Source organism: Hevea brasiliensis, chromosome 14 (genome assembly GCF_030052815.1).
Source record: "Hevea brasiliensis isolate MT/VB/25A 57/8 chromosome 14, ASM3005281v1, whole genome shotgun sequence".
Classification (NCBI taxonomy): Eukaryota; Viridiplantae; Streptophyta; class Magnoliopsida; order Malpighiales; family Euphorbiaceae; genus Hevea; species Hevea brasiliensis.
The window spans coordinates 75,977,226-76,049,314 of NC_079506.1; the positions used below are offsets into that span (position 1 = coordinate 75,977,226).

The 72,089-nt window shown below is 34.9% G+C and overlaps 1 protein-coding gene and 1 non-coding gene across 5 annotated transcripts; both read left to right on the forward strand.

Annotated features, from left to right (window-relative positions):
• The first annotated feature begins 14,724 nt into the window (after positions 1-14,724).
• Positions 14,725-27,713, forward strand: LOC110645578 (uncharacterized). Of its 4 annotated transcripts, XM_058133266.1 has the most exons (9): positions 14,725-15,221; positions 15,391-15,873; positions 15,966-16,115; positions 16,557-16,652; positions 16,932-16,979; positions 17,101-17,531; positions 17,900-18,046; positions 26,840-26,898; positions 27,540-27,713. In XM_058133266.1, exons 1-9 carry the CDS (start codon positions 14,846-14,848, stop codon positions 27,541-27,543), a joined length of 1,794 nt encoding a protein of 597 aa, XP_057989249.1. In that variant the 5' UTR covers positions 14,725-14,845; the 3' UTR covers positions 27,544-27,713. The 4 variants fall into 4 exon arrangements, with proteins under 4 accessions (XP_057989249.1, XP_057989248.1, XP_057989250.1 ...); XM_058133267.1 differs by lacking the exon at positions 26,840-26,898 and having other exon boundaries at positions 14,726-15,221; XM_058133264.1 differs by lacking the exons at positions 26,840-26,898; positions 27,540-27,713 and having other exon boundaries at positions 14,728-15,221; positions 17,900-18,668.
• An 18,680-nt stretch (positions 27,714-46,393) lies between these two features.
• LOC131173506 (small nucleolar RNA R71) lies at positions 46,394-46,500 on the forward strand. Its single transcript, XR_009143822.1, has one exon. It is a non-coding gene; the product is annotated as a small nucleolar RNA R71 (small nucleolar RNA).
• Positions 46,501-72,089: the final 25,589 nt, after the last annotated feature.

Consider the following 72,089-nt stretch of genomic DNA (forward strand, 5'->3'; position numbering starts at 1 on the left):
TTATTATGTTTACAGGTCGGTGAGTCAAAAACTCCCCATTGAAAGGTCCATTTTATGGCCGGACTCTGTCCGGTTGATTTCTTGAAATTGGGCCCAAATGGGCCTTAGAGTTGGGTTAAATGAATAGTTAGGCTTACTACGGGCCTCGGGGGCTTTAGGCTGGCCCAGGTCCTAGTGCCGGTCTGGCCCATAGGTTGGGTCGTGACAAATGTGGTATCAGAGCTTAGGCTCCAGATTCTTAGGGAATGTTTGTCTAAAGTGTTGGGAAGAGTCTACTAGGAGTCACATGCGGAAAATAGGGTCCACATTCGTCTTGCATTGTCATCTTTGCTTCTAGTCTCTGCTTCATATTTTGTGTGTAAATATGAGTCTATAGAGCTGAGTAATGTGCAGTTTTGAATTTTGTGGACTAATGCTGCTGAATTTCAGGAATATGCGTAGAAGCAGGAGAGCTGCCACTGCATCAGAACCAGATGTGCCTGACAAGGTGTTAGCACAGGATGAGGCGCCTGCCCCGAGGAGGCGGGGTAGGAGGCCTAGAGCTGCTCAAGTAGAAGAGCAGCTGCCACCAGTTCAGGATCAGTCTTTTATGGCGCAGGGTCCCATGGACCCAATGGCGGCTACTCTAGCTGGGTTGCAGAGAACCATCGACATGATGGCACAGTATATGGTCCACCCTCCACAGCAGCAGCAGTCCACTGCACCAAGAGGGGAACCTTACAAACAGATAATCAATTTTAAGAAGTTGGTGCCTGGTACTTATGATGTGTCAAACGATGCATATCGGTTTTTGGATTCCTACAAACAGGCAGGAATAGAGTTGCAGTTAACTGATAGAAGACTTATAGAGTGTATGCAGCATGTCATGGGGCCTATGCCTAGACAATGGATGAATGACTACATATTACCTCGGATGGAGGGTTTGTCGTGGACTCAGTTTGTGGAACTGTTCATCAATCGGTTTGTGCCAGAAAGCTTCAGAGATCAAAAGTAGTGGGCCTTTGAGGCCTTAAGACAGAATGGTAGGTCTGTAGATGAGTATGCTACAGAATTTTTGAAACTGAGCAGGTATGCCCCTACAGTAGTAGCTACAGAAACAATGAAGGTGAAGAGATTCCTAAAGGGGCTTGACAGGAGGTATGCAAACCTGGCTATGATGTCGGATCAGTCTTTTGATGTGGTGGTTGATCGAGCCAGACAGATTGAGATTAGCTATGCTATGGATGACAGCAGAAGGGCAAAGAAAAATAGAGTAGAGGGTTCTTCAGGTGTTCCCCACATAGGTACTCCGGATAGTGGTGGCCAGAGTAATTATAGAGGAAGAAGTAGGAACAAGAAGAGTGGTTTAGACACAAACCTCGAGGGTTCAGACCAGGATACGGATCCAAAGTGGTCACGCTCGAGGTGCACAGCACTGGTGCAGTTCAGGATCCTCCTTGGCACCTTGTGCACAGTGCGGAAAAGGACATTCAAAACCTTGTATGATGTGTTCAGGAGTATGCTTCAGGTGTGGCCAACCAAGTCACTTTGCTTGGGAATGCCCCGTGTTCAGTGAGCCACAGATGGGGTCACAGGGTTCTATTGCAAATGTTCCTCGTTAGTTGTATCCGGGTGCTTCCAGCATGGCAGGTAGTTAGTTCAGTGGCCAATAGGGCCGAGGACAAGGGGGACGTGGATTTAGAGGCAGATCAGGAGGTAGAAGTCAGTATCAGGATTCTGCCACTCAAGGTAGGGGTCAAGCTCGGGTTTTCACCCTGACCCACCAGGATGCTCAGGCTTCCAATGTAGTTGTGGCAGGTATTCTTCTAGTCTGTTCCTATGAGGCTCATGTTTTGATAGATCCGGGTGCTACGCACTCATTTGTCTCCCCTGTGTTTGCCATGAGATTGGGTAGAATCCCTACAACTTTAGAATGCCCTTTGTCTGTAGCTACCCCGCTTAGTGGCAATATAGATGTAGATATGGTTTTTCCGGGTAGCACAGTAGTAGTGGATGGAAAGATCCTCCCAGCAGACTTGGTTCCTCTACCAGTAATGGATTTTGATGTAATTTTGGGGATGGATTAGTTGGCAACTCATTATGCCACTTTAGACTGTAGGAACAAAAAGGTGTATTTCCATATACCTGATGTGGAAGAGTTTAGCTTTGATGGTGACAGGAGCGTGGCTCCATATAACTTGGTCTCAGCAATTAGTGCTAGAAAAATGTTGAGGCGTGGATGTCAAGGGTATTTGGCATTGGTGAGAGATACCTCTATAGAAGGTGTCAACATGGAAAATGTTCCTGTTGTTAGAGAATTCGTGGATGTCTTCCCTGAGGAGCTTCCAGGATTGCCACCAGGAAGGGAAATAGAGTTTTGCATTGATGTTGTGCTGGGTACGAACCCCATATCAATGCCGCCTTACAGGATGGCACCAGCAGAATTGAAAGAGTTAAAGGAGCAACTACAGGAGCTTTTGGACAAGGGTTTCATACGTCCGAGCACTTCACCCTGGGGCGCTCCTGTTCTATTTGTGAGAAAAAAGGATGGGTCATTAAGGTTGTGTATTGACTATAGACAGCTGAACAAGGTGACTGTGAAGAACAAGTATCCACTTCCTTGGATCGATGATCTGTTCGATCAGCTCTAAGGGGCTAGATTCTTTTCCAAGATAGACCTGCGATCAGGCTACCATCAGTTGAGAATCAAGAATGAGGACGTGTCCAAAATGGCATTCAGGACAAGATATGGTCATTATGAGTTCTTGGTGATGTCTTTTGGACTCACTAATGCACCAGCAGCCTTCATGGACTTGATGAACCGGGTGTTCAGGCCATTCTTGGACCGTTTTGTCATCGTATTCATAGATGACATTTTGGTATACTCTCGGACCAAGGAAGAACACGTGTGGCACTTGAGGATGGTGTTACAGACTTTGAGGGAGCACCAGCTATATGCCAAATTTTCAAAATGTAAATTTTGGCTAGAGAGCATCTCATTCTTGGGACACGTAGTTTCTAGTGAAGGTATTCAAGTGGATCCCAAGAAAATTGAAGCTATAACTGATTGGCTTAGGCCTACAACAGTTACTGAGGTGCGAAGTTTTCTGGGTCTAGCTGGCTACTATAGGCGTTTTGTGCAGGATTTTTCCAGGATAGCAGCTCCCCTAACTAAGTTAACTCAGAAGAATGTTCCATTCATTTGGACAGATGACTGTGAGAAAAGTTTCCAGACACTTAAGGAATGTCTAACCACTGCCCCTGTGTTGACACTACCTATGAGTGGTGAAGGATACACCGTGTACTGTGATGCCTCCAGAGTTGGCTTAGGGTGTGTTTTGATGTAGAATGGAAAAGTAGTGGCTTATGCTTCAAGGCAGCTGAAGAGGCATGAGTAGAACTACCCTACCCATTATTTGGAAATGGCGGCTGTAGTCTTTGCACTAAAAGTCTAGAGACACTACCTGTATGGTGAAGTGTGCGAGATATACACCGACCATAAGAGTTTGAAGTACATCTTCCAACAGAGGGATTTAAACTTGAGACAGAGGAGATGGATGGAGCTTCTAAAGGACTATGATTGCACCATCCAGTACCACCCTGGGAAGGCCAATGTAGTAGCAGATGCTTTGAGCAGAAAATCTTCTGGCAGCTTGGCACACATTTCAGTAGAGAAGAGACCGTTGATTCAGGAAGTACATGAGTTGATGGTCAAGGTTTAATCCTAGATCTTTCAGATGAGGGGGTATTGTTAGCTCATTTTTCAGTGAGGCCAGACTTGCGAGACAGAGTTAGAGTTTCCCAGCACAGAGACCAACAATTGATGAAGATCATAGAAAGAGTACAGCAAGGTGGAGGTGGAGAGTTTGGATTTGCCAATGATGGCGCCCTTATGCAAGGTTCTAGGATATGTGTGCCCGATGTGGACAATCTCAGAAATGAAATCATGCGAGAGGCACACTATACACTGTACAGTGTCCACCCAGGTTCCACCAAGATGTACCATGATGTGAAAGATAGCTATTGGTGGAATGGCATGAAGAGAGACATAGCAGATTTTGTGTCCAAGTGCTTGACTTGTCAGAAGGTGAAGTTTGAACGCCAGAGACCGTCAGGGAAGCTACAAGAGCTCCCTATCCCAGAATGGAAGTGGGAGATGATTACTATGGATTTTGTGACTGGGTTGCCTCGTACCACGCGAGGATATGATTCGATATGGGTAATTGTAGACCGCCTAACCAAATCAGCTCACTTCTTGCCTGTGAAGACTACATATTCTGTTGCACAGTACGCCCGACTCTATATTCGAGAAATAATCAGATTGCATGGAGTTCCAGCTTCCATAATATCTGACAGAGGGCCCCAGTTCACTTCTCGATTTTGGAGAAAGTTGTAGGAGGCACTTAGCACACAATTGAACTTTAGTACTGCTTTCCACCCTCAGACAGACGGACAGTCCAAAAGGACAATCCAAACACTGGAGGATATGCTTCGCATGAGTGTTTTGGATTTTGGAGGTCAATGGGATGATTAGCTAGCTTTGGTGGAGTTTGCCTACAACAACAGTTATCACTCCAGCATAGGGATGGCACCCTATGAGGCACTATATGGAAGAAAGTGTAGGTCTCCTCTGTGTTGGACAGAAATGGGAGAAGCGAAGGTGTATGATGTAGACCTAGTGCAGTACACTTCAGAGATAGTTCCTTTAATCAGGGAATGATTGAAAACAGCTTTCAGTAGGCAGAAGAGTTATGCAGACCCCATACAGAGGGATGTAGAGTTTGTAGTAGGCGACTATGTATTCCTGAAGGTTTTTCCAATGAAGGGAGTCATGAGATTTGGAAAGAAGAGCAAGTTGGCACCTCGGTATATTAGACCTTTTGAGGTTACTGATAGAGTTGGAGCAGTTGCCTACCGGTTGGAGCTACCACCCAACCTTTCTCATATTCATCCTATGTTTCACATCTCCATGCTCAGGAAATACATTCCTGATCCTTCTCATGTACTACAGCCGGATGTAATAGAGCTAAAAGAGAACTTGACATTTGAGGAGCAACCTGTAGCCATAGTGGACTACCAAGTGAGACAGCTAAGATCAAAACAGATCCCTATGATGAAGGTTTTGTGGAGGAGCCAGTCAATGGAAGAGTGCACCTGGGAGTCAGAACGGGACATGTGTAGCAAGTACCCTTATCTGTTCAATGTGTAATCATGTACTTTATTCTGCCTTGTGAAAAATTCGAGGATGAATTTTCTGTAATGGGGGAAGAATGTAACACCCCTAATTTTTAAATTTATTATTTTTGGGTAAATATTGATATTTTAATTTTATTTAAATTAAAAGGAAATTATTTGAAATTTTTCGGATTTTTGAAATCGGGTTTGATTTCCCAAAAATATAAACTTTGATGATTTCTAAAAATTAATTTAAAGACGACGTGGTAAAACTAAAAATATATTTGGAGTCTATGAAATTTTTCTGAGTTTTCTGGAATTTTTTCGGAATTTTTGGACCTCGTTTTTAGTCCCAAAGCAGAGTAAAAATTCAAAATTTTGTATTTCGAATCGAACAGGCTGAATCGAACCAGACCGGATCGGACCGGTCGAATCGGACCGGCTTCTTCTTCTTCTTCTCTTTTTCTCCCGCGCGCGTTTCCTCCTTCCTCTCTTTCTCTCCCATTTTCTCTCTCCTCTCTCCACCCCTTGCCGTGCCGCCGCCTCCCCTGCCATCCCAGCCCAGCCGGCGCAAGTCCCCAGCCGCCTCAGCTCGCCGGCACTAGCATGGAACACCGAAAAAAGGCACCCGAAGCGATGCGACGCGCAAGCATGTCGCTTCTTCTTCCTGGCCGAAATCTGGCCGATCCGGCTACCAATCGGACTGGGTCTTGTGTCCAAATCTATCTACTCGTCGAGAGCTTTCCATAGACACCAAGAACATTGAAATCCGTCGAGCGGTTTGTCCAATTTTTACCCCGAAAGTTTTTAGCCCATTTCGACTTTTGGGGTAGATTTCTCGCAAACCCTGAACCCCACGAGAAAACTGAGAGTATCAGAGCTCTCCACTCGTCGAGAGCTTCGCGGCAATATAAATTTTGAAATTTTCCGACACCGTTTTTCAGTGGGTCCCATGAAACTTCACAATATTTTTCCGAGCATTAAATGAGCTTAGAAAATTCTGTAAAATTTATGTACTAACCCCCGTGTTGTGGGCTTCGTGTAGGTATCTTCAATTCGCATAAATTCGACAGTTGTCCGGGTCTGTAAATTTCTGGCCAAACAGACCGGTTACCGAAAAAGTCTCCGGATTGGATCGAGATTTTGGCTACCCCACCATTGTCAGATGTCCCGAGCGCGTCCCCAAAGTCAGAATCGGCTTAGGTAAGCCTGAACTTTACTTTTTCGTAATTTTCTAGTGCTTAAATGAGATTAAAAATCCATAAAATATTCGTGGTAGCTCAGAAAATTATGATTCTTTTTGCAATAGCCTAGTAATATTGTTAAGGACCGCGGGGCAAAGTTTTAGAATTTTTAGAGCTTATTTGGGCAGTTTTTGCAAGAATGATCAATTATAAGGACTAAATTGAAATTTTACATATTGTGATGGATGACTGATTTGATGGGCCTAGGAAGGGTTGTGTGATGTGATTGAGTTGTGGATATATGGGTTGTGAATATAGAAGTGTGTTTTGAGCCCTTTTGCAGGTTGGGTAGGTTCTAGGTATAGGGGAGACTCTGCCGGATTTTCGGCACGACTTAGGACGTATTTGGTCTTTTCTTGATTTGTATTGAGTCAATTGTATTAAATAATTGTAATGTAATTGTCAGGTGAGCCGGGACAGCCTTCTTCCTCCGCCCAGCCGCCACAGTGATCGCTGTCAAGTCTGTGAGTAAAATATTAATTTTAATTATAATTTCACTATTATTATATGTTCAAGCATGCCCATGCATCACTTTTATGTATATATCTATGTAGTTAAACTTTAGGCACGTTTTATGTTGCATTCACAACTGTTAAAGTGCCATGGATGTCGTTGTGGTAATTTGGAGCAGTGTGCGTGCGTTGGCATGCGTGTGATGTGGTGTTGCCTATGGATAGGACGGGTAGTCACGGCTTGAGATCTTTGCTGGGACCCGGTCCTTCGGGGTAGTCACGGCTTGAGTTCTTCCCTGGGACCCCGATTTGGTTTATTAAGCGAAAGTCCGGCTTGAGTTCTTCACTGGCACAGGTTGGATCTAAGAGAGCTGTATAGGGGATCAGCTCCCATATATTATGATTGATATTACTGTGTGTGTGAGTGCTCCAAATTACCTTTTTGATGTTATGACGTGAAATTATTGCTGTTGTTGCATTTCACTCTACAGGATGCATTAGTTTTAGATAGTTATAGAGATTATGGTTAAATTTTATATTTTACTCTCTGAGTCGAACGCTCACTCCTGTTCAATATTTTTTCAGCCACAAGAGGATATTTTTGAGGTTAACCTGCTTTTCTCTCTCGCAGGTCGTCTATTCATGTTTGTATAATTCTATAAACTTCTAAAATTTCCGCATGCGTTAGAAATATTTAATGAATTGCATCTGTAATATAAATTTTTATTTTTACCTGTAAACATATTATTTTATGCATGTTTGATGGACTGGATGAGGGAGCTAAGGTCTTATTTATTTTTATGATGATATGAGTATGTGGAGGGTGAGCTGAGCTTCCCAATTGATTATTTATTGTGTTTACAGGTTGGGTGAGTCAAAAACTCCCCGTTGAAAGGTCCATTTTATGGTCGGACTCTGTCCGGTCGATTTCTTGAAATTGGGCTCAAATGGGCCTTAGAGTTGGGTTAAATGAATAGTTAGGCTTACTACGGGCCTCGGGGGCTTTAGGCTGGCCCAGGTCCTAGTGCCGGTCCGGCCCATAGGTTGGGTCGTGACATAGAGAGAGAGAGAGAGAGAGAGAGAGAGAGAGAGAGAGAGAGAGAGAGGAATCAAATAAAAAAAATAAAAAAATGTGACATGACATACTACATGGCAATTTATGTGTAAAAAGTTAAAATCCCCATATTAATTTTTAAATTTTAGATAAAATTTTTTAATTTTAAAAATTATGATTAAATTGTCCAAAATTAAAAATTTTGGATATAATTAGTAACAAAGGTAAAAGTTTGGATTCATTTGGCCAAAAGGCCTAATAATAGTAATAATAATATTAGAATTTCCAATGTCTCCTTTCCTCATTCTTCAGATTTTGTGGGCTGTCCTCTAATTATTTTTTTCTCTTGTCATCCCTATCAGTGTAAAAGCAACTGCCTCTTTCTTGAGCACATTACTCTCACTATTGTCATTCATAAACACATTTGTGGTTGTAGCGGTTAACCATCCTCAAAATTTCTTGGTGATTCAATATATGAATTTATGAATTTAAAATTTGATATAAAATTCATGTATAGAATAGAATAGAAATTTCTTTTTCTCTTTCTTCTTAAGCTCTTTAGCCAGCTCACAATTATTTCTTTATAAACATATAAATTATAATGACAATAGACAATTGAAAAAACGTAAACAGACAAATAAATATCATTTTTTAATTTTATCTTTCTAACGTGGAATTGAAACATATTCTATCCATATATCCATGATAGCTGTTTTCACGATTTGCTTACTTGGAAGCTAAAATATCAATTTTGAAGAATATGATTGATTATTTTAATAAAATATAAATTAATAAATGTTTTTATTAATAAATTAATAAAATAATTAATTATGATTTGAAAATAATTAATTTAATAAAATTTAAATTAATAATAAATAAAAATATATATAAATTAATAAATATTTTCTTAGTAAATTTAATTTAAAAATATGCTATAATAAGTCAAAGTGTTTTTTTTGAAATAAAATTAAAATTGAAGAATTTTATTTTAATAAATTAAAATTAAATGATGAAAATAAAATAACACCTAAATTAAATTAAGAGATAATTGATGTAATTTAGATAAGTTAGAGAGTTCCTCAAATTCTACGAAAATTAAATAGGCAAAAAAATCTAGTTCCAACGTGATACATGATTATCAATTATTTATTTATTTATCTTTACCAGAAAGCAAGCATCCCATCTAATTAAAAGCATAGCATGCCAATTTACTTTTCCTTTCCTTATAGTGGGATCAGTGTGCTTGGAGTGGACATGAGTTGTCTGTCATTGTCGGGATTGAGGGTAAGTTCACAAGTATTAGGGCCAGTGATATTTTTTGGTGGTGCAACAGAAAGATCCATCAGCAAATCCATGAAGTTTTTGGCAATTGACCACAGGAGTGAATTGAGTTTTCCAAGCAAGCTAATTTTTGTTATTTAGTTTAATGAAGTTGTGACGGATTCAGGTTGGAAATATTTGAGATAAAGGGTGGATTAAGTAGCAGAAGAAGTACTGTTTGATGAACTCACGATTATAGCTTTAAGTGTATTTTCTATTGATGTATTTGAGTACAATGATTTGCTCATATATGGACGGTACATGCTGTATAATAGGAAGATGGTTGACTAAGTACACGTTACAAAGAAATTGAATTTATAAATCAATAAAGAGATGAAGATATTATATCCTAATATTTAATTCTATAATTTAAATAATATAATTATTCTTTCTCTTTTGACTAATATGAGCAATAGAAAAATTGCTTTAAAATAACAGGAGAGACTAAATAGGTTAGAAACTAAAAAATAAGAGAAATAAATAGTGTATTTTTCAATATAAAAGTATGAAGTAGTTGGTTTTATTAAAATAGAAAGTTTAATTGATAATTTTTCTTTTTTTTTTTCTAATAACTCCTAGATCTTTGTTAATCTGAAATGCATTCTAGGTATATACATCTCCTTAGATCTATCATTGTTGATAGTGTTTCACTGAATAAATTCTCACAAATATCCTTATTAGTAAATTCTGAGAATGTGTTAACTTTTTTAGTGGCTTTTTGTTGTGTTTCTCCCTTTCAATGTAGTTATTCCTCATTGTTGAGAAGTTTTTATATGCGTTTGTTGGCTAATTATTTTGTTTTTTTAAGAGTACACTACAATGTGCAGACCATTTCTCTAGTAAGAGATTTAAATTTAAAAATTATTTGATGAAGTTCGTAAAAGGACTATAAAGTTGAAGAGTAGAGCACGTAGACCGCCTACTAACCAACGTATATACTCTGTCAATACTATCAATTTTTCTAATCCTTTACATTATTTTTTATAAATAGCTAATATATATATGTGTGTGTGTGTGCGCGTATTAAATTATACTTCACTCTTTTATTTTAAATTAATAAAATAATTTTTCTTTTCATTAATAAAAAAAGAAAGAGGAAGTTGTGCATTACCTATTTGTTACTCGGAATTGAGACATTCAGTCCAGAATTAATCCAGGGCAGATGCATATAAAGTATTTAGGGAGCCAAAATTTAAATAGTTATATAATTACTATAACTAATGAAAAATTATCAATTATATTTTTATTGAATAATAATTAATATTTATTATTTTTAATAAATTATGTATTTTATTGATTTTAAATAATCAAGAAAAAACTTACTAAAAAAAAGTCAATAAATCATAATTAATATTTGTTACCATAATTTTTAATCACCAGTTAGAATTTGAGAGTTAAAGTATCGTAAAAAAAATTTAAATTTAAGTTTTAAGAGTTTAAATACATATAGATATATTTTTACATTAATTAATATTTTAAAATAATTTATAATTGTTATAATAAAAAGTAATTAAAAATTTTGACTCTTTGGGAACAAAATAAATAAAGATAAATTTTTTATACCACAAAAGATTCGATTTTTTTAGGCTTCAATGTTTCATCTATTTTCATAAAATTTTAAATATTAAATTCATTAAAATTATTATTTCTAAGTTTGGAAGAATATTTTTAGAGACAAAATAAAATTAGCTACTAAAATTAAAATTTTAATGAGTAGAGGGTATTGTTAAAAAAAAAGAGGGGGGAAGGGGCGGTGTGGGGTACCGTTTTTTGAAAAAGAAAAAGTAAAACATATATATCTGCATAGTGCTTTGATTGGAGTTTTATTTTACTATGACTATTTTTTTTAATATTATAAAAATTTAGAGTTATTTTTTAATTATTTTTAAAAGTTCTATAAAATCAATCACAATCAATTTTTTTTATTATTATTAAAATGTCTCTTTTAGATACTTAAAAATGAAGCTTTGCTTTTTTGGAGTTATCAATAAAAACCTAGATTTGAGGAGATTAAAAAATTAAAAAGGAAAGAATAAAGAAAGGAATTTGTTCATTATCTTGGTACAGTTCCAACATGATACATGATTTTTTCAATTATTTATTTTCATCTTACAATTGCCAGAATGCAAGAATCCCAAAAGTGAAAGCATATAACGTGGCAATTTACTTTTCCTTTATTGTGTGACTAATATCTATAAGGAAGTTGTTGGTCACTTGAGGTACTGATGGCTACGTTCTACAATCTGGTTTAGTTATTGTTTGCTTTGGATTTTGCATTAATCTGGGAAAAAAAAATTAACTAAGGAGAGGTGTTGTTGAATTGTCATGGTCTATTTTATATTTAATTTACATTTTTATATTAAAACGTTACTAATTTTGATATTTGGACACTACTAATAATAACGTTTTGGTGATTTGATTTGGGATGCTATTTTGCCATATGCATGCCAATATAAATAACGTTTTGCTTGGACATAAAAATCAATTTTGCTTGGATGCCATTTTGAGTAGCATCCCAAGCTTAGCACCTGAATTTTTTTTTAATTGTTTAGTATTATTATATTATTTTAATCTTATATTATTTTAATTTTATAATATATTATATTATTATATAGATTATTTTATTATATATATATAGATAATTCCATTATATTTTATTTTATTCTATTTTATTATTTTAACATTTTTTATTATATATTATTTATTATTATATCTCATATATTTATATTTTATTATTATTCTACCTTTTGATTTTTTTATGGGTACTAGTAAGAATAACGTCCATGTAGTAATAAAACCCCTGAACTTATGCCGAATTTTCAAGTGAATCAATTGATGCAATTGTTGATGAGTTTAACATACTTGATCTTGTGAAGAAAATGAGATCTTATAGAAAATTTGCGGCAGCTAACAAGACAATGGTGGGAATGCAAAACGGGCATTGCAAAAAATTTTAATTGTCTTATGTTGTATTTATGTTATTGTAATTATTGAATTGTTTTTATAAATGATAGTGTATTATTATGAAACTCAACATTAAATTGATTTATTTTGTTATATTAGAAAAATTATGTATGCATGATGTTATAAATTGTAGACAAATTATAGATAGATTAAAAATTATGAATTAATTACTTCATTCAGTTGAAAAGAAAAATGCTTTTAATTTTCTAATTTGTTTTATTAATATGCAAATTGAATTTTTTTATTTTTATTTATAAAATAAAATATTTTCAATATAAATTAATCATAAAATTAAAAATAACCTAAATCAAAATCTCAAAAGTGATTATAATTTATTAAGTATTTAATTGATAATTAATATTTTAATTTAAAATATTAGTCTATTAAAAAATCAATTACACTATATTAATTGTCAATATAATTTATTTTTACAAAATTTAGTATATTAAAATAAATAAAAATAAGAAAATAATAATAAATATATAAATTAATTAAGTAAAAGAGATGTAGACCAAGAATATCATACATTTTTTTTTTACAAATTAAAATAATAGATTAGACATCATATAGACTTAATATAATAAAATAAATCAATATAATATAAAGTTTCATAATAATACACCATCATTTATAAAAATAATTCAGTTATTGCAATAACTGAAATACAATGCAAAACAATTAAAATTTTTTGCAGTGCCCGTTTTACATTTCCTCCATTATCTTTTTGGCTATGGCAAATTTTCTATAAGGCCTCATTTTCTTCACAAGTTTAGATATGTTAAATTCATTACCAATTGTAACAGTTGATTCATTTGAAAATTCATTTTTTTAAGTTTTTATTGTTACGTAGACATTATTCTTACTAGCACTCATGCAAGAAAGCCAAAAAGGTATAATAATAATAAAACATAAATATACAAGATATAATAATAAATAATATATAATATATAATAAAAAAATTAAAATTTTATAGTAAAATATAATAAAATATAATAGAAATATATATATATATATATATATATATTTGAAAAAATAACATCTAAAATTAAAATTAAAATAATATAATAATAATAAACAATAAAAAAAATTAAATTTTGGTGCTAACCTTGAATGGCACCAAAGCAAAATTAAATTTTATGTCTAGGCAAAACACTATTCATATGGGCGTCCAGCTGGCAAAACATCAAAACGTAGTTATTATTGGCGTTCCAAACCAACTTATCAAAACAAGAAAGCGTCCCAGTATAAAAATATAAATTAAATACATAACGCTATTAAAATAGCATCCTAGGTCTATTAAGTAGCATTTTTTATTCTATGCATGACAATTCAGTAATATTTTACCTCCTTTTGTAAATTCTCTCAAATCCACCCCTCTTTGGCTAATTCTTTTTTTCAATACACATGTACAGTAAAAAGCCCTCTTTCCTTAATATGCTAAAAATTGCCAAACAAAAAGAGCAAAAATGAAAAGACCAATTTGGGATTTCATGCTGAAATTATTTTTCTTATTTTCTTTTCCTTTTCTTTCAATTTTGCATAAAGGATTAATCGTTCTATTGGGGAGCACATAGTAGGATCATAGTAAAATAGGTTAATTAAGTTGTTTAGTAGAAATAGCAAAGCGTAGTTATATAATCAATTTTCTATCTTATTGGCAAGTTCTTTTTTTTTTCATTTACCTCAAAAGAGGATTCTCCATTTGTCTTTTGCTTTATAAATTTTATCCGTTATTTAGTATCCATTGCACAATTAATAAACTTTGGTGGTTCAAACATGAGAAGTCTTTCAACTTTAGATCATTACCTTACTTTTAAGTATAACTAATTATATTATGTAATTGCCATTTCATTAAATTAAAATTTTCTTGTGTTATCAAATAATGTACTCAAATATATATATAATTACGATTATATTACGATTTTGATTTTACCGTATTAAACATGACCTTAGATCATTAGATACAAAATATTATTAAGCCTCTTGTAATCATTTCAAATAATTGTCATATCAATGTGGGGGGAATGCGCTCTTAAAAATCATCTAGAAAGGAGGCTTAATCTCAATAGATGAATGCTGACCCGAAAATACCCTGATGGTTGTAGCAGTTAAGCATAACCCAACACCTTCATTCTCAAATTAAATTTCTTGGTGATTCCTTGTTACCAGTAGCCACACTATTTGTTGCTTTTGTAGTTGCTATTAAAACCAGATTTGAGGGCATAAAAGAGAAAAGAAAAAGAATAAAGAAAAAGCAAGGTGTGCAGCATCTTGGTCCAATCCAACCTGATACATTTTGTCAGTTGTTGATATATTTATCCTCCAATTGGCGGAACGCAATCACTGCATCCTAAAAGTAAAAGCATAACATGGCAATTTACTTATCCTTTATCGTGGGACCAATAAATATATATATATATATATATATATATATATATATATATATATATATATAAATTCTTGGAGTTTTTAATTCGTACCAGTGCCATACAAAAAAGCAAAAGTGAAAAGACGAATTTGGGATCCCATGCTAAAACCATTTTGCTTATTTTATTTTCCTTCTCTTTCTATTTTGTATAAATGGTTAATCACTCAATTGGAGTTGCACATAGCAAGATCACTTGTCATCATTTCAAATAATTGATAGATTGATCACGATGGCAGCAAATACAGTTCCTGAATTACTAGACGGATTGAACTATGCAAATTGGAGTGTTTGTATGAAGAATTATTTATTGGCTAATGACCTCTGGGACATCGTTGAAGCAACTACTGAAGCTCCTAGTCCAGAAGAGGCTGAAGCTGAATATAAGGCTTGGATAAAGAAGAATGCTGCAGCTTTACATGCTATTCAAATATCATGCATGTCGCATATACTTTCCCAGATTAAGGAAATCGGTTCAGCAAGGATTTGTTGGGATTCTTTGGCTAAAATGCATGAGGTACAGTCACCAGGAGATCAAATACAGCCACAAGAAGTAGAACTGCCACCAGTGAAAGAGGAATTGCAGCAGCAAGCAGCCGTCAATCAAGGTAATCCAATTCTTATCTTTAAAAGGATTTATCAAACAAATACTCAACCTAATTGATTAATTATGTGTATAGGTACTCCAGTACGCCACCATTTGTTTTCTCTTGAATGTTTTACGAACAAATCACTCAACTCCGGTTGTTTTCTCTTGAATGTTTTACTAATTGGCAGGGACAGAGGGTCATGTTTATGTTCAATTTCGTCCTTTACACAAAGCTATAGAGAGCGGTGATTTAAATGCTGTGAGAGACTTTCTTCACTTCCATCCAAATGCAGTAAACAAAAAGCTTACAGATTCTGGTAGGACAGCACTTCATCTTGCCACTTTAACTGGAAAGTTGAAGATGGTGGAGGAGTTGGTGGAGTTGTTGTCAGAAGAAGACTTACAAGTACTTGATAACAATCATGAGACAGCTCTTATGCTTGCTGCTGGTGTTGGAGCCACAAGAATTGCAGAATGCATGATAAAAAAGAACAGTAAGTTGGTTGCCGTCCCAGGAAAAGATGATCTCCCAGTCATAGTGGCATGTAACAACGGCCATAAGGATACAGCCAGATATCTATACTCCATCACTCCATTTGAACTGCTGCTTCCAGAAAATGGAAAATATGGATCTTTGCTTCTTCATGTGTCTATTTTTAATGAAATGTTTGGTAAGATTATTGACAGCCCTTACTGTTTATTTATTTATTTATTTATTTTGACAGATTTTTTTGTTTTCTTTTGACAATACTACAAATACAAGACATTTCCCTAGATCTTCTCCGGAGATGCCCACACTTATCTACTACACGAAACCATCTGGGAACCACACCTCTGATTGAACTCTCTGGTCTCTGCGACTTATTCCCCAGTGGTCTCCGATTTGTCTTTTGGAAACGATGGATCTATTCTGGTTAGTACCTCTTCCTCTCTCCTTTCCTTTTTCTAATTACTTTTGTTTTATCTTAAAAAATGGGTATTCAATCTTTCTGGAGAATATTAACAATATAAAGAATTATTAACTTCATTTTTTTTACATGGGCTTCTTTTAATTGAATTATCACCCAATTATACTTATTTCTATTTCTTTTAAAATGATTTTTTTAATTAAAAAATAATTAAAATTTTTCATTCCAAACATGAAAATTAGCAAAAGAAAAAATCAATTGAATTGAATTCTTATAAAATTTTAATTTCCAAATAAGGGGATAATGTACCTTGTACATAGTTCTTTTGTTTCTTCCGTCTGAAATTATTCTATAAACATTATTCACCCAAACAAAAATGAAAATTAACATTGGATTGAAGAGAAACTGTTGTGTGCTATTTAATACAAGTTCATTATTCATCAAAGGTATTAAGGTGCAACTACCTGCTGCTCAACATAGTGATGTTCGAATAACCATTCCACAAAATGACCACAAGCATCATGGAAGCATTGTAATACGAGGTATGCTTCTCATTTCACACATACTCTGCAAAGAGAGACCTATATCATGATCTTAGGCATTCAATGGACACATATCATACATAATCCCAAGCCAAGTTCAACTAAATACTTTGTTGTACTTCTTTTTCTTTTTGTATGTGTTAAAAAATGAAAATAATGGGAGCTAATTCAAGGTTCTAAGCTGGATTTTGGTCATCCAGAGACCTTCACTTGGATGATCTTTATAATTTATAGTTTCGTAATATTTAATTAAATTAGCTGATTGATTTAATTTTGCAGCGCTAGGTCCATTACGAAGACTAGGTTCAAATTTACTTCAATTTTTTGGTACTCTACATCCAATTTCAGACCTTATTCCTTTTTTTTTTAAATTTTATTTTCCTGCAATTTTTAAGTGGTTTTTCTAGGCTTCTCACTTGTAACTTCATCTTACTTCTTTTTAATGAAGGGCTAAAGCAGATTTATGATACAAAGTTGACCCACGCCTATGCTCTCGAAATTTTACATTGGATGTCTGAAGATATATCAACTATAGATGACACCAAACTTGGGCAAAGTGGAGTATTTGATGCATTCTTTAGAGCTATCCAATATGGGATCATTGAAGTTGTTATTGAGATGCTTAAAGCCAATCCCAATCTTTTAACTGTTCTAAACACTAATCGCAGAGGCATCCTTCAGTCTGCTGTTCAACATCGGCAAGAAAAAATTTTCAGCCTTATATATGTGCTTGACACAAGGAAGTACATGCTGATTTCTGGAATTGATGAGTGGAAAAATAACATCTTACACATTGCAGCAACATTAGCACCTCCTGATCGACTTGCACACATTTCAGGTGCAGTTCTGCAGATGCAAAGAGAGCTACAGTGGTACAAGGTAATCTCTACTTGCATTAAACTTTTTAGGTTAAAAAAAAAGCCTTTGAGTTTTTATGATTTGCCCTTCTCATCTATCTATCATCATCTTCTTCTTCTTTTCCTTTTCTATTTCCAATTTGAGTTACACAAATGTCAAAAGGAATTTATCCGACTAAACTAGGTAGCATTTTCTTCTTTTCCATAATACTACAAATTCTTTCATGAACATATTATTTACATCCTTCTCGTTCTTCTCTTCGTTTTTTTTTTTTTTCTTATGGTTAGTTTATATTAATTCCTTCCTTCCCTTCATCACCTGATGGAATTGAATCCTAGGTTGATTACAAAATCCCTCCTTCCCTTCATACTTCTATGATTTGCATGCAGGAAGTGGAAAGTATTGTGAATCCGTTATCTAAGGAATATACCAACATCTTCAATGAAAGGCCTAGCCAAATATTTTCTAATACTCACAAGCAGTTGGTGAGTGATGGAGAGAAATGGATGAAGGAGACTGCAACATCTTGTACAGTTGTAGGTGCTCTTATAATTACCATTATGTTTACTGCAGCATTTACTGTTCCTGGCGGTAATGTTCAAGATACAGGCTTTCCAATATTTTTACAAAGAAAGTCATTTATGCTTTTTATAATATCCGATGCAATTTCACTCTTTGCTTCCTCTACATCAGTATTGATGTTCTTAGGAGTCCTTACATCACGCTATGCGGAGGATGACTTCATCAAGTCCTTGCCCACAAAGTTAATCATTGGTCTTTCCACTCTTTTCATTTCAATTGCAGCCATGATGGTAGCATTTTGTGCTACTCTTATAATAATGTTGAAGGGAGAGATGAAACTTGTAATTCCAATTACTCTATTGGCTAGTATTCCAGTCACCCTTTTCATACTGTTGCAATTTCCCCTGCTTGTTGAGATATTTGTATCCACATATGGACCAGGCATCTTTGATAGGAAAATGAAGTATTGGTACTAATCATATTTCACAAGGAAGTGATATACTCTTCAACTTTTGGTGTGTTAAAAAAGTATAGTTGTTCAAATACAAATATATTTTGTTATATTACTTTGCTCCTATCTGATAGCTATTCATCATTTGTTTCCATCGGAACAAGTATAATACATCTCTTGTATTCTATTGTTTGCCATCCACTAAAACATAGTAGACTGTTTTTTTTAGGCAGCACAATAGACTTTTATATTAACAAAAAGAGGAAAATACAGTAAATTTTTATATACATATGCATCAAGCATTCTCCTACTTGTACAATCATCCATCAAGTTCTATGCGAACATTTTATTCATTTAAGCTCAAAACTACTGTAGACACCATATTTTAGTCGACCCTTAAATGTATAATTTGTGTAATTAATATATAATTTTCTTTTAAAGTCATAATTTAGTTTTAATACTTTCTTGGCCGGATCTCCCATCTTAATGTCATCCGATCTCAACTGATTACTCGACCACAGATCATTTTCTCTGAACTGGTAATAGTCCAAGATATTTCCTAGACAAATAACAAATCCCAAGTTTACTCTCAAGTTAGGGTGTTTTTCCGATCTTTTTTGTCTTTTTTCGGCCTGTTCATGTCGATGTCCGATCTTCTGACCATCCGATCTTACATTTTGTGTTTTCCAATCTCATTGTGTTTAAATACTTCAAAATTCTAAACTACAGTTAGTTTTGTGATCAGGTATCTCGCTTGAATTGTTCAAACATTTCTTAATCAAGTTAATATATAATCTGATCTCTAAATAATTGTCCTGATCCTAATAAATTATTTCAACTAGGACCCGATCTCAAGTCATTTTTCAAATCTTTACAATTTTACAAATCACTCTTAAAGTTTCTAAGGGACTTTAGAAATAAGTTTTCTAAAGGATCTTATTACCAGAGCTCCTAATACGGCGATCCATATCTTCAGTAGATTCGCATACTAGCTCGATGGTCCAATCCTAGTCTGTCATCAAGGTCTTGTTCATGTCGCCTTCAGTATCTCAAAAGACACTTTTGGTCACCTTAGCTTTAGTGGTCCCAGCCTTGTGAGACATCGGTACTGGCTCTCTCATCACTTCAGCTCTCCACAGGTAAATGTTTTAACTGATCATTCTCTGATGGAATATGATTAATCCTTATTCATGATGTAAGAACTTTTAGGATACCATATCATACCGAGCTTTCAGGATAGATTAGTATCTGACTAATTTATCTCACAAATATTACCTTTGGCATGCTATTGTAACGCATACGTAATCTTTAAAGATTTTTGCTTTTATTAGTGTAAGAATAAGAGCTCGGATAATATAAATACTATCAAAATTTTGAAAAAATAGTAAAGAGTTAGGAAGAAAGTTAGGTAAAAATGAATCATGACATGGAGAGTTCGGATTTGATTAATGAGGGGAAATAATAGGGGTGAATTGCTGTAGTTTAGGTAGATGTAGAAGGTTTGGATAATTAACAAGAGGTCAAAAGTCAAGAATAGAAGAGAAGAGCTTGGACAATAAGATTCGAAATCAAAAGTCAAGGAAAGAGCTCGGACAATAAGTTACGAGATTGGAAACAAAGAAAAGCTTAGACAGTAATAAAGAGATCAAGAAATAATGCATGTAATTCTTCACATTCTTTATATTACCCCGGTCTTCTAGAGGGAGATTGGGAAATAGTTTATCCCCTAGCTCCACAATTTTTATACCTTTATTAAAACTCGTCTTTTAAAATATGGGGATCGAGAGAGAGTCCTTTCCTTGAATTTCTGTAGTTTTACATTTTATAAATTCGGTATAAAATAGGGGGGATCGGGAGTGTAACACCCTCATATTTAGTAGTCTGTATATTCTACTGTTCTGATGATTAATGTCAGTCCAGACAGCTAGAATGTCTGAGATTATACTTAATTCATATAGAGAAGTCACAAATAAAAGTGATAAAGAGCAAATGAAGTTGGATTAAAACAAGAGTAATGAAGTATAATTAGGTTAAATGAGCCGAGAGTTCTGATGATGGGTGACCTACCCGGGAAGCGACTACGAGCTCAGTTGCTATCCTAAATTCGTGTGGGACCCCATGACATCCTTAGTTGAGGGATAATTGCGAAACCATTGAGAACTAGAAAATCATGAAAATAAAAAGAGAACAAGTATTAATAAGTGAATCAGAACCTTAAGACTCATCGAGCATTATTAAGAGAAGGACTATAAACCGATGAGAGGCATTTTGGTCAATTCACTCCTAGAGGTGACTTTTGACCTAAATGTCCATTAAAATGTATAAAATTAAAATATTAAAAAGGAATTAAAAATGAATAAGTGTAGGAAAAGAAGAGAAAAAGAAATGAAAATTTCTAATTATAATTCCATTATGACATCACCATGACCTAGGCATGACACAATTAAAAATTAAAACTAAATTAAATTTTTGTTATGGATAATTATATATATAAGAAGACAAATTTCCCTAAAAATTAAAATTAAATTTCCTCTTTCTTCTTCAATTAGGCCGGCCACTCTCTCTCTCCTATTCCCTCACCACCTTCCACCATTTTCACTCAACCAAGCTCACTAGACCTTTAAATTCTCCCCAAATTTTCGTGATCAAACCCTAGAAAAACCCTAATTAGGCCTTGATTAGAAGATTAATAGCAAGAAAAGTTGAAGAAACTTGAAGATTAGAAGTGTAATACCCCCATTTGCATAGCCTGGTATATTTCACTATTCTGGTGATCGGTGTCGGTCCGGACAATTAAGGGGATTAGAACCATACTTAAGACAACTAAATAAGCCATAAACACAAATAATTAGTAATTGCCAATTAGTTAAGTATAAATAAGAAAAACAGAACATAAGAAGTTAAACGAGCCGAGAGTCACAACGATGGGTGACCGTCTCGGGAATGACTGCGAAGTCATTTTAAACTCAAATTTCGAATCATAAAAAGTGACGCTGCAGTCCTTAGGACCCTCATGAACACAGTGGAAAAGAGAAAATCACGAAAAAGAACTGTTAAGCCAGTCAAATAATTAGGTCAGGGAGCCGAAAGAAATATTGGATTATTTGCAAACCGGGATGAACCGGCGAGGGCCAATTTGGTCAATTGACCCCGAGAGTTGACTCCTGACCTAACTGTCAAATAAAATCGGGGAAAAGAAAATTTCAGAATCGAGAATTAAATTGAAGAACTAATAGAAAAATATGAAAAAAAAAAGAAGAGAAAAATGAGAAAAGTAAATGGGTGATGACATCATGCATGACCTCATGCATGATGTCATAAAAGAATTAATTAAATTATTTATTAAATTACATTTTGTGGTCTTTCATAAGCCAAGTTTATAAAATAAAAGAAAAGAAAAAAATAATTAAAAGTCATCTTTTTCATAAAAAAAAACGTGACTCTCTCTTTCCCTCTCCCAAAGCTCACTCTCAAACCTCCATTAGAGCTCTTAGCTCAAGCTTTATACACCTTAAATTAACCATAAGTTCCCCTAAAATTCTCTACTAAACCTCATCCTTGCATCTTGAAGAGTATAGAGGAGCAAGAAAAAGAAAGAAAATTGGTGAAAAGGGGAGTTAGAAATTGCTACACAAAGGTTGGTATTCTAACTCTTAATTTTCTGTTTTAAGTGCATGTTTAGTGACTTAAATGAACTTAGAAACTAAGGAAATGAAGAGAAATCAATTGTTGAAGGACTAAACTGAATTTCGGCCTGTTGAAGGGGAGTATGATTTTGTATGGTTTGATGGAGTTAAATGAGTTTAGAAGCTTTATTTAGTTGATTGATTAGGATTAAAACCATTAAATGTAGTTAAATACAATAATTTAGTAAGTTAGGGTTTTGGGACTTAGGGTTTGTGAACCAAAAATGTAAGAAATGAGTAAATTGCATGTTTGACCTATTGTGAAGTGAAAAATGGTCAATTGTGACCAAATGAGTTGTGTTTGAATTATTAGAAGTGAAGTTAAATTCGTAGGGTAAATGGTCATGCTGCTGGTAGCATGACCAAGCCAACTTTGAAGGACCAAAACGGAAATTTTACAAGTCCAATTGATATGCCACCAATTGGGGATGAAAATAGACATAAAATGATACAATTTTCATTAAGGAACCATGCCCCAAAAACTGACCAAAACCTAGTGAACAAATTGACCAAAGTTGAGTAAGAGCAGTCTGCCACTGCACAAACTGACCAAATGAACTCGAGCTAGACAGGTTAAAATGACCTGAAATTTTACCAATAATTAGATAAGATATAGATCTAAAACTTTCATGAAGAACACCAACCCAAATTATGCCACTAACCTAATCAAATTATTGAGCAAAGTTGAGTTACTGAACCTGCAAAACTGCAGATTTCCATTTGAACAGTAAAGTTTCAATGGCTATAACTCTCTCTAGAAAACTCCGATTTAGGCGATTCTTAAACCGATGGAAACCTAAGACACAGTAGAACATTTCGTATGAAGGAAATTAGACCAAATTATGGACTTAACTTTATCAAATTACTGAACGAAATTGGATCAAAATCTGCCATAACCAAAATAGCAGTATGAATAGTGCATGTGAACAGTAACTGTATTTTGGCCATAACTTGAGCTACAAAACTCCAATTGGGGTGATCCAAAAATGAGAATACACTTAAGACAATAAGGAACATTTTCTATGAAGGAAGGTTTGCCAAATTCTAACAGTAAAAGGACCAATGAAACAGTGCAACTTAGGACTCCAAAATCGAAAATTGGCAATTTTGCCTAAAAGACCTAAGCTTTGAGAAAATGACCAAAACCAACAAAGTTAATGACCAAAATATGGTATGTGGGTAAAGTTGGAGTTCCCATACCTATTAAGCCTTAAAAAGTCAACAATTTGACTTGAATAGTGTAATGAATAGTAACCCGAAACACAAAATTTCAAGAACATCGAATTTAGCACGTTGGAGCTAGGTAAAAGTGAAGTTAAATTTATTATTGGATTTATGCTAAGTTATAGTACTGAAACACTGCGAAATTGTGTGTTTCAGTGGAAAAGAATACCGGGACAAAACCCGAGGAGTCGAGTCAAGGCCAACAGGCGACTCGTTTGAGGTTTGTGCACAACTAACACTTTTGTTACTTTTCAATTCCAAATTGATTTCAAATAAATTTATTGTATGATTTATGATTTTGTTGTGTTGAGAATTTTAACTTATTGAATGAAATTGTATAATTTGAATATAAATTTTCTTATGCATTTAAGGATTTATTGCATTATTTTGAGGATTGTAAATTTTAAGTTTGATGTGTTGCCAACCTTGAGCATGAATTTATGATGATTAAATATGTTGATTTGTAAATACTTTGTAAATAGAAATTGTTTTGAATATGATTTGAAACCACAATTGACATGACAAAATATGTTGTGAATTCTCATTAGCTTGTCTAGTGAGATAACTCCTCCACTTGATGGGGCGAGTTTCTTCCTCTCTGGCTTGCCAGTTGGGGAATGATGTGAATGAGTACTCATATATACTAGCTAGTCTTTGTTTCTCCCTTTTAGCCTCGGTTATTGGGAGTATGTGAAATGTCGTGGTGTACAACACGGCATCTATTCGAATTTTGGGTCATGGGTTCGACTGTGTGTATTGTTGGCAACACCCTTTAAATTATGCATAATTTGATAAATTGTGATTGAAATAAATAATTTGTTAATGATTCAAAAATTTTTGCATTGTCTCGGAATTTAAAAGAAATGTAAATAAATAGTTACTATTTGATCAAAATGTTATTCGAATGAATAATTTGCATGAATGAAAATGTTGATTTCTGAAGGTCATGGATTTTGAAGAATTTAGAAATTTTAAAATTCTATTTGTTATGAATTGTTAAGCATAAATTGTATTAAGTTTTAAATTATTAGTTTGTACACCACTGAGTTCACCACTCAGCGATAGCTTGTTATGCTGTCGCAGATATAGAGACTAGAGAAACAGCAGATTGAGCTGCTGAGGACAGGGGAGCTACCTGCTAGAAGTTATCGGGTATAATTTATACCCTGACTGTAAATATTCATTTTGATGTATGTATTGCACGTAATTGTATGGACATGTAAAATCGGTCTTGAGCAGCTTGTATAAAGTTTGTATAAAGTTGTAATAAATTTTAGTTTGGATTTTCTTAATGTAAATTTCTTGTAATGATGTATCTAAATTGTTTTGTTTCTAATGAAATATGAATGATATTGATTGACAGTATTTTGAGAATTATTGAACTTGTGAATTTGAGAAATTGGTTGAGATTGAGTATGAATTTGAAGCAGTGGTTAGAAAATTATTGGAAGTGCTTTTATTACAGGTATTTGAAGAACTGTTTTCTCAAAATACAGAGGGAACTCTGTCAAAATTTTTATAAAATTTGCAGAAAAAGAAAATGGGTTAAAATTTCTAACTAGATTTAATTTAACTAAATGTTTTAAGTACTTATTAGAAAATGCTCACCACTTGTCAAAAATAAGAAAATTGTTTTAAAATCCCTTGTAGGGTACTTAATGAGTTATTGGTAGGTGAAGTTCGGTAGTTCATTAGGTATTCTGCGGGATCATGTTATACCTTACAGAGGGGTAAGGTGTGACAAGAAGAGTCGGAAGAACTCCATTACAAGTAAGCTTTCTTCTAAGCTAACTTGGCTATGTATACATGGAAATAAGCTTGGATATGAGGATTTAACTTTATAAATCATAAAAATTATGCATGAATCTTGATGTAAGAATTTTGGCCAGCATAGGAACCTTAGGGTTTGATGGTGTTTATTTGAATTGAACATGATTTTGAGTTTATATGGAGTAGTATACGTGATTGATGTGTAGAAGTTGCATGAAATTGGGAAGATGAAAAATTAGGATTTATGGAGAATTAGGGTTTAGTGATAGGTTACCCAACTAATGTTAGAAATGGTAAATTATGGTCATTTGGCATATTTTAGTTGAGAAATTATGTTGAATTGATGAAAGGAATTGATGAATTTGTAGTGTGTCATTGTGCTGAATTTTAAACCCTTGAGTCTAGCGGTTTTGAATGAGTATAATTTGAGCTACATAGCTCCAATTGGTGTGAGGCCAATTGAAGATAAAATATAAGACATAATGCTAGAAATGTCATGGAGACACCTTGCTCAAAAAATGACCACAAATGACCCTAAATGAACCTTGAATCCGGATTGCAATTCTGGACCTGACAAAAAAGACCAAATGAACAGTACTTAAATTAAGCATAACTCACCCTAGAAAACTTCAAATGATCTGATTTTTGAACCAATGAAAACCTGAGACAGAGAGGAACAATTCTTATGAGGACTATAGAAATAAATTATGACCCTAAGTTAATTAAATTGCTCGGCAAAGTTAGTCCAACAAATCTACCTAGACCAAACCTGACCTAGAAATCCTGAGTTTTCGGATACCCAACCAGTTGTGGCAAAATTGTTATAACTCATACTACAAAATTGCAAAAGTAGTTATTCAAAATCCAAAATCTTCATTAGACCTAAAACTACAACTTTGATGCTAAGGCTAGAACCTAGATCCTAAAGGAACTTAGGGAAATTGTTAGGACAATTCAGAAACTCTAATCCTGGAATTCCAGCATTTGGAATGATTGGCCATTTGACACCTAGATAGTAAATGAATCATAACTCCTAGTAGAAAACTCCAATTAGGATGAACCAAACTGATATGAAAACTTAAGAAATAGAGTTACAATTTTGGTTCAGAAACCCTACTCAAATTATGAGTGTAAGGACCTCAAATGTGAATTGCAAAGACTGACCTGAACCTGAATCCCTGAATATATAGGGTTTATGAGTCCAGGTCGGTTAATTAACCATAACTTACCCTACACAATTTCAAATTTAGTGATTCCTAAATCTGTGTAACCTTGAGACATAAGGGAATAACTCATATAAAGAACACTAAGCCAAATTATGACTATAACTTGTCCAATTAGCTTGAAAAAGTTAAGTTCTAGAATCTACCCTGATTTAGAATAGCATTTGTCACTGGACTAGTACTTGGTAAATTAACCATAACTAGAGCTAGAAAACTCCAAATTGAGTTAGTCAAAAGGGAAAATAAAACTAAAACATAGAGAAATAAGTTTTATGAAGAACACTTCACCAAATTATGACTAGAACTAGGTTGAAATTGGGTTCTAAAGTCAAGGTTCAAAACTGTCCAGAACACAAAATCCTTGAAATTGCATAAGTAACTTGGGCATTCATTTGATTGGTTATTGGAGATAATTGGGATAAGTATTGAGACATTTCCATTGTATATTTTCAGTGGAAAAGGAGCCTCCTAAAGAGGAGAAAAGTTGAACTAAGTAAAAGGAGTATAAAGAGGTTTGTGCACAACTAATCCTATTTCTTTGTTTTTCAATTGGAAATTGATTTGAATAAGTTTATATAAATGATTTATGATTTTTATTGCATTGAAAATTTTAATTGAGAAATTGTGCGTTGCCAACCCTATAAGGGGAAATTATAAATGAAATGTGATTGTTGATTTGCAATGAAATTATTTGAATGAAATTGTTTGGATTTGTTTTGAAACCACACTTAGCATGATAATTCTTATTGTGTTCCTCCTTCTTTTATAGGGTTGAGTTTGATTATGTTTCCTCCCTCTCTGGCTTGCCAGTTGAGGTTGAGTTCGGATGAGTACTCATATAGCTAGCTAGTCACCTCCCTCATTAATTTCCGTTAGTGAGGTTGTAGATTGTTTTGTTGTGGTGTACAACGCGGCATTGATTAGAAATTTTGTGTCATTACCTAAGTTGTGTGATATGTGGCAACACTATTGTTTGAAATTATTTTGATAAAATGTTATTGAAAATGTGGATATTAGTTTCAGGATTTATGGAAATGGGAATGTTGTAAACTTTTGTTTACCCTTTTGATAAACTGAGTTTATATTAAGTTTTAAATTATAGTTGTACACCACTGAGTGTTTGCTCAGCAGTAGCTGTTTCATACTGTCGCAGGTAAGGAGAAAGAAAGAGCTGTAGAGTGAGCAGCGTAGAGCAGGATAGGATATAGCTTCGGGTATACATCTTAGGTATACCTTTGTATATTCATTTTAATGTGCATGTAGCTGTATGTATTTATGTATAGACTTTGAGTAGTTGTATAAAAAGCTTGTAATGTTATTTTGGTCATTTCAGTTAATGTAAATTTTTGTAATATAAACTTTGTTATCCTAATGAATGCAAATATTTAAATTTCTTTTTGAATTCTACAAATGATGAATTATTTTTTTTATGATGGAAATTTGTTGAGAATGAAATGTGATGATTTGAGTTGATTGAGTTGAATTGTGGATTATATATTTTTATAAATTGATTTTCACAGGTTTAGAAAAACTGTTTTATTGTATTTTTAGTCATCACCACGTGAATTTTTCACAAAAATTTAAAAATGCTAAATTATTTCTAAATGATTTTTATGATATATAACCAACTCAAGGACACTTAAATAAATATTTAATCATCACTTAAAATTCTAAAATGAATTTGGTTTGTTTAAAATCTCTTGTAGTATATTTAATAGATTACCGGTAGATGAAGTTTGGTAATTTATTAGGTATACTATGGGATCATGTTATACCTTATAGAGAGGTAAGGTGTGACAAGAAGAGAGTCATTTCCTTGAATTCCCATAGTTTTATATTTTATAAAGTTGCTCGGTATTAAATTGGGGAGATCGAGAGAGAGTCCTTTCCTTGAATTCTCATAGTCTAGAGTTTTATAAAGCTATTGGGTATAAAATTAGGGAGATCGGGAGAGAACCCTTTCCTTGAAACCCCAACACTTATTTTTACAGAATCTTACAAACAAATTTAGCACACATTCCAGTGATCGGTAGACGAGAGAGTCCTTTCAAGAACCCCGAACTTTATATTTTTTGGACCCAATGGAAAGTCCTTGGGAACCACACGCTTATATCACTAAGGAAGCTTTTCTTTCAATTCGGCTTAGTTAAATAAAATACCATTGTTGTAAAACACTAAATAGCTTAAAATGAAACGATATGGGTAAAGATTTTATGGATAATTATGCCGATGATGAGACCTTCCTTCTTTAACTGAGAGTCCTCATTAATGAAAGAAACTCTCTAGGTTTTAATCAACACATCCCTTTTGAATTGGAGTCCTAATTGAAAGGAATGAAAATTCATATCCATATCGGTTTTTGTATATCCATTACACACATCGCACCCTTGGTTATTTGGATGCCAATGATGAGGTATGTAATGTGTGAGCTGAGAGTCCTCCTCACTCGTTATGAATCTTTAGGGATCAAATAACACCTCGTTGGAATTAGAGTCCTAATTCGAGGAGGGAGGAATTTAACAAAAACATAACAAATTAAATAAACACAATATCTATTCACTGTAGGGTCATCCCATATAGTCTTGTTTTTGGGTAACCTAAAAATAGTGAAATATCAAACATTCCTTTTATCAATAACAGGGAGCAACATCATAATTCCTCCCCCAAATTACCGATCTTAAATTATAAAGAGCACATTATTAAACCTGATTGCCCTTATTGAGGGACGAGGTGGGGTGCCTAACACATTTCCTACCCGTACATGGACCCCGAGCCTAGAATCTCTGTTTTTAGAAGTGGTTTTATAAATTTTTATCTTTACAAATGGTTTCCTTTAATTTCTCTTAAAATTAAAGTGGTGACTCCTCACTTATCTACTTCAGTGAGAATCGTCCGGTGACCGCAAAACCCTTGTGACAGCTTGGCGACTCCACTGGGGATACTTAAATAACCCTGGTTTAGAGGTCCAAAAGTAGATTTGGTCTTGTGCTCTTATAAATTAAAACCAATAATTGTGGGGTTCAAATTATGAAATATCGAGATCCCTAAATTTGCATAAGTTTATATTGTTGTTCTTTTGTCATTACCACTAATCTTTTAGCTTGTTTAAATATTTTTGTGTATTACAGCAAACATTGTTTTTAATCCCCTAAATAAGGAAGAGGTAAATATGTCCCTTCACACACTCAACACTTACACAATGTCCTCACAAACTTTAGCCCTAAACCTAGGCTTTTTTACCCTTAGGAAGTAGGAGGGAGTCATGTAGTGGTACCCGTTAGTTCTACCCTGTTAGTATCCGTGAAGGCTTTTACTCATATTGGAACTTGTTTCATACACGTGGATATCTCCCGTTAGTATCATAATAATGGAATGAGGCTCTACTATTTACAGTAAGGACAATTTGGGGAGCTTTAAACTTTAGCAAGTTAGACTGTGAGCTAAATCATCACATTAGTCAAAAGCCATAGTAAGCCATCCCTAAGGGTAGAACCATCCAATTAGGTAGCACTTACCCTGTGTTAAGGCTTCCCTATTTTAGGATAAAAGGGACGTGCTTCCTTTTATCTTACTCTGTCTATGCTTAAATATCTTTTGATTTTCTCATAATATGAGGGTAATTTTGAATCATACCATCAGGATAGTCAAAACACCTTCCTACTTTGACAGGTGTAGAGACATTATTGCCTCTAGCAGTATAATTCAAAATAACCTAAATTATGCATCTATTTTTATGATCTGTTTTTCTTCCAGGTGCCATAAAATAGGTGTTTGTAGAGGGTAAACAAGGAAAACTTTAAATGGCATCTTCGAGTTAGTCGGCTAAAGAAATTTCAAAACAAGGACAGAACACTCAATGGTGGTCTAGATTGATTCACAACTCAGAATCTTTATAGACAAGAGAAGTAGATATAAAAGCAGAGGTCCACCCATTGCTCCCATTCGATCCTAACAAGATTGAAGTCAAAATAGCCAGTCCCGACGGTCTGCTGAATAGTTGGAAATTGCTGCCACCTATGCCTAAGCGAAGTTTGAGAAAAAGTATGAAAAAATTGCCACCTTAACACGGGTTAAAGTACAAGTTCCTACATTGAAAGCCATATTGTCTACTTGTAACCTCGGTTATAGGGTCTGTTCCTTTAACAATATTGATACAACACCAACAATAGAGGAGTATTAGGTGCTACTAGAGATCCTTTATGTGGCTCAAAACCACATTTATCTTTATCTTGACTACAGGCAGACATGGAAGTGGTTTGCTCACATAATAGGAGTCTCGGAAAAGGAGGCAAAAGCAAAAGAAGCTATCAAAGGAAATTCTCATGGGTGGCCTTAGTCGTATATCTAGAAAAATCTAAACTAGCATATTCAAAATGAAAAATGGGAGATGGCTTTGCCAACATTAGTTCTGAGTATTTATGGGTTGATCCTGTTTCCTGGACCTTTGAAAGTTGTAACCCAAAGTGTGGTAGAATTGTTTTGGGCAGTAAAAAAGCAGAATATCAATCTAATACCTGCCGTCCTTATCGAAACTTTCTTGACTTTAACATATTGTCGGCAATAGGGTAAAGGAATCATTAAGTGTTGCATTCAATTATTGTATCTTTGGATCTTGAGTCACGTTTGCCCATTGGAGACCAAAGGTTTAGCCTAGTATTCAGATCAACCAATCATTGAGAAGATGTTGAGGTTAGCAATAAGTGAGAGAGATGAATGACAATGGTAAGAGCAAATTCCTATTTTAAATAGCCACAACTATTGCTGGAGAAAGCTATGGACTACTGGCCAATCCATCTTGTTCAGTACAGGGGATTATCATTTTGTACCTCTGTTTGGGCTTAATGGATGTATGAGCTATCTCCTAGTTATGGTAATGAGGCAATTTGGTTCGACTCAGTTTGTTCCCAATATCAGAGAATTTCACCAAGCTCATTTCTATTATGAACTTGGTAAAGAGGACGAACTGATGATCCTACGCAAGTCTTAAGAAAAGGTAATCTTGATGGAGCGATTGCCTAAAGGGCCGAGCAAGACAGAGGGGTATCCTATGTGGAGAGATAGGAGAGACAAGGGGTACAAAGTCCCCAAACTGACGGGATTGAAGGATAGATTGTCTCACAAAGGCTCTAAAGAGGTCTGCTTAGAAAAAGCTTGTGCTAGGTTAGATATTCCTTTCCAAGGTTTGGTCTAAGATAATCAACAGTTGAAGGAACGTATAAAGCAGTTGGAAGATCAGTTAGCCCAAAGTGAGTAGCAAATTTTGAAAAGGGAAGGAAAGAGGTTCAGAGAAGGTATGATGGCAATTGAGACAAAGTGTAAAGAACAAAAAGCCCAATGGGAAGGAGAGAAAGGTCTGCTCCTAAGCACAATAAAAGAGGCTGGGATACAAAATAGCAAACTACAATAATAGCTGAGATACTACAAGGTAATAGTGGCTGAATACAAACAGGAAAACAAAAAAAAGAGGGTTGAACTTAAGAAGCAAGCATATTTGATCAATGACATTCTAAAGAAATGTGCCATGGAAAGGAAGGAAAAGGAGTGAAAAGCCACTCTTCATCAAGAACTACAAGAAAATATCGACTGACTAGAAAGGGTGGTAATGCAAGAAAAATAGGAGCTGTTACTAGAATCCGAATATGCCCTGCAAACATTTGATCCTGCGAGATAAGAAGAGAGACTTTATAAATACCTGAAGAAATGTCACTGTATCTTAAAAAGTCTCCCTGAGCCCAGACAATGGCTAAATACTGTATATGCTTGACGAGTAAATGAACAATTAATGGATTCATCAAATTATGTTTTGTGTCTTTGGAAATTATGAATTAATAGCATAACTCCCATGGGATTTATCCTTTTTAGTGCTATGTGAAAAGACATATGTGCCACATGAACAAGTATGATGGATACGCACACGCCTCTGTCATTCACGGTTGGGCTATCGAACGATGCCATCATAGAGTTGATGTGATTTACCCTCGGCAGACACCATTGTGGCAATTATTTGCTGTTGTATCCTTAAATTGGTTAGGATATTAATTATAATAAAACTATCTTAAGAAAATTAAACTAATTTCACATTTCTCCACAGAAAATCAACATTGCTCTTGACAAAGCAAACTCGAGTGAGCAAGTCATTGCACTAAAAAGGGTTTACTTAACGAGGTCCCGAGCAAAAAAGATAATGGAAGAGCAAGAGCAAGTCCGAAGCTTACAAGGAAAAGTAGCTTATTTGAAGGAGCAAGTCTCCAAGTTGATGCAACTGATGAGAGAATTAGCTTAAGGAAAAGAAACCATAGTTTTGCCAACCCTACCAATAACTACACCACTAATAATGATGGGAGATTCAAACCCTCAACAATACCAAGCCTCATCGTCTTTTGTCTTCCAACACCTAAATCGTGAGCCTACAACAGCCACTAATCCTCATGCTACTACCTACCAGGGGAATGAGCCTCCCTACCCAGCTCAACAGCCTTACAACCAAACCTTTGCCTATGCTGAACATTACCCGTCAGTCCCTAATGTGTATGGGGTAGTGAGAGAAAAAGAGAAGATAGAAAGAAAAAAACTAATAGCCCTAGAAGAGCGTTTAAGGGCAATTAAAGGATTAAATATGTATGGGTCTCTCGATGTGTCCACTCTGAGGTTGGTCCCAGATGTGGTGGGACCCTCAAAGTTTAAGGTACCTGAACTTGAAAAGTATAGTGGCACCTCTAACCCACACATACACCTGGCCACTTATATTGCGAAGATGTCAGCGTTATTAGAAGATGATAAGTTATTGATCCACTTTTTCCATGAGAGTCTCTTTAGTCCGGCTCTATGTTGGTACATTTAGTTAGATAGGAGTAAACTGCACTCCTAGACAGATTTAGCGGATGCATTCTTAAAGCAATACAAGTTCAACTGTGATGTAGCCCCCACTAAATGGGATCTCCAGAGCTTGATACAAAAAGAAGGGGAGAGCTTTAAGGAGTACGCTCAGAGGTGGAGGGAGAAAGCTACGGAGGTATATCCCCTGGTAACAGATAATGAGCTCTGGTCCTTATTTATCAAGACTCTAAGAGCCCCTTATTTCATTCTGATGATCAGAAATACATCAAATAGTTTTGCTAACATTATTCAAACAAGGAAAAGGATTGAGGCTAATTTGAGAATGGGAAGACTTCAGGATATGGTGGGAGAAAATTCAGTAAAAAAAAATACTAAATTAGGCCAGCAAAAAAAAAGGGGATATACACACTATTTCTAAGCAAGCTCACTCATCCTATCCTCCCCAAATCAATCTCCGCCCACGTTTTCCTACCCAAAGTCCAGTAGTGGCAAATGTCCTACTACCATTTCCAAATTATCCTCATCCCCGCTCATATTATCCACGCCAAACTATCTATCATTTGAGACCACCTACCCAACCAGCTCCATTTGTTTGACCACCCACTCTCCAATCTAGCCCAAGACCACCAAGAAATCCTAACCTATCCCTTCCTTTCCCACTTAGTGAGATTTATCGCTATTTGTTGAGCATCAATCAGATTGTACCTATCCAGCTGGATCCCCTACAGCCTCCTTACCGTAGGTGGTATAATCTAGATGCAAGATGCGAATACCATGGTGGCATTGTTGGACACTCAACTGATAATTGTGGGACACTCCGGGAAAGGGTATACTCCCTGATAAGAATTAGGTGGTTAAAAATTGAAGGAAGTAATTCTGCCCCTAACATGACAACAAACCCATTACCCAGCCATAATGCAGGAAGGGGAAATAATGTAAATATGGTGGAATTTTCAAATGGAGATTTGGTTGTAGAAATGAATCAGTTAATCCCATACTTCGATGAAATTTTAATAATAGCGGTACGAGAAGGGTATATAAACCCATGGGAATCAAACTTTGAAGATGGTCAGTCTGGCTCAGGATGTCCCTATCATAAAGGGATGAGCAACCATGAACTGAAAAAATGCAGTGAATTTAAAGAAAAAGTTTTGAAATTGTTATCGCTCAGGATTTTGAGATGTCAACGAAAGTCAAAAGAAGAAAAGGAAGTGAATATAGCCGAATATGGGAAAGACATCTCAATCTCTACTCCAAGAATGATTTTCTCTGTTCCTATCCCATCGACACTACCAGTGCCCCCAAGGACGGTTATCAGAACACTACCTCAGCATTCGATCACCAACACCCATGTCATTTGAAATATTTTCTGCAGTAAGTGGTAAATCCAGGTCGAACCCTAGAGACTGAATTATTAAATTTCATGCACTTGTGTAACGGAAAAAGAAACAAAGGTTGGGGGGGGGGGGGGGGCGTGTTAATTAGCAATCCAAAAAAGAAATCAAAAATCCAAAATTAAGATCTAAAATTAAATAAGAAACTCTCCAATTAAACAAACTTCAGTCAAAGATAATTCTCATTCCAATGCATTAATTCGATCATAGACAAAAGAAATACAATTATCTCTTATTAAATACCTAACGTAGATTTACCAAGCAGCGAGGTAAACCCCTGACTTCCCTATACTCATCAATTTGAGCCCAGCACTCTTGTTGACACTAATTATTAATTGAATTAGTATTAAGCAATCCTCATCAAATTAATAACCGCTTTAAGAATATGATGTAGTTAAGCTGAACAACAATTTATGAAGCATAAATTATTTAATTCACCCTATTATTTCCTTAGGTTATTATCGAAAACTGGGATCATAATCAATAAAGCCTAATTGCTACTCATGTTCAATCTTACACAACAATTACGGATTATGAAGATGAACTAGCAATTGATCACATCAAACAATTAACTAATAGGCCTTTTTAGCAAATCATTCAATAGATCAAAGACAATGAAATCAGAAAACAATAGATATTCAAAAAGACATAAATTAAATTAAGAACCTAGTCTCACAAATAAAGCAAAAGGACTTGAATCTCTTGAACTAAATTAAAAACTTAGCCACTCATGTTCACGGCTTTTAGAAAAATAAAGAAAAATAAAGAAGAAATCTAAAAAGAGAATGGAGAACGAAGGTCTTCTATGGAGAATGAAGGTCTGAATTAGATATGTTTTAGCTACTGCCCAAAGACATATTTATAATAAAAAACCTAATCCCATAGATAGGAACCAAACTAGGAAAAGTTTTGAAATTCAAAAGACAGATTTTCAGCTTGCATTCATGTCTCTGAAATTAAGGCAGATTTTCAGTGACTTCCTTTCCGAATCTGGCTCTGCCCTCTTTAGGAAAGTTGTAGCACTATTTCTTATCTTTCCAACGGGTACTCATTTGCCCAAATCTAAGGTCTACAGCCTAAGTTATGGCCCTAAAATCGGGACTGGTTTAGACAGATAGTCTAGCCCATAGTGATGACTTCATTGCCATTTTTCACAATTAAAATGGTCTCATCTTGTGTCCAGCCCTTCATAGAAGTTATAGAGGTAGCTCTTAAGGTTCAATTGGGCTTGGGTTTGCTTCATTTGGACATCTGGAACTCCAGACACAAAATAAATATTGAAACTGGTCGTGACACATCAAGTCTGGGCTTTTGCAATAGAACCATAGCTCATTTTGTCAACCTTGGAGACTGATTTGGGCTTTGGTCCCTCTTTATCATTTGAAGTGCTCTATCTTATCTTTTCAATGGATTAAACAACACTCAATTTGGAGACCCACAACTTTAGAAATACCTGAAAGATACAGCAAAGGTCAAATGCTGAAAATTTCTCTATTTAACACAATTATTCCAACAACTATCTAAACATATGCCTAAATGATAAATATACTTTAGTCAACTAAATTAAACATAAAAACATACTAGAAACACTAAATGTGATGGGAGTAAAATTAATAAATTATGCACTTATCAAATTCTCCCACACTTATTCCATGCTTGTCCTCAAGCATGACTTAAACTCTCAATCAACTCCACTTAGAAGTTCCTTAACTTCAACCTATCACAACATTCTCTAACAAAAGATTAAAAGTTTGAAAGAAGAGGCAAGTAAGGTAATAACCATCACAACAAATTCCATCAACACCATACCAATATATCAACAATTTTTCAATAAAAAATAAAAGGCTTGAAATCAATTAAGCTCACACAATTAAAGTTCCATAAAATTTTAAGTCAATACACACTAAAATACAAGGCTAATTTATCAAGGCACAATAATTATAGCTCTTTTCAAATCTTAGGGGAGATAGAAATGCCCTTATATATATATATATATATATATTTAAAATTGGTACTTCTCTCTTGTCATAGTTTTTTTTTTTTTTTTTTATTTCAACCGTCACCTTCAGAAAAGTACCTTGCTCATATCCTAGCTAGCTTTTGGCCTGAGAATCGACATAGGTTTCATGAAGACCTCTGGTTAGTTTGCTTAACTAAAATAGCGAAGCAATTTTCAAGTTCAATCTTTTATTTTCCCCAATTTATGCATTTACATATTATAAAGTGCCCTGATAGATTAAACAAAGTTTTGAAATATGCATGACACTAGTTTAAAGCATATATAACTAATCATTTCACCATTAAATCAAGCCTAAATGATTTATGCATAATAAAAAATTGCTCTATGGTATGGAGAAGAGGGAAATTTTATCATTAAAGTTACTATTACCTTGTCTAAAATTTCAAAAATTCAATCTAAAATAGAAAAGTCATTTCAAGGACAAAGCACTTCTCTTCGAGAGTTAATATAGAATCATGAATCAAGCTTATAAGAACACTTTTTTTTTTAACAATTAAAAAGATTGCAGCAACAAATTTCTCCTCCCCCACACTTAAAACTTACATTGTCCCCAATGTAAAACCCAAATGCAAAAGAAAAGAAAAAAATGCTAGAAAATAAAATAAAATAAGGAAAAGAAAACAAATCTGATTGTGGCTAACAAGCCACCCATGGGTTACCTCTCAAGAAGTGCTCTCGTCGTTAGCTCGACATGGCAAAGCTTCTTAATTCTCATTAATTGGGTTACTCAATTTGAGCTCCTCCACTGTATGCTCCTGAAACCCTTCATAAAATGGCTTGAGTCTATGACCGTTGACCTTGAACACCTTATTAGTTCCTAAACTTTGAATTTCAACTGCACCATAAGGAAACACATTAGTAACAATAAAAGGTCCAATCCAATGAGAACGAAACTTACCAAGCATCAGCTTCATTATGGAATTATACAATAAAACTTTTTGCCCAACCACAAACTGCTTCCTTAGAATTAGTTTGTCATGGAATGCCTTGGTATTTTCTTTATAGATCTTAGAGTTCTCATAAGCCTCAAGTCTAATTTCCTTTAATTTCTGCAATTGTAATTTTCTTTCCACACCAGTAATATCTAGATCCAAATTACAATGTCTAACAGCCCAATAAGCCTTATGTTCTAGCTCAACAGGAAGGTGACACAACTAACCAAATACCAATATGTAAGGGAACATACCTATGGGTGTCTTATAAGCAGTCCTGTAAGCCCACAAAGCGTCATCAAGTCTAAGGCACCAATCTTTTCTATTTGGCTTCACTGTTTTTTCTAAAATAGACTTGATCTCTCTGTTAGACATGTCACACCTTACCCCTCTATAAGGTGTAACATGATCCCATAGTATACTTAATGAATTACCGACTCCGTCTACCGATAACCCATTAAATACACTATAAGGGATTTTAAAACAATTTTCTTACTTTTTGAAAGTGGTGAGCATTTCTAGCAGGTATTAAAAACATTTAATTGAAGTTTAAAAATTAGTTAAAATTTTCATCCATTTTTATTTTTACACAAATTTTGAAAAAATTTCGGCAGAGTGCCGTCTATATTTGGGAAAAACAATTCTTCAAACACCTGTAAAAACACATTCAATAATTCATTTCATCAAAATCAACCACTACCACAACACAAATCAACATCATTTCTCCCAAATTCATAATTCAAAACAATTCTCAATTCACTTGTCTTCAAAAATAATACTAAATAACTTCATTCCTATTCCATTAAAGAAAAATCAATTTATATTCATCATCCCAAAATTTACATTAAAAAATCAAAATAATATTATTACAAAATCTATACAACTGCTCAAGATTAGTTTATACATATACATACAGTTACATATACCAAAATAAACATTACAATCAGGGTATAAAATTATACCCGACAAAATCTCAAGGATGTAACTCCGAGATCCTCAGCACACTCTTCTGCTCCACTAGTCTCTCTATCTGCGACAATAATAAATAGCCATCGCTGAGTACTATTACTCAGTGGTACACAACATACTAAAATAATATTTTATGCATAATTCAAATCACATTTATTCAAATATAGTACTGAAAATGAAAAGTGGATACAAATGACAATTTATAATTTTAGTCAAAACAGTCTCATTTTGGAATTCTCAAAACGGATTTCATAAAAATACACAGTTATATCATGCCATCAGAACAATGTTCATCTCAATAGCCGGAGGCTTATGAGGAATCACAAGGCTAGCTAGCTCAATCTACGGGTACCCATTCAATTTCTTTCTCTACTGGCACACACCTCAAAATTTCAGCCAGGGAGGGAATCAAAATTCAAAACTAATTCCTCCCACTAGTCATGCTAGTGAGGCATTCAAATATATGGTCATGACACTGTGGTTTCAAAACTATCTCAATAATTTTCCAAACATTTACTGACAATTAACACACATGCAATTAAATTTTCAATAATTTAGATCAATAGCATAATATACATTTCAATCACCATTTTGCAATATGAATAAATCACAATTCATTTCATGCACTTTGCAAAGGAAATTTTAAGAATATTTTATGTTGTGCACAAACCTTATGCGAGTCTTCTCTTGGCCTTGACTCGATGCCTCGGGTTCTTTCCTGGTATTCTTTTCAACTAAAATACATAATTTTACAGTGTTTCAGTATCATAATTTATCATAAGTCCAAAAACAATTTCAATTCTATTTATTTCTAGCTTTAATATGCTTAACTTGACATTTTTTAAAATTTGTATTTCGGGGTTACTATTCACGATACTATTCAAGTCAAATTATTGACTTTCTTATGCTTAATAGGTATGGGAATTTTAATTTCACCCACATACCACATTTTGGTTACCTAATTTATTGGTTTTGGTTGATTCCTCAAATTTTAAGTCTCTTAGGTGAAATTTCAAAATTTCAGATTTGGTGTTCTGTTTTACATTATTCTATTGGTCAGGTTGCTGTTGAAATTTGGCTAAGTTTTCTTCATAGAAGTTGTTTCTTATTATCTTAAATTCATTTCCCTTTTTGAATCACTCCATTTGGAGTTTTGTAGCCCAAGATATGACTATTTGAATGGGGCTGGCCAGATTTGGTGTTACCCAGAATTCTGGGCATTTTCTAGATACTGGCAGTTTTTGGTGTGCTTATTACAGGTGACTTTTCAGATAGGTTATGGTCAAATTTTGGGTTTGTTTTCTTCATGAAAGTTGTAGGGCTATGTCTCAGCTTTCTATCAGTATAAGATTCAGGTCATTTAGACCTTCCTAGACCAAGTTATGGTCATTTAAGTAACTACTGTTCATTTGGTCATTTTTGTACAGGGCAGTGTGCCCAAATCCGGATTCGGCCTAATTGTTCACTAAGTTATGGTCATTTCTAGGCATAATTCCAAAATGAAAAATGTGTCATTTTGTGTCTATTTTCATTCTCAATTGACCTCACACCAATTGGGTTGGTAAATTTCCAGTTTTGGTCCCTAATAGGGACTTAGGTCAAGATGTCAGCATACTGACCCTAACCAATCCGAATTGAAACTTGGTTCTAGCAATTCACACACACCACAAATGGTCATAATTGACCATTTCTCAACTCAAGTAAGGTCAACTACATTAATTGACCAATTCTCAAATTTTTTTCTAATTTTTCACATGCTCAAGAACCCTAATTACATAAAGTTCAAATCTAATGCATTCAAAGTGCTCATTCAATGTCTACATACTTCATTCAACCTAAACAACCAATCAATTGCATCAAAATTATTCATTTCAAACCCTAACATAAGCTGGCTAAAAATCTTCTTTGGTCCCCCATTAATTGTTTTCTTTTGATTTTAAGTTAATTTCTAAGTTACTTACACCAAGAGCACAAGTAATAAACTAAAAATTTTCAATTCAAACCACTAATCTTTCTTTGATGTTCAATTCTTCAGTTTCTTCCTTTTCTTCTTTTCTTTCCTTCTTTTAATGCTTTTTCAAGTTGATCTAACTAGTTTTTATGGAACACTTTAGAGGATTTAGGTCTAATTTGGTGGAAAATCAAGCTTGTACTCAAGCTTCAATGGAGTAAATATAGTGGCTAAGAGAGAGAGGAGGGGCGGTTGAACTAGGGAAGAAGAAGAGTGATTTAATTTTTTCAATTTTATGTTTATTTTTTGTCTTTTAGTCTTATTTGACTTGGTCAATTATGGTGGGGAAAATAAAATTGCATTTTCACATCATTCATGATGTTATCCAATGATGTAATAAACTTTTTCAATTTTCTTTTTTTTTTTTGCATTTATTTTTTCATTAGTTCTTTAATTAAATTTTCGATTTCGAAATTTTCTTTTCTTCGATTTTATTGGACAGTTAGGTCAGGAGTCAGCTCTAGGGGTGAATTGACCAAATTGCCCCTCGCTGGTTCAATCTGATTTGCAAGTTATTCGATATTTCTTGACCTAATTATTTGACCTGCTTAACAACTCTTTTTTGTGATTTTCTCTTTTCCACTGTGTTCGCAATAGTCCTAAGGACCACGGCGTCAAATTTTCCGGTTTGAAATTTGAGTTAAGACTGACCTCGCAGTCATTTCCCGGGAAGGTCACTCATCGCTGTGACTCTCTGCTCATTTAACTTTTTATGCTCTGTTTTTCTTATTTATAGTTAATTATCTGGTAATTACTAATTATTTGCATTCAGGAATTATCTAGGTGTCTTAGACATGGTTCTAATCCCCTTAATTGTCCAGACCGATCGATCACCGGAACAGTAAAATATACCAGGCTATGCAAATAGGAGTGTTATAAGACACCTCTGCTTGCCCACTTGTTTGAGGATGATAAGCTGTAGATATTCTGTAACACCCTAGGCAAATCTCACATCGGAAAAACACGGGAGAGATGCTGGGTTTATAAGTTAGTGGTTCGTAACCCCTAGTGACGCGTTTTAAAACCGTGAGGGCTTTGGCCCAGAGCGGACAATATCACTAGTGGGCCGGGCCATTACATTTGTGGTATCAGAGCCGCTCCGCGTGCAACCTTGGGCGATGGTGGGGCAAACCTCAGCGAGGACGCTGAGTTCCATAAGGGGGGTGGATTGTAACACCCTAGGCAAATCTCACATCTGCAAAACACGGGAGAGATGCTGGGTTTATAAGTTAGTAGTTCGTAACCCCTAGTGACGCGTTTTAAAACCGTGAGGGCTTCGGCCCAGAGCGGACAATATCACTAGTGGGCCGGGCCATTATATTTGAAATTGTAACAGCCCGATCCTTCTCCAGTTAGTATTGTCTGCTTTGGCCCATGGGCCTCACGAATTTGTCCCTTGGGAGGTTTCATTCCCAAAAGCGCGCTGACCAGGTGAGGAAGGCTCCCACATATATGGCCCAAATCTTTCCTTCCCGTTTCCGATGTGGGACACGAAGTTTCCACCCCAGTGCATAGCTGGTTGAACAAGCACGTCCCAACCCCATCCCTGGGTTGTGACAAGCCCACCAGCTTCCGCCTGGTGCGTCCTCGCACCACACACCGTACTAAAGGGAGTCCAGCTCTGATACCAAATTGTAACAGCCCGATCCTTCTCCAGTTAGTATTGTCCGCTTTGGCCCATGGGCCTCACGGATTTGTCCCTTGGGAGGTTTCATTCCCAAAAGCGCGCTGACCAGGTGAGGAAGGCTCCCACATATATGGCCCAAATCTTTCCTTCCCGTTTCCGATGTGGGACACGAAGTTTCCACCCCAATGCGTAGCTGGTTGAACAAGCCCGTCCTAACCCCATCCCTGGGTCGTGACATATTCTATGGAAAACACCATATCTCCTCAACAATGCCTCAACAGTTCTATTACAAAAATGTGTGCCCCGATCACTGATTAAAGCTCTAGGAACTCCAAACCTACTATAAATGTTTGACTTGATAAAACCTACAACAGCTTTAGAATCATCAGTCCTGGTGGCTTTGGCTTCCACCCATTTTGAAACACAATCAATAGCAAGTAATATATAAACAAAGCCAAAAGAAGAAGGAAATGGACCCATAAAATCAATACCCCACACATAAAAAATCTCACAAACAAGTATTGGATTCTGAATCATCTCATTCCTACGGGTTAAACTTCCTGTTCTTTGATATTGTTCACAATATGAATCACGAAATATAGTGGGTCAGTAAAAATCACAATCTAATATTTTTCTACCTATTCTCTTGGGTCCAAAATGACCTCCACATGCATAGGCATGACAAAATGCAAGAATAGATTGAATCTCATTATCAGGAACAAATCTCCTAATAATTTGATCTGAACAAAATTTTCACAAATACGGGTCATGCCACTCATAATAATTAGCCTCACATTTCAATTTCTCTTTCTTACCTCTACTCAAATCAAAAGGCACAACCTTAGTAACCAAATAATTCACCAAATCAGCATGCCAAGGGATCATACCTTGCAATTTAAATAACTGATCATCAGGAAAAAGTTCCTGCAAAGGAAGTGGATCTTCTTGTGTCACTAACCTGTTCAAATGATCTGCTACCAGGTTCTCAGCTCCTTTTTTATCCTTGATTTGAAGATTAAATTCTTGCAGCAGAAGGATCCATCTAATCAACGTTGCATGATCAGAGAAGATAATTATTTTAGAACCAAGCAAATATGACCGAAATTTATCTAAAGCAAAAACTATATCAAAAAACTCTTTTTCGATCGTAGAATAACTGCGCTGAGCTGAATTGAGTAGTCTGGATGCATAATAAATCACATGAATGAGCTTCCCAACATGCTACCCTAAAACTGCTCCCACTACATAATTACTCGCATCACACATAATTTCAAACGGTATTGTCCAATCAGGAGCCTAGATAATAGGGGGTAATGTTAATGTAGATTTCAATTTGTCAAAAGCCTCCTTGCACTCCTCACTGAACTCAAAAGGAACATCTTTTTGCAAGAGTCTAGACAAAGGCAATGCTATCTTAGAGAAATCCTTAATGAACCTGCGATAGAAACCTGCATGACCAAGAAAAAAGCGTACTTCCCTTACAGTTGTGGGGTAGGGTAAGTTCACAATTAGATCAATTTTAGATTTATCCACCTAAATACCCCTATTAGAGACAACATGACCCAAAATAATCCCCTGTTCCACCATAAAATGACACTTCTCATAATACAAAATAAGATTTTTCTCAATGCATCTCTCAAGAACAGAAGTTAAATGATATAAACATGCATCAAATGAATCACCATACACAGTAAAATCATCCATGAACACCTCAATGCAAGTATCAATGTAATATGAAAATATGCTCATCATGCATCTCTGAAAGGTGGCAGGTGCATTACAAAGCCCGAAGGGCATCCTTGTAAAACCAAAAGTTCCAAAAGGGCAAGTGAAGGTAGTCTTCTCTTGATCCTCCGGTGCAATCACAATTTGATTATATCCAAAAAAGCCATCAAGAAAGCAGAAATAAGACTTACCTACTAACCGCTCAAGCATCTGATCAATGAATGGCAGTGAGAAGTGGTCCTTCCTTGTTGTTAAATTCAGCTTGCGGTAGTCTATGCACATTGGCCATCCACTCTGAATTCTTGTTGGAACAAGTTCATTATCTTAATTTGCTACCACAGTGACTCCTGATTTTTTTGGCAGTACTTGGACTGGACTTACCCATTTGCTCTCTGAAATTGGGTAAATAACTCCTTCTTCATAACCTCCATCATCTGTGGGTTCAATCTCCTTTGCACTTCTCTACTTGGTTTAGCCTCATCCTCTAGTAAAATCCTGTGCATGCACACTGATGGACTTATACCTTTAATATCAGCTATTGTCCATCCAATTGCTTCCTTGTGTACTCTCAGAAGCCTAATCAATCTGTCTTTTTAAATCTTTGTTAAATTACTTGAGATGATAACTGGAAGTGTCGCATTGTCTCCCACGTAAACATACTTCAAATGCTCAAGTAAAGGCTTGAGTTCAAGAACTAGTGCCTGCACCACAGAAGGTAATAATTTTATGTGAGATACAGGTAAGTCGATTTTTGATACTCCATACCTTTTTAGAACAGGAGGTAATGACTGCAATGCCATTACTGCCTCTTAAACCTCTGCACTTAATGGTGGATTGGTACTAATTTCTTGAATTCCTTGACTAATCACCACTTCTAACTCATCCTCCATGCTTAACTTAAAAACATCCTGCACAATTGCATCAACAACATCAATAGAAAAGATAGAATGATCATCAGCAGGATACTTTATGGCATCAAAGATATTAAATTTGACAGTCTCTCATCAAACTCCATAGTTAAGGTACCATCATCCACATTAATTTTTGTTTTGGCAGTTTTTAGGAAAGGTCTTCCAAACAAAATCAAAGCTGACTTTGATCTGGGAACACTATCCTCCATATCCAGAATGCAAAAATCTGCAGGAAAAATCAATCCTCCAACCTGCACCAACACATCCTCAACTACTTCTAATGGGTAAGCATTAGAACGATCAGCTAACTAAATAATGACACTGGTTTCTTTCAAAGGACCCAAATTCAAAGTTTGGAAAACTGAATATGACATGACATTAATAGATGCTCCTAAATTTGCCATTGCGCGTTCAAATTTAGAATCACTTACTCTGCAGGGAATAGAAAATAAACCTGGATCCTTACACTTAGGGGGTAATTTTTGCTGAATTAATGCTGACACATTTTCCCCCACACTGATCTTCTCATTATTCCTCAACTTGTGCTTTGTAGTGCATAATTCCTTAAGGAATTTAGCATACCTAGGAACTTGTTTGATCGCATCAAGTAAAGGTATATTGACCTCTACCTTCCTAAAGGTCTCCAAATTTCTTTCTCTTGTTCTTCTTTCTTCGTCTTGGCCAACCTGTAGGGGAATGGAGGAAGAACATAATTATTAACCTTATTCAAGTTAGGTTTAGTATTTACCTCAACTTCAGGAACTTCAGACTCTTTTTCTCCTTGCTTCTTCTTTTTCATTGACTCATGTGGAGTCTAGTTATCAACTTCTTTCCCACTTCGCAACAGTATCACACTTGCATTTTCTCTAGGACTCATGACTATTTGTGATGGAAGCTTTCCAGAACCTTGAGCTTCCAGCTTACTCACAGATGAGGCTAACTGACCAATCTGCCTCTCTATGTTTTGAATGCTATTTTTGGTCTCCTGTTGAAACTGTTGTGTATTATTAGTCAAAGCCTTAACAATTTCATCAAGTGACATACCTTGATTTGAGGGAGGCGGAGGTGGTTGATTCACTTGTGGTCTCTGCTGATGGTATCGGTTTTGCACTGGTTGATTCCCATAACTCAGATTGGGATGATCTCGCTATCCTGGATTATAAGTATTAGAAAAGAGATCATACCTGCGTTGTGGCTGTCCATAATGTCCTACTGCATTAGCATGTTACATTGATTCATCCTTTTGTAATGCAAGATACATGTCAGTAGCATAACCCAAACCCAAACAAATCCCACATACCTTAACAGTTTGCATATTCCTTATAGCTAACTGCCTCATCAAAGAAGTTAAATCAGAAATCTGTTTCTCAAGGTTAGATGTACTTACCTCATTAACCTTCATGGGCGTGTGATCCATTCTCATTCCAAACTGCTGAGAGTTTGCTGCCATGTTAGCAATCAGCCTTTTTGCTTCATCTAGTGTCTTATCAACCAAAGATCCTCCACTGGCAGCATCTATCATATTGCGGTCCATTGGTAGAAAATTCCTCATAGAAATACTGAATCAACAGCTGCTCACTTATTTAATGATGGGGACAGCTTGCATACAGCTTCTTAAATCGCTCCCAATACTCATACAAACTCTCTCCATTGTATTGCCGGATTCCATAAATTTCTTTTCTTATATTGGCAGCATGGGAAGCAGGAAAATACTTCTCCAAAAATATCTACTTCATCCCATTCTATGAGTTGATAGATCTGGAAGGAAGGTAATACAACCAATCCTTAGTTGCGCCTTCTAGTGAGAAAGGGAAAGCTCGAAGCTTGATTTGAACCTCTGAAACTCCTTGAGGTTTCATGCTGGAACACACAACATGAAATTCTTTTAAATGCTTATGTGGATCCTCACCTGCAAGACCATGAAACTTAGGCAACAAATGGATTAGTCCAGATTTCAACTCAAAAGCAATATTTAAAGCAGGGTATTGAATACACAAAGGCTATTGGTTTAGATCAGGAGCAACCAACTCTTTCAAAGTTCTAGCAGCCATGGTTTTGTTTTCGAAATTTGAATCCAAATCCGAATCTAAACTTAACTCCTGTGGAGATTGAACTCCTTCAAATTTACTCGGAATCTGCCTAGCTTGCTTAGCCAATTTGCTCAACCGTTTAGCTATTTTTTCTACTTCTGGATCAAAGATACACTCACCAGATTGAGAAGTTCTTATCATAAACAAAAAGAAATCAAAGTAAAAATAGAAAAATGCCTCAAAACCCTAGAACACAATCGAATTTGACCTCAAGAGGCTAGGGCCAATGAATCCTAGTTTTGATCAGAGCATCGTTTCCTTCAAATAGGTATGGGCAGCCCTCCAAATTCAACCAAAAATCTGTTGATGAATAGTAACACCATAATTTTTTTGAAAAACCTGAAAATAGCAACACTTCACAAACAAAATTAATAACAGAATACACTAACAAAAAAAAAAAACACAAAATCCAATAAATTTCAGTCCCCGGCAACGGCGCTAGAATTCTTGATGGGTATCGAATCCACCAAAAATTAAATTAACTGAAATCACCAATTATGAAATATTTTCTGCAGTAAGTGGTAAATCCAGGTTGAATCCTGGAGACTGAATTATTAAATTTCATGCACTTGTGTAATGGAAAAAGAAACAAAGGTTGGGGGGGGGGGGGTTAATTCGCAATCCAAAGAAGAAATCAAAAATCCAAAATTAAGATCTAAAATTAAATAAGAAACTCTCCAATAAAACAAACTTCAGTCCAAGATAATTCTCATTCCAATGCATTGATTCGATCATAGATAAAAGAAATACAATTATCTATTATTGAATACTTAATGTAGATTTACCAAACAGCGAGGTAAACCCCTGACTTCCCTATACTCATCAATTCGAGCCCAGCACTCTTATTAACTCTAATTATTAGCTGAATTGGTATTAAGCAATCCTCAACAAATTAATAACTGCTTTAAGAATAGGAAGTAGTTAAGTTGAACAATAATTTATGAAGCATAAATCATTTAATTCACCCTATTGTTTCCTTAGGTTATTATTGAAAACTGGGATCATAATCAATAAAACCTAATTGCTACTCATGTTCAATCTTGTGCAACAATCATGGATTATGAAAATGAACTAGCAATTGATCACATCAAACAATTAACTAATAGGCCTTTTTAGCAAATCATTCAATAGATCAAAGACAATGAAATCAGAAAACAATAGATATTCAAAAAGATATAAATTAAATTAAGAACCTGGTCTCACAAATCAAGCAAAAGAACTTGAATCCCTTAAACTGAATTAAAAATCTAGCCACTCATGTTCATGGCTTATAGAAAAATAAAGAAAAATAAAGAAGAAATCTAAAAAGATAATGGAGAACGAAGGTCTTCTATGTAGAATGAAGGTCTGAATTGGATGTGTTTTAGCTACTGGCCAAAGACATATTTATAATAAAAAACCTAATCCCAAAGATAGGAACCAAACTAGGAAAAGTTTTGAAATTCAAAAGATAGATTTTCAGCTTGCATTCATGTCTCTGAAATTAAGGCAATTTTTAGTGACTTCCTTTCTGAATCTGGCTCTGCCCTCTTCAGGAAAGTTGTAGCCCTATTTCTTAGCTTTCCAACGGGTACTCATTTGCCCAAATTCGAGGTCTACAATCCATGTTATGGCCCAAAATCGGGACTGATTCAAACAGACGATCCAGCCCATAGTGACGACTTCCTTGCCATTTTTCACAATTAAAATGGTCTCATCTCATGTCCAGCCCTTCATAGAAGTTGTAGAGGTAGCTCTTAAGATTCAATTGGGCTTAGGCTTGCTTCATTTGGACTTCTGGAACTCCAGATACAAAATAAATACTGAAACTGGTTGTGAAACATTAAGTCTAGGCTTTTGTAATAGATCCATAGCTCATTTTGTCAACCTTAGAAACTGATTTGGGCTTTGGTCCCTCTTTATCATTTGAAGTGCTCTATCTTAGCTTTTCAATGGATTAAACAGCACTCAATTTGGAGGCCCACAACTTTAGAAACACCTAAAAAATACAGCAAAGGTCAAATGCTGAAAATTTCTCCATTTAACACAATTATTTCAACAACTATCTAAACATATGCCTAAATGATAAATATACTTTAGTCAATTGAATTAAACATAAAAACATACTAGAAACACTAAATGTGATGGGAGTAAAATTAATAAATTATGAACTTATCACCGTTCCTTGGAATTATAACTTTCAAGTCTTTACGCAAAGCGCATTCAGCAACCTCCATTCCCACTCTCAACCATGCCTACACTTAACCCATCACTGCCCCCAAACCATGTTTCATCCCCCATGCCCATTTTAAAATGACTTTTATGGGACCCCCTCACACCACCAATGACATTGCTCCCCAGCTAGCACTAAAACCAGACTCAATTGATAACCCAACTCTGTTTGACCAAGAGATAGAATATATCACTAAGAGTGGGAGGTGCTATGGTGCTAATGAAGTAGAAAAAAAAAAAAGGGAAAAGCAAAATTGGGATAGTTATCAAAAAATGTAGGGGAAGATGCCACTATAGTTAAAAAAGGAGAATCCGGTGAAAAAAAGGAAGAGGATTAACTGTTATTGCAAATTGTGAAGCAGAGTGAATATGACGTGATAGAACAGTTAAGAAAGACACCTACTAGAATCTCCTTGCTGTCACTAATACTGAGCTCGGAGGTGCATCGTCATGCCTTACAGAGGGTTCTAAACCAGGCCTTTATGACTCTCAACATTATACTGGGACAATTTAAGAAAATAGTGGGATAGATCTAGGCATCTAATTTCGTCACTTTCTCAGAAAATGAAATAGACCTGGCAGGCTTGAAGCATACCAAGGCTCTTCATGTGACAGTCAAGTGTAAAGGATGTATTATTGCTAAAGTTTTGATTGACAATGGCTTGGCACTCAATGTTTTGCCTATGCCACTTTGGCAAGACTCCTAATCGATTCATCTACTGTACGCCAAAGTACTATGATAGTAAGGGCATTTGAAGGTACAAAGAGGGATGTATTAGGAGACATCAAGCTGCCACTTCAGATCAGGGCATGTACTTTTAATGTTACATTCCAGTTAATGGATATTGAACCAACATACACTATGTTGTTAGAAAACCCTAGATCCATTTAGCTAATGCAGTGCCCTCAACTCTACACCAAAGAATCAAGTATTTCATGGATGGTAAAATCATCACAGTAAGAGGAGAGGAAGCTATGCTGTTCACCAAGCCCCAACCAGTTCCTTATGTAGAGGCAACTAAGTCCTTGGAGAGTTCATTTCAAGCATTGGAGTTGCAAGAAACCGCTTTGAATGATGGGGGAGCCGCAGCTATGGTCACGAAAGTGATGCAGAAAAATGGTTACAAAGAAGGCAAGGGATTAGGTGCCATGCTACAAGAGATTGTTGAAGTTGTAGTGGCTACTTAGAGGAATGGCCGTTTTGGCTTAGGATATGAGGAGGATGCTTTGTTCTTACTTCTTTCATCAATCATTTAGTTTCGAGATCATGTTAAGTAGACTTTAATTGGATGAGCGTCTTGCATCGAGTTTGCTTTATATTTTGGGCATCAAGGTAGATTTATGAAACTTGTTCATAACAGCCGGTTGTTTATTTAAGATTTATGTTGATTTTAAGTTTTAATTATCAACCTCTGGATTCAAGATCTAAGTTTATTTTTACTTTTCAGCAATTTAAATTTTCAGTCATCAACCTCTGGATTCAAGATCTAAGTTGATTTTTAAATTTTTTGCTATTTAAATTTTAGTTATCAACCTCTGGATTCAAGATCCATGTTGATTTTAAATTTCAATCATCAACCTTTGGATTCAAGATCCATGTTGATTTTAATTTCCTGTCATCAACCTCTGGATTTAAGATGTAAGTTGATTTTTAAATTTTTCATAATTTAAATTTCAATCATCAACCTCTGGATTCAAGATCCATGTTGATTTTAATTTCCTGTTATCGACCTCTGAATTCAAGATCCAAATTGATTTTTAAATTTTTCACAATTTAAATTTTAGTTATCAACCTCTGGATTCAAGATCCATGTTGATTTTAAAATTCAGTCATCAACTTCTGGATTAAAGATCCATGTTGATTTTAATTTCTTATCATCAATCTCTGGATTCAAAAATCCAAGTTTATTTTAAATTCTCAACAATTTAAATTTTTTTGTATCGACCTCTGGATTCATGATCTATGTTGATTTTAAATTTCAGTTATCAACCTTTGGATTCAAGATCCAAACTGATTTTAAAATTTTCGCAATTTTAATTTCCTGTCATCAACCTCTGGATTCAAAATCCATGTTGATTTTAATTTTCAACATTTTATTTCCTATTATCAATCTCTAGATTCAAGATCTAAGTTGATTTGAATTTCAACACTCCATCCGCTCAAAATATGGTTCTAAATCTTTACATGATTCGTATACGAGAGAATTTCATACTCTTTAATAGCAAACATGTAAAGAGGGGCAGCTATAGACACCATATTTTGATCGACCCTCAAATGCATAACTTGTAATTAATATACAATTTTCTTTTAAAGTCATAATTTAGTTTTAATACTTTCTTGACCGGATCTCCCATCTTAATGTCATTCGATCTCAACTGATTACCTGACCACAGATCATTTTTTTTGAACTGGTAATAGTATAAGATATTTCCCAAACAAATAACAAATTCCAAGTTTACACTCAAGTTAGGGTGTTTTCCTGATCTTTTCGTCTTTATTCGACCTGTTCATATCAATGTTTGATCTTCGAACCATCCGATCTTACATTTTGTACTTTTCGATCTCGTTATGTTCAAATATTTCAAAATTCCAAACTGCGGTTAGTTTTGTGATTAGGTATCTCGCTCCAATTGTTCAAACATTTCTTAACCAAGTTAATGTATTATCCGATCTCTAAATAATTGTCCCGATCCTAATAAGTTATTTCAACTAGGATCCGATCTCAAGTCATTTTTCAAATCTTTATAATTTTATAAATCACTCTTCAAATGTTTCAAAGCTTTAATTGATATTCGATCACAAGGTCTTTTGATCTCATGTTCGTGTGTAATTTATTTCCGATCTCTTTGTGTAGTCTTATGTTTTATGATTGATAATCGATCTCAGGTTCTATGTTCAACTTTATTCAATCGATTAGGGGTTAATTCTATTCAGTACTCACACAAACTTGGTTTGATATTTTCTGATCTCATTAAGAATTGATCATAAAAGAACTTAATTCATTTCAAAAGATGAAAAAATACAAAGTCATGCAGCAGGAGGGTCTTCCCTAGCCTGCTCTTCATGTACATTTTCAACATTCTCTCCCTCCTCTCTCTCTCTTTCCTCTTCACTCTCAGCCTCAACACCCAGGGCCAGCTTCTCGAACCAGGTAAAGTCTTCTTCAGGGTAGTGCTTCACCAGCTTGGCTAGGAGATCGCTGTGGGCGTTCACATAAGCACTGACTTCCTTCACCAGAGCTTCGTCCTCCTTAGCCCTTATCTCTCTATAGAATTGGGTTAGATCAGCAGCTCGAAAGACCCGAGCATCTTCAAGTTCCCTCTCCAATTAAGCCATTCTCTCCTCATAAGATCTCAGCTAGCCCTCTAAGTCAACAATCTTATCATTAGCAATCGAAAGTTGGGTCTTGGCAACCACTGCATCCTGAATCACCTTGAGGATCTCCCTCCTTAAGAGATGAGCCTTTTCCTTGATCATCTGTTGGTTCACGACTGCCTTCAAGCCCAAGATCATCATTTGGGTTAGAAGATCTTTGATGCTCTCCTGGGCCATCCGAGTCCGATCTTCAAGAAAATAGATCGAAGTGCCTAAGACCTTCTCCAGATCGGGATTTCCCCAAACTGAGTGATTCCTCTCTAATGATTAAAGCAAAACATGAGCACCTTGGGAAAGCGGTCGAGGGGCTGGGATGGCTAATCTAGAAGAACCACCCTCTGCACTCAAAGAGATCAGAGGTGGAGGAGGAGGTTCAACTGGTCGAATGGGAGGCTCTGAGGTGATGACCTCTACTTCCAAGGCTGGTTGTTCCTGAGGTCAGAATGGGGAGCTTGGCACTTCCAACAAAGCCCATCTCTGTGCTTAGGTAGCGACAGCAGCTTCTTCATCTTTAACACTTTTCGGGCGAGCTCCCTCTTCCGCTCATGACTTTCCTTTGCAATTTCATCCCCCACCATACCTGCATATAAAATAAGTTAGTGAGTTTGCTAAGACTAGAAGACTTAAGGTTCAGGTCTTATCGGTCTCAGGGCCGAGGTCAGAGAGTTACAGTTCAAAGCTTTCGTAGGCAATCACTCTCATCATCCACCACTTCAGTTCAGGCATAATCACATTCAAACTATAATATCTTTGAGTGATCGCCTAATTTTTCAATTCCTTCACCATAGCATCCTCGACCGCGTTCAGAGTGATCTTCTTTTCTGGTTTGGTGACTAAATAATTCCAACCACGTGGAACGCCTATGAAACCATTAGGATCTTTACACCTAAGCATAAAAAACTGATCTTTCCAATTCTTTAGCGAGGAAGGGAGATTGGTGAAGAGCCCACAGTTCAACTTTTCTTGAAAAAACCAATATTCATCATCTTTTCGTCGAGCAAGCCTGTGTAGCTAGGCAAAAACCTTCACTATGGGCTTAAGTCCTTTAGGTTGGAAAAGACCTCCGAAGGCCACCAGAGTCTGCCAAGAGTTTGGATGCACTTGAGCTATGCTGACTCGGTGATATTTCAGAACGTCTCTATAAAATTGATCCAAGGGTAACCATAGCTTGGCCTTCAGTTGTTCTTCATACACTATGATCATATCGGTTTCGTCAAAGAAGTGATTGGCTCAAAGATCCCCATGGCATCTAATAAGCTTGAAAGAGTTGGTCGGGAAATTGTATTCTTGGCTAATGGATTGGAGATTGACTACCCCAAGGACTGATGGCAGTTCATCCACAAGTACATTCTCTTTCCTTGTGGCCGGAGCCTATACTTACTTTGGTCTGGCTGGCTGATTAATGATCGAAATGATAGCTATAGTAGGTTTAGATCGCCCACTTATCCTGGTCTCATCTCGTTTTTTGAAGGTCCATGAAAAGTGAATGGAGGGAGGGCTTGTAACTCTCTGATCTTCGATACCACTCATTTTCAAAAAATTAAATGAAATTTGACCCAAAAAAGGTTAAACCCTTACTAGAGTGTAAATCGACACTGAAAAATTTAGAAATTGAGAGAGAGCGTCGAGTTGCTTAAAGAAATTGAGAAAGAAAAGTGTGCGAATGATTACCACCCCCCCTTCCTATTTATACTCGTCCGAGCATTAAATGCTCACAAGGCCCTAGGTGATGCATCAGTAAGTGAAAAATCCAGTTATTCCAATTCTACGTCAAGAGAAAATTCAAAAGTGTGGGGAGGAGATCGGACAAGCGAGGTTGGTTATGGGGATTGGCCATAGAGCGGATAGCAATGGGGTTCAGACGAAAGAGATCAGTTGAATAAGGGTTCGATTAGGGATCAGATCGGATAAGGTTATTAATTAAAAGAGATCGAAAAAAAGATCAATGTAATGTGAACAATAAAAATAAAATAAAATAAGAAACATAATAAGTAAAATAAAATCAATCTTAAATAAAAGTCTATTTTATTTTCAAAAGATCAGATTACATCATTTGGGCGATCTCTCTAGATTAGTAATTACAAATATTCCTACCTACTTTACCCTACGTTCTACCCATCTTTCTTCCATAGTTCAGATGCCCTTCGATCTCAAGATGCCGTTCAAGAAACAAATAGAGAGCGGGAGGGTGGCTCTCTTCAACTATGGTAAAGATTACAGAAAACTCGGTGCCATCGTTAATGTCATCGATTAGAATCGAGAGACAATCGGGACTCCTAAGACGGTTAGGAGCCAAATGAACTTCAAGAAGTGGTCACCGATATCAAGATTGAAATTAGCAGTCCCCTTGCCCAACATTGGTCTGTGGCTCAGACTGGTAAGCCGATTAGAGATCAGCACGGTAGTCATTTTCGACCCTAGTCGACTGCTTAGTCTAGTTCCCTCACCATCATCAGATGATGTTCTCATAATTCTCTGATCATCAGTATCGTCTATTTTCAGGTGATAGGCAAGGAAGGCTATCGAAAAAATATCAAGATGGTTGTCATAATGAGAATCTGCACCGAGAAAATAAGGCTTAGAAAGAAAACACATCGGAAATATATTAGAGAAGGATAGGTGGAAATGTGAGAATGAAAGGGTTCCCTCTCACAAATATATAAGCCTTGGCATTTAATGTGTGCAGAACTCGAAGCGACTCATTGGTAAGTGAAGAATTTAATGCTTCATCGTTGTTCAAGGTTCATCGATATAGGCCAGATGTGGAGAAGAGATAGGAAAGAGATCAGGAAGCGAGAAGACATCGGACACGGAAAGAGTTGGGTTAATAGATCAGAAGAAGAGGTCTCAGAGCTGCCAACCAGAATGAGAGATCGTGTAGACTAAGAAATGACCAATAGAGATCGAAAGGTCTAGGGAATCGAGTCACTTTCAATCATAACCCTTAATTTATAAGATTAACTCCCCCACCATCAGATCTGAGTTGGTTAAAGCATTTAGGGTGCGATCCAATCTTCACTATCCATCCCATTTGAAAGGATGAACCCAAACTATTGGATCTCAAGTAATTAAAGCATTCCAGTATGCCTCAATTTACACTATTGATCTCACTTGTAAGGATGGGTTTGGGACCTTTAGATTAAAAGTAAATAACTAATTCGACACTTTTCATTCCTAGCCTTCAGATCTGTTCTGTAAGGTAAAATTCCTACCCATTGGATTAAATAAGAAAGGACAAAAATTTTGAACGAAATCTCAACCCTCAATTTTGATTCTCTTTAATTCCAAGATGTCGGATTATGTCCTTTTAAATCCAGACTCTTCATTTATTTTTTTTACTCAAATCTTGACCCTCCATTTTAAGACCCTGATTCTTATAAATACCTGGATGCTACACTATAGAAGGGGTCGAAGAGAAAATCGCTAGTCTCTGGGGGAAGTCACTGAATTTGAATATTGTTGTAGCTTCATTGCCCTCATTCTGAGGTTATTAAAGTTTCTAAAGGACTTTAGAAACAAGTTTTCTAAAGGATCTTATTACCAGAGCTCCTAATACGGTGATCCATATCTTCAGTAGATTCGCACACCAGCTCGGTGGTCCAATTCTGGTCCATCATCAAGGTCTTGTTCCTGTTGCCTTTGGTATCTCAAAAGTCACTTTTGGTCACCTTAGCTTTAGTGGTCCTAGCCTTGTGAGACATAGGTACCGATTCCCTCATCACTTCAGCTCTCCACAGGTAAATGTTTTCATTGACCATTCTCTGATGGAATATGATTAATCAGTATTCATGATGTAAGAATTTTTAAGATACCGTATCATACCGAGCTTTCAAGATAGATTAGTATCTGACTGACTTATCTCACAAATATTACTTTTGGCATTCTATCGTAACGAGTACGTCATCTTAAAAGATTTTTACTTTTATTAGTGTAAGAATAAGAGCTCAGATGATATAAATACTACCAAAATTTTAGAAAAATAGTAAAGAGTTCGGAAAAAAGTTAGGTAAAAACAAATCACGATATGGAGAGTTCAGATTTTATTAATGAGGGGAAATAATAGGGGTGAATTACTGTAGTTCGGGTAGATGTAAAAGGTTTGGATAATTAACAAGAGGTCGAAAGTCAAGAATAGAAGAGAAGAGCTTGGACAATAAGATTCGAAATCAGAAGTCAAGGAAAGAGCTCGAATAATAAGTTACGAGATTGGAAACCAAGAAAAGCTCAGACAGTAATAAAGAGATCAAGAAATAACGCGCGTAATTCATCACATTCTTTATATTATCCCAGTCTTCTAGAGGGTGATTGGGAAAGAGTTTGTCCCTTAGCTCTGTAATTTTTATACCTTTATTAAAACTCTTCTTTTAAAATAGGGGGGATCGGGAAAGAGTCCTTTCCTTGAATTCTCATAGTTTTATATTTTATAAAGTTATTCAATGTAAAATAGGGGGGATCAAGAGAGAGTCCTTTCCTTGAATTCCCGTAGTTTTATATTTTATAAAGTTGTTTAGTGTTAAATTGGGGAGATCGGGAGACAGTCCTTTCCTTGAATTCTCATAGTCTGGAGTTTTATAAAGTTATTCAGTATAAAATTGGGGAGATCGAGAGAGAGTCCTTTCCTTAAAAACCCCGACACTTATTTTTACAGAATTCTACAAATAAATTTAGCACACATTCCAGTGACCGGTTCATGGGAGATTCCTTTTAAGAACCTCGAACTTTATATTTTTTGTATCCAATGGAGAGTCCTTCTTGGGAGCCACATGCTTATATCACTAAGGAAGCTTTTCCTTTAGTTTGGCTTAGTTAAATAAAATACCATTCTTGTAAAACACTAAATAGCTTAACATGAAATGATATGGGTAAAGATTTTATGGAAAATTATGTCGATGATGAGACCTTCCTTCTTTAACTGAGAGTCCTCATTAATGAAAGAAACTCTCTAGGTTTTAATCAACATATCCCTTTTGAATTAGAGTTGGTTCTTGTATATCTATTACACACATCACACCCTCAGTTATTTGGATGCCAATGATGAGGTATGTACTGTGTGAGCTAAGAGTCCTCCTCACTAGTTATGAATCTTTAGGGACTGAATAACACGTCTTCGAAATTAGAGTCCTAATTCGAGGAGGGAGGAATTTAACAAATACATAACAAATTAAATAAACACAACATTTATTCACTGTAGGGTCATCCTATATACTTGTATTTTGGGTAAGCTAAAAATAGTGAATTATCAAACGTTACTTTTATCAATAACAAGGACCAATATCATAATTCCTACCCCAAATTACCGATCTTAAATTATAAAGAGTACATCGCTAAATCTGCTTACTCTCATTGAGGGACGAGGTGGGGTGCCTAACACTTTGCCTACCCGTACACGGACTCCGAGCCTAGAATCTCAAATTTTAGAAGTGGTTTTATAAATTTTTATCTTTACAAATGGTTTCCTTTAATTTTCCTTAAAATTAAAGTGGCAACTTCTCACTTTTCCGCTTTGGTGAAAATCATCTGATGACCACAAAACCCTTGCAACAACTATAAAATTGCATATAATAGGTCCTAATACATTAGCGTACTAAGATCAAATACAATAAATCATAATTTTAACCTATAAACTAACATATTTAACCCATAAGGAATACACTTGGTCGATATTACCCTAACCTTCAATGATAAGAAAACTCATTTTATTATCCATCAAGAGAGTATTTAATATATATCAAAAAGAGTTTATGTCAATATATTATATATGGTTTAAATACTTAAAACACATCATAATAAGTTAAAATTGCTAAATTACAATTGACATAAATATATTGTAATCAATATATAACGTTATACTTCCATGATCATGTTATTAAGCCCTAATTTTATTAATCATTGTTTTAAAAAAATTTCAAATAAATATTATTTTAAAATTAATTTATACTAATGTTGCCATTTAAATTTTAAACCCATCTTTAAAAAAAAAATTGAAGGATATATAAATATTACCTCTACATATTTTAAATAATTTTTATTGTGCCAATCAGGGGTAGCATGATTGGTCCTCCTTGACCTTTAAGGCATAAAGAGTAGGGATATCTCAAGTTCAAGTCTTCCCATCTACCTATTCTAAGATTGTTACCTTTATGGTGGGCCAAAAGGATAATTTGCCTCTTGAATTTGCACCTAAAAATCAATTCGCCCCCTCAATATATAATTGAACCAATTTGCCCCCTCAATTTAAAAAATTGAACCGATTGAACACAATTTTATTAAGTCAGTAGATGCATGTGAAACATGTGCTCAAATGTGTGTTATTTACTCAAATTATGCAGATGCAGATTTTTTGGCCAAAAGCATATTTTTCCCTTGAACTTTTACAGAAAAGTCAATTTGCCCCCTCAATTTAAAAAATTGAATGAATTGAGCACATTTTTATTCAGTTAGCCATCCGATATATTTCACACATCGATGCACGCATTAATGAAAGGAAGGGTACAAGTGTGCAAAAAAAAATAAAAATAAAAAAACAAAAGAAAAAAGCAACAGTAAAAAATGTCAGCAATAATTTTCCTCCAAGGGATTTAATAATCGATTTTGAAGCTCTTGGCTCCCATTTTACTGTTCTTCAACCTTCTGTGCTTCATTTGTGTTGCTTCTATTCTTGATTTGTTGTTCTTTTAGTTTTTATTCCCATCGATTCAAGTAAAGTAACACAAGTTTGTTTCATCTCATCGTATAATCAAAGCAACCTGAAACACTAAATGCTTTTCATATAATCTCATTATCAAAAGGATTTGATTTATCACCTCTATTTGAAGAGAAGAAGAAGAAAAAGAGCTAGGAGAAGGAGAAGCTAATATTCATGATGATGAAACCAATAGGCATCATGATTTCAAAATAAGAAAATGTGGCCAAGGTTAGGATATTCAACGTGAAGAGGAGCAAGACAAAATTGAGGGTGTAAGGTCAAAGAGATATTCACAGTTACACAGTCATTTTTGATATTAAAGGTCAAAAAGGATAACGGTGACACTCGAGTATAAATAATTTTGCAACAAAGAGCTGAGGCCTACTTTCAAAGACATTGTGTGGACGTCTCCCACTAATAATTCAACGATTACTTGAGAGATTATGAGATGTGGAAGTGAGGAGGAAAATTTTCAATATTTATGTGAATTAGATTTGGATGTTTGTGTAATTGTTATTATTTTTATGAAATTGTTGTTTGAAATTAAGTGAAAATTTCAAAATTTTCTCTTCTTGTAATTTAATTTTTTGTCTAGTTTATTGATTTTTATTTTGAAATTCTCAAGCAGTAGTAATTGATTTTAATTAATTGAACACTAATTAATCCAAGCTACAGTTAATAAGATTTGTATGATAGGGGTGAGACTAAATTATTGTATTGTGGTGCCCAAAAGTATATTTTGCCTCCTAAACTTTCACAAAAAAATCAATTTACCTACTCAATTTAATATTGAACCAATTTGCCTTTTGAATTTAAAAAATTGAACCAATTTAACACATATTTGCTAATGTGGATGACACCTCATAAGCTATTTTTCTAAGTCAGTAGCACGTGCATTTTACATATTTTTCCCCCTTTGCAATGTGTGTAATTAGTTTACATTTTTAAGTTTGAGTATTAAATTGGTTCAATTTTTAAATTCTGGGGGCACATTAATTGGTTCAATGTTAAATTGAGGGGACAAATTGACTTTCTGTGAAAGTTTAGGGAGCAAAAATATGCTTTTGGCCTTTTATGGTGAGAAATGAATCAGATAGTTACCTCCAATTGTATAACCCGTCAATTGTTACTCAGCCTATTATACTTGCATGAATTAATATATATATATATATATATATATATATATATATATATATATATATATATATATATATATATATTATCAAATCTGTATGATAATTTAATAAATAATTTATAGCTTTTGTCATGCTTTATTAAAATAATACCTTTTTTTTTAATCATAAAATGTCAATTCCATCTTTTGCTACTTTATATTGGGATGGAGAAATTATTATGGATAATGAAGGCTATGACTATTGTGGGGGTTCATCAACGATCATTAGTATTGGTAAACGCATTGATTTTGGTACTTTAGGTATGAAAATAGTATGTGGAATTGGTCTTAAAGCTAGATGTGATTTTATATTGGATATCTTATTTAGACAACCCACTGTGGAAGATGGTTCAGTGAAATGGGACCGCATGGGTTTGTCTAACGATGATGATGTAAATATTATGTTTAATTTCATTGATGAAATTGGAGGTACGTCATCGATTGAATTATATATTGATATTTTTCGACCGGATGCAACTGCAAATGTTGTTGATGAAGTGGTAACATCAAATGCTGCTAGTACTAATGTAGGTGCTTCTGCAAATGCAAGTGATGACATGGTTTTATGCTATCAATCATCTCAAATTCATGGCAATATAGTTGAGGATAAGGTTTTGGGGGTTATTAATGAATGTGAAGATATTTGTCCACGTCAATGGGTATATGATTCAAAATCTTCTTCCAGTGATTATTGCCCCAATAATGATGGGAATGAAGAGGATTCTGATGAAGAATGGATTTATAGTGATGACACGAACGTAAATGAGGATGTTCAGCATGATAATGAGTTGGTAGTTGATTTGCCTTTGTAATATAACACTCATATTGCTAACCCAGTAACGCCTGTTGTCCCTCCTCCACCTTACTCTGAAATAGATTTTTCATTGCTAACAATTGATCCATGGTCAAAACCACAATGTTGTTCAATGTGGGATCCATTGAATGAGTTTGAAGTTGGAATGATATTCCCTTCTAGAGAAGCTGTCCAAAAAGCTGCCAAAGAATATCATTTACTTAAGCACCATGAGTTTTCTTATGAAGAGACAAAGCAGAATATATGCTATTAGGTGCAAAGATAGAAAGAGCAATTGTAAGTGGAGAATGCATGCGTCTCGTTGGGAAGGATCTGATATATGGAAAATTACTCGATATAACGGACCCCATACAAGTGTTAATCCATCAATCTCACAAGACCATAAGCAATTGAATAGCATATTTATATCTGATTTCATCCTTGCAATTGTACAAGAACAACCAAATGTGAAGATATCTGCGTTGCAAACAGAAATCAAAGATAAGGTCAAATATATGCCGAGTTATCAGAAAACATGGAAGGCTAGACATGATGCAATTGTGAAGATCTTTGGTGGTTGGGAGGAATCTTTTACAAAATTGTGGCAATTCATGCTTGCTTTGTGCAAACACAACCCTGATTCTGCGTTTTTAATTGAAGATGACCCTCTATTTGTTAATAATAAATTACAACCCGATTATCGGGTTTTCAACAGAATGTTTAGGCATTCAAATAAACAATTGAAGGTTTCAAGCGCTGTCTCCCATTTATTTTCATAGACTCAACGTTTTTACATGGAAAGTATAAAGGATGTTTATTTTGTGCTACAGCATTGGATGGTAATAACCATATTTTCCCCATTGTTTGGGCAACAGTTGATTGTGAAAACACAAAGAATTGGGATTGGTTCATGTCTTATTTACGGGTATTTGTGACTAATCGTTTTGATATTTGTGTTATATCAGATAGCATATTGGCACAAAAAAGGCAATGCAGCAAGATTGGTGGTAACCTCCTGATGGACATCATCAATATTGTTTAAGACATATTGAGTAATTATAACATGAAGTTTGGACATCATGATGATTGGCCAATAGACAATGATTCAATTCTTGTGCCTAACCTAACACAGAAAAGGTTTAAAGGAAGACCAAAATCCTTAAGAATGAAGAATGAAATGGATTGGAGTGTGAATAAAAAAGTTATGGAGACGTCTAATATCCATTATTCGCTCTATCGTGAACAAGGACACCAAAAAAATAATTATCTGGTGTGAAAAAACACCATTACTTAATTATGTTACTCTTTTCAAATAGTAATGTATTGAACAAATCGTCCAACTATATTTTTCTTATTCTCAAAGGGTGTTACAAAGTAATTTTATTTTAATGATTTCATTTTATGCATGTAATGTAACAGGGATTAATGCTTTCATTTTACTGATTGTAAGATATTTGTCATGCATTATTTCAAATTTATTTATATGCCTGCTCGTTTTTGTTTATTTGTTAGATAAAATAATGGCTCGTATAATGCACACTCCAAAAAGGATTGTCAGTCAACAACAATGGGCAAGGGTATATGCTTTAATTAGGAATTTGATTAACCTCCCTATGGAAGTAAGACTATCAAGTACAGAGGATTACCTGCTATGCATTGTTAACCATATGATAAGGGTGAATGGGCTCATTTATGAAATTATATGGAGAGGAGAGCTATTAACAAATAAACATAGATATTTGGCTTTAAGGTAAGCTTTTAGTTGTGTCCATCATAAGGGTATACTTGACCGTGTATAGCAAAAATTAGAAGCTAACTATACCCCATCATATTTACTGCTACTTAAAGGATTTGTCAAAGAGTATGCTAATTGGGTCGCTACAAGGACAATGTTTCGGTCAACTGGTATAAAAGTGTGTGATAGTAACAAACATACTCTAGTGAAGCCCATGTTACCTAAAATCAACTATATGTTATATCAAGACGTTTATGACGAGCTAATAAGATCATGTCCAGTAGATCAAATAGTTAGGCTGACCTAGTTGGTTCTAATATTGTATTTTAATGTTTATATATTTTCTTGATGTAGTAAATAATATTGTACTGATATCTTTGTATTGAAAATGTAATGTAGACATATTAATTAATGCAATGAATGAGATCTATTTATTTAAATTATTTAATACTTTTATTACATGTTTTTTATACCATTTATATAATAATCAATGTTCAAGGGAAATATTTGCATTGTTGTAACTATGAAAAAAACAAATTGAAAATGTATATTTGCCGTAATAAATAGGTATGGCTACACAACAAGAAAGAAGAGATTACATTGTCCTAGGTCCAAATGATCCAGAGCTTCTTCGACTCTAGCCCCAACACCGTTTTGAAGGGATTTGGAATGGCAAGATTGAGCATGAAGTGCTTATATGCAGGAGGTAGGGAAACATATTACATTCTGACATTGATGACCGAATTGTTTCTCATCTGCGCGATTTGCAATTTATTGGTATTGCTAGATTAGGATTTTTTTCACTTGATTGGCATCTCATTACTGCCTTTATAGAGCGATGGCTACCAGAAACCCATACATTTATGATGCCAATTGGTGAGTGCACAATCAGTCTTCAGGATATTGGCATTATTTTCGGTTTACCAGTACATGGTTCAGCTATTACTGGAATGTCACGGGTGGATTGGCTAGAAGTTTGTGAGATGTTGTTGGGCGCTAGACCACCCTCGAAAATGATCCGAGGACATACACTAAAATTATCATGGCTAAATGATGAGTTTGGAGCTATTTCACATCATGCTAATGACTTAATATTATTATGGCATGCAAGAGCATTTACATTACGGCTCATCAGATTGATGTTTCCTGATAAGACAAACTCACGTGTGAACTTGATCTTACCTTTTTTAGAAGACTTGAGGGAAGCTGCAACATAAAGTTGGGGTGCAGCTTACTTAGCCTTCCTTTATCGTGAGCTTTGTCGCGTTGCTGTTACTGAAACAAAGGAGATTTCAGGACTACTATTTATTTCACAGATATGGACCTGTGAGAGATTTAAAATAATCTCTCCATCAATAAGAGATCTATCAGCACCTCATGATGCACCCCTAGGTGCAAGGTATGTCACTAATATATATATATATATATATATATATATATATATATATATATTATTTGTTTATTTATTTATTTGTATATTAATATTTTTTTTCATTAAGCAAAGATTAAATTGATTTTTATTGCATTACATTTTAAATTTCCTTATCGACTGACAGGTGGAGTAGAGCTCGACAAATCACCAAAGTAACAACCTATGTACTTTTGCAAATCCGGTACAACCTTGATCTGATGCAACCTAAAGATGTAAACCAAAATTCCATAAATCTTACTTAAAATAATATGTTATATTTTTCCTACATTTATAATCACTTGATGTTTTGCTAACATTCACTTGTAGGTTACATGGGAACCATATAGTGAAGAATTATTAAATGAGTTGCTCGACATATGCATCCAAGGCCGTCCCATTTGGAAGGCAATGGTGCCATTAATTTACTTCCATATTATTGAAAGGCACCAAGTTGACAGAGTGATGAGGTAATTTGGTTTAGCCCAACCAATTCCACAACCACCCATGCAAACATATGAGTTGCATGACATTACTTTTCGAGTTAGTGAGAGTAACTGGGCGCACCACCATGTGGCATGCATTAATCGTTGGAATAAGTGAGAACAGTACATTATTCAAGGGCAACAAATGGTACGGCCACTCCACCATCATTCTGAATCTATGGAGTGGTATCATCGAGTTGCGAAATGTTGGATCTCAATAAGTGGAGCTACTATTAGTTGTGTGGTAATCCTTTACAACACATATTTTTTCATTATTAATTACTTAGTAATAATAATTTTATATTTTTTTAACCCAAAATGTAAGAAATGCATTGACCTTTTATTTTTCTAGGAGGACGCAATTGAGGATTGTTCGCTAAAATTACAGAACCCATCAATACAAAATGTGCCAGAAGTTAAGCTTACATTAAGGAAAATGATGATTGCTTTAGAGGAAGAAAGTTGGCTTTGCCAAATGCCACCTCCTCAGTCTGCACCTCAAGTAGCAACCTTTAATGATGAATTACAAGAGGACTAGCCTCAGCCCTCACATAGAGTAGGACAACGTCAATCACGTCCTACTCAACGTCGTCAACACCCAGTGCGTCGAGGCTCTCCGCCCGATGATATTTTTCCCCCACCTATCGCATTTCACCCTTACTGTATGACATCAGTGCCTGATCCTTCTGATCCTGTTCCCTCAGCTCTAGCACCGTCTGATCCGGGACCATCCACAGTATTCCAACCTTATTCAGAATCTATCCCCCCTCATTACACTGGTTGGATGCCATTTGACTATACTGAGAGTCAACAATCGCAAACACCATTCAGTGGCTTATTTGCTTCTTTTGGTAGACCATCTACCATTAGGCCATCACACTATAGTTCTAGTCAATTTGGTGGATATAGTTCAGATCAATACTTTTCATCATATCAGTCTAGTGCCTTAGGCCATATTCCATCTGGTGCGGGTCTATTTGGACGCCATAAACAAAGTGCTATGCATTATACTGCAGGGGGGGAATTATCAGGACGACAACAAGGGAAACCTAGCCAACCTAAAGATGCACAAGGTAATCTAAAAGAACATCAAGGAAGGGGACAACATTGAGTTCTTCAACCGAAATGACATATACGAAGACCGGATTGTGGCACATGATTGACTTAAATATTTATTTTCATTTGTATATTAATTATGAATGCTTATCGTAATTTATATTTTGCTTTAGGTCAATTGATACAATATGCTAGTCTAAATTTTTTAACATATTTTGAATAATTAAATTGAAAATAAATAAGTAATTATAATAAGAATAAAAATTAAAACCACATGGAAATTAATTTAATTGAGGATAATAAATTTTGTTTACTATTTTTTTTTTGTCTCATATGACTTAAATTTTAATATTTTAAAGAAAAAAAATTATTTCTTCTTTTTTTATTTCTTCTTTTTTGTACAAAATTAATATGTCTTAAAAAATAAAACAGAAAAATTTCCCAATCGCATGGTTCAAATATTATATCCATTATTATTTTTTATCTTTAAACAAAATCACACTTTACACATTAATTTTGTTAATAATATTAAATAAATTTAAGTTGTTGCAAAATAGACCTGCATGGTAAACATTCCTAATCATGAATTTGGTACTAAAAGAAAACAAATTACAATATTTAAATTATATATTATTGTAAATGGTTACACATAATATTTAATAATTTTATTTATTTTAATACTTCAATTTTATATTTGCAATCAATAAAATAAATTATCCATATTTATAATAAAATTCAAATTATTTTAATTGACAATAATTTTTTTTCACTATTTTTTCTATCTCATATAACTTGAATTTTAATAATTTTAAACAATAAATTTTATTTACTATACGAAAATTTTAATAAATTTTATATTATCAATATAATGTAAATATTAAAAAAGTGCAATGTAAATATTAAAGTAGAGTTAAATATTAATATATTTCTTAATTAAAGTAAAATATTAATATATTTTGCTCATATAAATTTGTTGTGGAAGCGGGCGGTGAACGGGGTAGTACTTGGACGCCATTCATAATGGCGTGCAGATGACAGAAACTCCATTTTGAATAGCGTCTGGCTCTTACACTCCATTTTGAAGGTTTTATAGCGCTCACCATACTTTCGTAATTTTTCTTTGGTCCACCCTGTTTTCATAATTTTTACTACACTATGCCCTTATACGGTAATATTCCCCAAGTGTTAGTGTGCAGAAGATCATTTATTTCATCCGACATTGCCTTACGCCAATGGCCATGGGAAGTAGCTTTCAACTAGCATGAAGGAACAATATGAATGGATGAAGCGAGAGAGAATAAGTGAGGTTTCAAGCTACTAGTTTTGCTTCTTATGCCTATTGGACGGGTATTAGTCAAATTGGGTAGTGGTTGTTGTGGTGGGGTAGGAGAGGTTTCGGTTGGGTAGTTGGTGAGATCTACTACTAGAGATAAACCATCAGTAGAAGACAAGGGTTAAGGTTGGGTAGGACTTTGAGTAACTAGACACCATGTGGATGGAGTTTGAGTTTCGGTGGGAGTAGTGGATGACGATAGAGATTGACATGGATTAAGTGTTGTGGGAGGTGTGGTAGGTGAGTTATCGAGTTGTGATGTTATAATGGAAGTCAAATTGTTAGCGGGTGGTTGATTGGCTAAGAGTGAGGTGTAACATCCACCAAGTTTCTATTGTCAGAACTCTTAATGTGTAATGGAGTTCTGGTGAAACCTAGGGTTTAAAGAATGGGTGGATATAGTGGTAAGAGTTTTGAGTGTGACGTAAGCATATACCAGAGGGTTGGAGTGTTGGAGTAAAAGATTTGTTTTTTTTTTTTTTTTTTTTTTTTTGGGGTGGGGGTGTGGGGGGAGGGGGGTGGTGAGAGGAGGCTGGCAAAGTTTTCTTTTAGAAATAGTAAGACTTTTGGCTGCCAAAAGTAACATTGACCTGTGGGAACAAATAGAACCAAACAAACAAAAATTGAGCAAGGTCCTCTAATTTTCTCTGCCTAGTTATGGTTTACACTCCAAATTTCAGCTCCCTTCCTTGCAAAGTTTTCTTTTAGAAATAGTAGGACTTTTGATTGCCAAAAGTAACATTGACCTGTGGGAACAAATAGAATCAAACAAACAAAAATTGAGCAAGGTCATCTAATTTTCTCTACCCAGTTATGGTTGACACTCTAAATTTCAGCTCCCTTCCTTCCTTTCTTCTTCTTGGGTTATATCTTGACCAAATTAAGTGTTTTCTTTTCTTTTTTTTTTTTCAATTTTTTCGCTAAAGTTAAAAGGGAGTTAGGGACGCTCTTAAGATTAGATTCATACTTGTAAAGTGTAAGAGTATAAGCTCCAAAAAGGTAACCATACTTCTGTTATTGTATTAATTAATCTTTTCCACCGCTTAGTATTAAATTAAAACTGATTTTAGAATGCATGCAAGGTTGTTTATAATGATTCCTTGAATTTTCCTTTTTATGAGTTAATGATGCAAGGACGCAATAGGTATGTGGGAATCAATGTTGCGTGTGTGATTTTAAAATGAATTTTCTTTTTGTAGATTTAAATAATTTGTTTGAATGAATTAAATGTATTGATTAAACTTTAAAGAGGGGAATGGGTCAAATGGGTTTTGATGCAAGTAAATTCTAATTTATCATGGTTTTACTATATTATGATTGCATGTGCCTTTTGTAAAGCATATAGCAAAGAAATCCCAAATGTCAATTCACTGCAAGAAACATTAAAAATTACTATGCAAATTATCGATCACAGAATTTTGTTAGTAATTTACCGATGTTTTACTAACGAAAAAGAGAAAAAAAATTTAAACTAATTTATACAGACAAAATTACCGATCAATTATCGATGGATCCTTTATCGACGACATAATTTTATAGGTAAAAGTGGCACCTAATATTGGCAGCAAAATTAGGAACCAAATAAAAAAAAAATATTGATGAAAAGATTCATTAGTAATTACCGACTAACTCGTATTTAGTCGGTAATATTAAAAAGAAAATTAAAGAAAAATTCAAAAACTTAAAAGATTTTACTTACGAAAGTTTTTCGTCAGTAATTACCAACGAACTATATTTAGTAGGTAATACTAAGAAGAAAATTTAAAAGAAAATTTTGAAAAAGCTTAAAAAATGTTACCTACAAAAATTTTTTAACCGTAATTACCAACAAACTCGTTTTTGGTAAGTAATATTAAGAAGAAAATAAAAAATAAAATTTTAAAATAAAAACCTATGAAAATTTTTCGTCAGCAATTACTAATGAACTATATTTAGTTGGTAATACTAAGAAGAAAATAGAAAAGAAGAATTTTAAAAAGCTTAAAAATTTTACCTATAAAAATTTTTCGTCGGTAATTGCTAAAGAACTAGTTTTTTGTAAGTAACATTAAGAAGAAAATAAAAAAAAAATTAAATAAATATCTACAAAAATTTTTTGTTAGTAATTACCAACAAATCATATTTACTCGATAATACTGAGAAGAAAATTTAAAGAAAATTAAAAAAAAAACTTAAAAAATTTTACCTACAAAAATTTTTCGTCAGTAATTACCAATTAACTATATTTAGTTGGTAATATTAAAAAGAAAATAAATAAATTATCTACAAAATTTTTAGTAGGTAATTACCAATAAACTTATTTTTGGTTAGTAGTATTAAGAAAGAAACATAAAATGAAATTTTTAAAATAAATTACCTACGAAAATCTATTGTTAGTAATCATCAACAAATAGTATTTGCTTGGTAATGTAACAGCCCGATCCTTCTCCGGTTAGTATTGTCCGCTTTGTCCCATGGGCCTCACGGATTTGTCCCTTGGGAGGTTTCATTCCCAAAAGCGCGCTGACCAGGTGAGGAAGGCTCCCACATATATGGCCCAAATCTTTTCTTCCCGTTTCCGATGTGGGACACGAAGTTTCCACCCCAGTGCGTAGCTGGTTGAACAAGCACGTCCCAACCCCATCCCTGGGTCGTGACAAGCCCACCAGCTTCCGCCTGGTGCGTCCTCGCACCACACATCGTACTAGAGGGAGTCCAGCTCTGATACCACTAAATGTGATGCCCCTTACCCGTCTATTATACAGCCGAGCAAGAAGTGCCACATTCTGTGCCGGAGCACCCTATCTTGTCTTGTCATGTCTATTGTAAATTTTAATGTCCTTTAAATCAGGTAATTTACGTGTAGAAATTTTTTTTTTATATCTTATTTTTGTGGAGACCCAAACAGATCCTCCACTGTTTTATTAGCATCTGGCGGGTTCCACTATCACCTGTTAACATATTCATAATCATCTCACATATTTCCATATCATATTCTCTTTTATCATATCATTCGCAACTATTTATGAGATCTCAAAATGAAGTGTCATCTATTGCATTCATATTGAAATTCATAGATAATAAATTATAAGTTTTTATTTCAAGTCCAAAATAAAATACATCATAAACTAGTAATTACATCATGACTAGACATAATGAACCAAAATACTAGTCTACACATGGGCCCTACCAAAATACAACAGACTGGTGAGGTGACTCTGATCGGTGGCAGATCTGGTCGGAACTCTGTCCAAATACTACTGTGGCGACTGCTGATCTTCAGTACCTACGCGATGGAAAACCAACGCGCTAAGCATAACGCTTAGTGGTGCATAATTTATAATAACAATAATTAAACAATTGAATTAATATTTACAAATCATAAATTCTGGGTCTTTTACATTTTTTTTTATTTACACTTTGGAAACAATTAAAATTATTGGGATCTTTCCTGTTTACTTATTATATATTCAGTATTAATTAATTATTATCAATGCCCAAGAAACCTATAACAAATTATAAAAGCTGGATACACGGGAGTATACGGATTAGACAGCCATATGTCTACCCTGTATACATCTATCGGGCCACGAGGCCGGTATCGGCACGAGACCCACTGTCAGGCTTGTAAAGCCAGAAATAAAGTAGGCACAATGGCCAGTAAGTAGGCATATAGCCTGTAGAACAATCATACCAGACATATATTGTCAGTTCATGATTTTCTCGGTAGGCAGTACTGCTATCTATAGTCCCTAATTGGTATACCAATTTATCCAAACTAAATAAATAAGTCTAGGTATACTATGGGCAATGAAACATTTTTAATTATTTTAGCACTATTCACTGTTACTATTTTCTGGTACTGTTCATTGGTACCATTAATTTCATATTAATGGGACATTAGTCCCAATTTACATATTCATATCATTTTTAATATTTAATTATCCTTATGAGTATTTTAATTATCATATATAGCATTTTTCCCATGAACCTTTCTTTAGGTTCATGTTGATGTGTTATCTTTATCTAGGAATTTGACTAGGTTAGGATGTCTATTTGTCACACTTCCTTCATAACAATTGTTCCTCTATGTTTAAACTTGAATTTCAGTTTTTGAATCACTGAATTTGGAGTTATAGAACTCAAGTTATGGTCAAAATACCATAACTGGTCCCTTTGTCTCTAAGCTGTCCAGAATTTACAATTTCTAGTCAATAAAATTTGACCAGTCATTTGATCATTTTATTGTCATTTTTAGACTTAGGTTCCTTCACAAGATATGTTCCTCTATGTCTTAGGGACTCCCAGGTACAATTTCATAATTTTTCAAGCTTGGTATAGTGAGTTATGGTCAATGTATTAACCTGGACTCTCAATCCTATAAGGGCAAAAATCAACTTCAGGGCAGTATGTTTGACCCTCTTTTTAGGGTCTTTACACTTAGAATTTAGCAAAGGTGTCTAAATCAATGTTGTAGCCCTAAGTATCATGTTTCTAAATCATATTGGCAAATCTCAAATGGAATTTCCTAGTGAGAGTTATGGCCAAATGAACACACAGGTATCAAATGGCATTCTGGGTTCAACTTAACATTTTCTAGATTTCAATTCCTAACTTTGGCTAATATTTTCCCTAGGATGCAATGGTTTCTAGAGCTTGGTCAAAACATAAAAATTGTTGTGCTATGTCTTATAAAACTTTTGGCACTAGTTTCACTCAATTTGCAGCTTTGCAAACCAAGTTATGGCATTTTTGCCAAAACTGGTCAAGCATACCAAAGGGACAGTATTTTTGGACAATTTCTGGGTCGACAGTTTTAGTGACTCAAATTGTGCTAACAATTTGAATTGGTTAAAGGCAAAACTGGGTTAAGTGGTCTTCATGAAAAGTGTAGCCCTATGTCTAAGCTTTCCATGGGTAAAATTTTAGGTCATTTGGACCAGTATAGAGAG

What these genes read in the sequence shown, in the direction of transcription:
- LOC110645578 (XM_058133264.1), top strand. Translation starts at nt 14,846, where the DNA reads ATGGCAGCAAATACAGTTCCTGAATTACTAGACGGATTGAACTATGCA. An exon ending in GCAAGCAGCCGTCAATCAAG is followed by an intron (nt 15,222 to 15,390) that starts GTAATCCAATTC and finishes ACTAATTGGCAG; the next exon opens with GGACAGAGGGTCATGTTTAT. An exon ending in TGGAAGCATTGTAATACGAG is followed by an intron (nt 16,653 to 16,931) that starts GTATGCTTCTCA and finishes TTAATTTTGCAG; the next exon opens with CGCTAGGTCCATTACGAAGA.